Genomic DNA, 72089 nt, shown 5'->3' with positions numbered 1-72089 from the left:
AAGATAATTGTTTGCCTTCTCATTAATCGCAATTGGGAATATATAATCGTTATAAATTCCTAGTCCTCGTATCAAAAGATAACGTAGGATCTTAGGTAATTAACTAAAATAGACTAGATAAATATATGGAAAATATGCTAAATATTCTACCAAATCACACGAAGATGTGATATATCTCAATAGAGTTGAATATAAAATCATGATTAGTCACACACCGTAATGCATGCAATATATATCCATAATCCATATACAATACCGACTAGAAAAATTGAATTAAATGATTGAAATTGATCAAGTCATACACCCTGTGGCAATAATGAACATTCAAGAGATATTTCCACTTTTTGGAGGAAATTAAATCAATTAACCCAACAAACTAATTAAATCCTTTAGATGAAATGAAGAAAGAACAAGAAGAAAAATAAGGACAAAAAACAGGAAAAACTTGATCAATGTTAAGTTACAATGATGTATTTATGTGTGATCGAGTTAATTATTATTTACTTAAGAATTAAGATCTAGATAACTCAGTGAACAAATGGTATCCTGAAATGAGGGAAGCTGATGCAAGAGAGAAGAACGCTAGAAAAGCCATGGCGACCGCTGTCGATTCTTTCTCTACGATTGGATTTACGTATCCCATATTCCTTGCTAAGTTTGTACTCATGGCACCAGTTGATGCTGATGATAGTAGCATGTATGTCATGACCTACATAGAAATATTCCTTAATTATTAGCAAGTTTTTCCTCAATCGATTCATTCTCTTTGTTCGCGACAATGTTTATATTAGAAATTAGAAATATTAAGCATAACTGGTGTTAAATTTTAAATGTTGCTATTAAAATAAAAAATGCATAGAGGATATTCGACATAATTTTACAAATCTAGGCATTTGCACCAAAACTTTGGATTGTACACTTTCTATTATTGATGGGATTTGAAACAAAATACTACCTCCGTTTCTTATTATGTGCAACAAATAAATATTTTATGTCTCACAAATAATACCCCTTTGTTGCACGTAATAAGAAACGGAGGTAGTAAATTAAATAGGAATTTTTAGGCTGACCTGATCTCCAATAAAGTCAATCCAAACCACGACATCTGGTGAAATGATATCCTTTTCGGTGCGAAGTTCATGACCTTTTATACCAACTTGTATGGCCGTGTACACCATTGTAATCAGTGCTATGGAAAACACATAACTGTGCCATAAAACAAAAGATAATGAATTGAAGTTGTAACTAATACACCAAATGAATGTACATCATCAAGGATACGTTATTTTACTTGCAATTATCAGAGAAAATACAAGTTCATGTTCATGATAAACAGAAACACGTTTATCTAGTGGCATTTTTGTAAATTCATCAATAAAATTATCCTTGATTTCACCTTACTTTAACGCATGATTGAACCTGATCAACCTTTATATTAGCCCATGCCTAAAACTTTTTTAAGGCAATGAGAATATGCGCTGCCCTCTATTGGCCAGACGATGATATACCTAACAACTATATATAATACAGCAGTACAATTTTCTCGAGAATATTATTAATCAAAGTTTAACACACAAGGCGTGTTTTTAGAGGGAAATTACCTGTTAGGCTCACTTAATTGGAAATTAGGGATAACAACCATAATGATGAAAGAGAGGAAAGAAAATAGCAAAGCTAATGCCCTTAAAACCAAAACCAACACTCCCTTTTTCATCCAATCCTCCTTCCTCCATTTTTGAACATCGGATAATCCCCGGAAGTGTGACTCCGGCCTCTCCTTAGCTCCGCCGTCCTCCATGTCGCTCCCTGGTGGTAACGGAATCTCGGTCTGTTTCTCGGGTTGCTGTGTTACCTTGCTCATTTAGCTAGCTTAGCTTGTAAAAAATTATATTAAGAAACAAAACAATTAAAAAAAAAAACTATGGTTTAAAGAAAAAATGGCTCTTATTTAATTAGCTAGTTGTATACTAATATGATTATAAATTATGCTGAATTTATTTAGCATGAAATTTGATGTACTGTGATCTTTAATTAGCTAGAGGATCAAAAGCTGTCACAAAGCTGTGTTAAGAGTTGAGGGACCTATGTGCGTGAGTAGTGGTGAAGCACTATTTATATAACAATAATATGTTATTTAGTTGATGAGGTTATGACATAGTTTAAACTTTATTAACACAAATTATCATTATTTTTGTTGATTAAACTACTATATAAAGATGTTTAACCCTAATTCATTTACATTCGGCTGTTTATTTATTAAAAAATTTCATTTGATGGAAATATTCGGCAGATTTTAATATGGCAAAAGCTAATGAGCGCCCCCGGGGCGTTAGATAAGAGAATTAAAGTGTAAATATTAAAGTAAAATTAACATTAATTACACCGAACGACGTGTGATTTTGTCATAAATTCCTAACTTAATACTATTTCAACCAATATAATTTATCATTATTTAACGCCCCAGGGCGCTCGTTAGCAAGATCGTTTTAATATTAGGTACAATAAGTTAAATTAGGGTTGTAAAAGAAAATGATATCCTTAATCAAGAATTACTAAAAGTGTGACATGATGACTTAATTTAGACTAAAGCTTAAGCTTATAATTAATCATGTCTACAACTACATGCTTGAGTGGTCAAGTGTAGTGTTGATACTAACGTAATAATAATACTCATAAAGTCATAGGTTGTAACGTTCACAAAAGTTTTGTGTCAAAAAGAAAAAAAAAAAAAAAAAAAAAAAAAAAAAAAAAAAAACGTTCACAAAAGTTTGTTCTTCTCTTTACATCAAAAATAAATAAATTTGTTCTTCTCTTTATATATTGATTAACACGGTTAGAAAGTCTGAGTGTTACAATAAAAAATCAACTCAAAATTATATTTACATGTTGACTCATTAATGGTATCCTTTGCTATGAAATTTAGAAATTATTTAAAATTTGTCACTTCTAATTTAACCTCTTTGTATAAAACTTCATAAAATATAAAATTAAATTGAACACCGTAAATTATAACCTTTAAAAACAAAATTATTTAACTTTGATACCTTTACCAACTCTTCGATGGTTGATTTAACCCATGGTTGATTCAACCCATTTATAGAGTATGAAAATCAAATTATAACAATTATCAAAAAGTAATAAATACAAATGATTTACAAAGTATTGTATTATATAGTAAGAGTGTAAATTGCAATTTTTGTTTTTTGCTTTTTTTATTTTTGTAAATGGTATAGTTGGTCAAGTTGGAAAAATAACTGAATTGAAGATTTTTTTTTATTTTTTTTTTTTTGAAAGATGAATTGAAGATTGTAATTTGTAATGTATGTGATATATGTGGGTTTTCCTCAAAAATAAAAATAAAAATAAAAATAAATAAAAGGTGATATATATGGGGGAAAAATTTATAAAAAAAAAAAAAAAAAAAAAAAAAAAAAAAAAAAAAAAAAAAAACTTATAAATGTGAATATGTGGGCCGTGAGTTGGGGTGTAGTTGGGCTTCTTGACAAGCCTAAATCAAGTTTATCAAGTCAGGCTTGGGCCAATAAAAGGCACGAATATTCGAGCTTGGGCCGAATCATCAAGTAATCAACAATACTAAAGATCTGGAGTTCAATTTCTTTTATACTATATCCAATTGCACCTACATATCACATTTAAACTTAAAATTGGATTGGGACATCCAATTTTAATCCAGTTAACCGTGTATCCAAAAGAATGAATATTACTATATTCCCTTTGACCAAAAATAAAATAAAATTTACTATGTTAGGTAAAACTGAATCGGATTTTAATCATGGATTTTGTGATTGGAAAAATTGGACAAAAATATACATGTTTTTACTTTCCCCTAGCTCATTGCTCATACCATTATTGTAGTTCATTCATAGGATAGTCTCTTAAATGTATGCATACATCAAATTAATGAAAGCGAATATAAAACATACATACATAAATATATAGATACTCCCTTCATTTTATAAAACTGCATACATGATGTTTAGGTGATACGTGGATGTTTTGTTACTAGTAGTTAAGTATATCATTGTAAAACACGTGTACGTTAGCATATACTTCCTCCGTTCTTTTTTACTTGACCCGCTTTGACTTTTACACTATTTACCACTCCTCCTTTGACCGTATTTTGTGAATAATACGTAAGGAAACACATATTTATGTTGGATCATTTTGAATTCGTCTCAATAAGTACTATCATAATATATAACTTTTATATTTTTTAATTAGGGGGAATTAAAGTTATTAACCGTTAAAGTTTTGCATTGGCAAGCGTGATAAAAGAAACAGGTCAAGTAAAAAAGAACAGAGGAAGAATGAAGTATATGCTAGTCCTTTTCTTAATGTAAGATTGATGGTAGCTCATTAGGTAGCTACCTCGTTTTCCATCACAAAAATCATGGATCAAACCTTATCAAGTAGTAAGAGATCCGTGGATAGGTTTTAGTCATTGTACTAGAATTATTTGAAAGGACACTAAAGCAATTCATCTTAATAATATACTACCTCCGTTTTTTTAGTTGACACGGTTTGACTTTATTACTATTCACACACTCTCCTTTGACCGTATTTTGTGCTTTATACATAATGAAAAATATAGTCACGTGGGATCTTGTTAGATTCGTCATGATATATATTTTCAAAATATCAATTTTTCATAATTTTTACAATATAAATGATTTAAGTTGTGCATTGACAAACGTGACTAAAGAAACATATCAACTAAAAAGAAACGGAACAAGTATAAAATAGCGTGTAACTTAATAACTAAAGCATGACTATTGACTAATACTACCTTCCCAACTAAGTAAATCATAAAGGTGAGTAAAGCAAGAAAATAGCAGATTCAACGTTTTCAAACCCAATCAAGTTTATGGGCCCATCCTACAATAGACATAAAGTCCGAATAATTGAAATAATGGGCCCATGTCAAATTTATGTAGTCAATCAAATTTCTTACTTATGTTTCAAGAAATATTTGGATTATTTGATGCAATATTTAACGATTACTTAGTGGTCTAGTTTTGCTTGTTAATGGGAGCCACATCGACAATATGGATACTTAGTTCTGATCCTCTCATGACATAGGGATGTGATGTTCTCTCCTTTTCACTTTTTACCTTCGTTTTCTCTCTTTGTCCAGGAGAAACCTTTTGTATTGCTTCTAAATGCTTCATACTACTAAAGTTTTACTAATTACTCCGTAATTGATAATACGAAGTTGCTAATAAATATTGAGCATGATGGACTGTCAGCTCAGCCTATTCAGTTGCCAGCTCAGCCTGTTCAGTTATAACAAATTATGTTATAGCTTTATACAATCGGCATAGGAGCATTAATTGGTTATATGGTTGTAACAACCTCTAGTATAAATAGGCCTATTATTAGTTAGCTGGAAATTAATTCATTTTCTGATATTGTAATAACTCGGCATTCATTGAAGCTGAGAATACTCTTTGTTCTTCTCCTCCATTAATGGTGATAGCTTGAGCTTTAAGCTGGATTCTACTACTCTGTTGTTGCATTTTCTCATGGTATCAGAGCAGCAGATCTGGTGATTGTGCTTGTTTTTCGCTCCGCATTTTTGTGGAATCCTTGTGATTATCATTGAGGTACTTGTTCGCTCTTCTTACAGAATTTTCTTGAAGAATTGGTTGTTGATTCTGTAAAATTGATCGATTGCTTCAATTTGTTGTTGATTGCTTGTTTTTTGAATGATTCTGGTGGTTGATTGTTGATATTGATCTTCTTGAATCGATTTATCTGCTTGCTTGTGTTTTTCGAATTGAAATCGATTTGTTCTTGAGTCTTTTAAGTAGAAAATGGCTGCTGGAAGTTTTGTTGATCCTACAACTGTGCTTGGTAGTGTGTTTTACATTCATCCTTCAGACAATTCAAACACAAAATTGGTGAATGATTTGTTTGACGGATCTGGTTATAATAATTGGAAGAGAACGATGATGCTTGGAATTTCATCTAGAAACAAATTAGGTTTCATAGATGGATCTGTACCTCAGCCTCCTAATACAGATCGTACTGCTAATGCGTGGCAAAGGTGTAATGATCTAGTAGTTGGTTGGTTGTTATTCTCCTTAGATAAGAAGATTGCAAAGAGTGTATGGTTTTATAAGACTGCTTATGAGATCTGGAAAGATTTAGAAGAAAGATTTGGGCAAACCTCTGCTACTCAGTTGTATTCTTTGCAACAAGAGCTAATAGATATCAAACAAGGGAGAGATGAACCTGTTACTGAGTTCTTTACAAGAATTAAGACTGTTTGGGATGCAATTGATTGTAAAAATCCTTTACCAGTGTGTTCTTGTGGAAATTGTTCTTGTGGTGTTAGTCAGAAAATCATTAAATCTCAGCAGGATCAGAGGTTGATGATGTTCTTGATAAAATTAGATGATAAGTTTGGAATGGTCAGGACAAATATTCTTATGATGCAACCTTTTCCTACCATAAGTTTGGCACATAGACTATGTATGCAAGAAGAAAGACACAAGGAAGTGAGTCAAGTTGCTGCAAGCATGAATTCATAAGTTATGGCTTTTGGTGCAGATAGGAAGAGGTTCTTTGACAGGCAGGCAGACAAGGGCTACAAACAGTATAGTGGCTCTAATAATGGACAACCTATAAGGAATCAGGTTTATAATGGCAAGGGTCAAACTGGAAAAAGGCTTTCTAATTGGTATTGTGATCACAGCAAAATGGCAGGACATGGCATAGAAAGATGTTTTAAGCTCAATGGTTTTCCTCCAGGGTGGACTGGTAATGCTGCTAAGGCTAGAACAGCAAATCTTGCTAAAACTGATGGTGAGGAGAATGCTGATGTTGGTGCTGAGTTGCAAGTTCAGATGTCTAATGACCAGTATAATCAGTATCTGGCTTTTATAGGCAAGCAGGAAGGTTCTGCCACTGACTTGGATGATAGTCAGACTGCAGGATATGCTCTCTTTGCAGGTAAACTTTGTCTAATGGCTTCTTTTAGTAGCAAATGGGTTATAGACAGTGGTGCAACAGATCATATATGTCATGATTTGAGGTTTTTTAAGTCATATACCTAAATGAATGATCTAGACAAAACTATTACTATACCTGATGGAAAGAGGGTAAAGAATATGCATATAGGAACAGTGAGGATAAATGATGATATTTTGTTACAAGATGTGTTGCATGTGCCAGGGTTTCAGTTCAATTTGATCTCTGTACATAAACTGTGCAAAGACATGAATTGTGGTGTAAATTTCACAGCTAATACTTGTACTATTCAGGGGCCACATCTGACCCAGCCACTTGTTCTTGGTGATTTGAGGGATGGTCTCTACTGCATTCAAGCTCAATAAAGTTGTGATGGTGTTGGGAAACTTGAAGAACTTTTTGACAAACATGCTGCTCATGTTTCTTCTTCTGCTGCATGTTTGAAGAATAAAGACAATGAAGAGTCTAAGCTTTGGCATTTAAGATTTGGACACATGCCTTTTTCTAGGTTGCAATTTGTCAAGGAAAATTTGAAAGACAATTGCTTAGATGATTTTGTTTGTCAAGTTTGTCCTGCTGCCAGGCAAACAAGACTTCCTTTTCCTGATAGTTGTATAAAGACTAACAGACCATTTGAGTTAGTCCATGTAGATGTATGGGGACCATACAAAACCCCTACTTACAATGGTTTCAATATGTTTCTTACAATTGTAGACGATTTTTCAAGAAATACATGGGTTTATTTGATGAAACACAAATCTGATGTTGTTCAACTTTTACAAGATTTTGTTGCTTATGCTGAGACACAATTTCAGACTTTGGTGCTTTTTGTTAGATCTGATAATGCAAGAGAATTAACTGAAGGAGAGCTCTGACAGTTTTACAATAGAAAAGGGATTGTTGTGCAGAAGAGCTGTACTGAAACTCCACAGAAAAATGGAGTAGTGGAAAGGAAACACAGGCATCTCCTGGAGACTGCCAGAGCCTTGTATTTCCAGTCAAAGTTGCTTATACAGTACTGGGGAGAGTGCTTACTTTGTGCAACTCATTTAGTGAACAGAATGCCTCTGCAGGTTTTGAAGAATGTGTCACCCTATGAGAAGCTATTTGGAGTTAGACCTCAAACAGATTACTTGAGAGTATTTGGATGTCTATGTTTTGCTTCAACAATAAAATAACACAGAACAAAGTTTGATCCTCGAGCTCAAACTTATGTTTTTCTTGGTTATGCTCCAAATCAGAAGGCATATAAGATCTTGAATCTTCACACAAAGAAGATATAAATTTCCAGGGATGTTGTGTTTCATGAAAAACACTTTCCCTATCACTTTTCTGATTCTCCTACCACACCCTCTTCTTCCACTTTTAAGATTTATTTGCCTGTAAATACTGTTTTCAATCATTCTTATGATTTTCCTGATATGTTTAATGTTCATACAGATATTCAGGGCATCATACCAAACCAAACACAAACCCAAAAACAAAACCAAACACAAAACCAAACACAAACTCAGCAACAAATTCCTTCTCATAATCAATCTAGTACTTCTGATGGTTCTGATGTACTGGATTTGTCTAATTTCCTACCTCTCAGGGTTTCTGCAAGACCTACCAGAACCCCTTCATATTTGAGTGCTTATGATTGCTCAGCTTCCAGAAAGGGCATAAGGAAGCATTGGTGTAATCTGGTATATTTTACTGATTTACCATCTGCACATAAATGCTTAATTGCTTCTTCTTCTTCCTTGACAGAACCCAGTTCTTATAAACAAGCTGCTGTAGATCCCAACTGGCAGTTAGCAATGCAAAAAGAACTTGAAGCCTTGGAGAAAAATAATACATGGGATGTTGTTGATCTTCCCCAAGGAAAGAAGCCCATAGGCTGTAAATGGGTATACAAAGTCAAGCTTAAGGCTGATGGATCTCTGGAGAGATACAAAGCTAGAATTGTTGCTAAAGGTTACACACAGAAAGAAGGGATAGATTATCAAGAAACTTTTTCTCCTGTCATCAAGATGTCAACTGTGAGGAGTATTTTGGCTCTGGCAGCAAGCAGGAAATGGCCTATTTTTCAGCTTGATGTGAACAATGCATTTCTCCATGGAGAATTGCATGAAGAAGTTTATATGAAACTTCCAGAAGGTGTTCCTAATCCCAGCAATAAAGTCTGCAGACTCAGAAAATCCTTATATGGCCTGAAACAGGCTTCAAGGCAATGGTTAGCCAAGTTGACCAGTGAGTTGGTGGCACAGGGGTTTATCCAGTCCAAGAATGATTACTCTTTATTTCTTAAGAAAGCTGGGACTCATATCACTTTGGTTGTTGTTTATGTAGATGATATGATAGTGACTGGCACAGACACCTCTTCAATTGCAGCCTTGAAGAAGCATCTTGATATTACCTTCAGCATCAAAGATCTTGGCTTACTGAGTTTTTTCCTTGGGATTGAAATAGGTCACACCTCTGATGGCATCACTATGACTCAACAGAAGTTTACAATGGAACTTTTGAGTTGTGTTGATATACAGTTAGACAGGAAGGTGGTGACTCCTTTGCCTCATAAGCTTAAAGTTAGTTCTATTGAAGGGGAGTTGTTTCATGATCCTCTCCTATACATAAGTCTTGTAGGCAACCTTAATTTTCTGACAAATACAAGGCCTGACTTATCTTATACAGTTCAGACTTTAAGTCAGTTTATGCAAGCCCCAATAATTCCTCATTATCAAGCTTTGTTACATACTCTTAAGTATGTAACCTCTACCGAAGGTCAGGGCATTTTGCTTAAAGGTTATGACAAGCTTAAACTACAGTCCTTCTCTGACAGTGATTGGGGAGCTTGTCCTGATTCTAGAAAGTCTATCACAGGGTATATTTTGCTTTTGGGTGATTCTCCTATTAGCTGGAAGAGTAAGAAGCAGCCAACAACCTCTACTTCTTCATCAGAGGCTGAATATAGAGCCATGGCATCAGCTTCTTCTAAAGTTACATGGGCTGTTAGATTGCTGGAAGAGTTGGGAGTGTCTGAACTACAGCCTGTAACTTTTCACTGTGACAACCAGAGTGCCCTGCACATAGCTCGAAACCCTGTGTTTCATGAAAGAACGAAGCATATTGAAATAGATTGTCATTTTACACGTGACAAGGTTCTTGAAGGTCTTATTCAGTTAAGCTATTTGCCTACTACAAGTCAGATTGCTGATGTCTTTACAAAGATCCTTCCTTCAGCTCAGTTTACAGAACTTTTGTCCAAGCTTGGAATGGTTAATACCACCCCAAGCTTGAGGGGGGGTATTGAGCATGATGGACTTTCAGCTCAGCCTATTCAGTTGCCAGCTCAGCCTGTTCAGTTATAACAAATTCTGTTATAGCTTTATACAGTCAGCATAGGAGCATTAATTGGTTATATGGTTGTAACAACCTTTAGTATAAATAGGCCTATTATTAGTTAGCTGGAAATTAATTCATTTTCTGATATTGTAATAACTCGACATTCATTGAAGCTGAGAATACTCTTTGTTCTTCTCCTCCATTAATGGTGATAGCTTGAGCTTTAAGCTGGATTCTACTACTCTGTTGTATTTTCTCAATAAATCCTCCGAAATACTTTTTATACGATTGAGGCCCTGTTTTTTAGAGATGCTCTACTCTGCTCTGCTGAAATCTACTCTGCCCTGTCTTGCTCTGATTTGCTCCGCAGTGTGTGGAAACCTAGCCCTACTCGGCTACTCCGCTCTGCTGAAATCTGCTCTGCTCTATCCTACTCTGTTCTGCTATGCTCTGCTCTGCCCAGAAGCTTAAAAGAACAGGCCTGAGTCACAATAAATTACAAAATAGGGATAGGACATTTGAATTCGTAACCTATTAGGTCGCCAAAACATCCCAGCGGGGTTCCATTTTTTTTATCATTATTATTTACCGTACACAAACCCTTAATCTTTATGTCAAATTCTCATTTGATTAAATTGTACAATTAATAGTAGTTGGGATAATTTATTCTTCCTCAATTGAATATAGTACTTGATATTTTTAGATATTCTTCATTTTATTTTGCTAAGCAAAGAATTAAAAAGTCTTGTACCAACAAAACTCATTTTTTGTTTTTACTTTGACACGGCTATGTACTTGGACTACGTAAATAGTTTTAAAGAGAAAAGGAGAATTTACATTAAAAAGTCACATTCATAATTAAAAAACATTATACGTTTGTGTACATATCGAAATGGGTTAGAAATTACTACAATGATGAATGTACATAAGATTAGGTGATCCATAATCGCGATCCAATTTACTTCTCGGATAAATAGCCAGTCAAAAAAGTGACAACCTCTAGGCTTAAATAGCGAGGAGCTAAGCAACACCTAATATATTAATTGATCAGGAGCCAAATTCATTGATATTGAATCCCAATTCAATTTATTACACCTAAAGTCCTAAGTCCCACATGGTGAGCTAAGTACAAGTACATAAACTTGAAATATTGATGATAGCCCCCACTATTAATACGAATGTCTTGCTTCCTTGAGATGTGGAATAGCTTTGGATAGTCTGCGATCTTCAATTCACGTAATCTTCGAATCATGACAATCTTCAAAATTACTAATAGTAGCATCTCTTTCTTAATTTGTGGGTTAACTTTGGATAGCCTGCTACAGTGTAATATAATTAAGTAGTACCTTAGCTTATTGGCTTCTACTACCCGAAAATTATAAAATTATAGCTATTTTTTTTTTTTTTTTTTTTTTTTTTTTTTTTTTTGACAAAAAAGCTAGTGTTATTCAATAGCAGTAAGAGTTGTCATTTAGCACCGACAATCTTCAGAACTCGTGTTCTTTCAATCTTGACAAAACTAAAGCTTCTTGCAATTGAAAGAGGAATAAAAAGTATTCAAATTGAATGTGGTAATTTCATAGTCTTTTACTTAGTTAAAAGGTTTATAGACGGTCCGTGGCAAATTGATTACATTGAGAAGTTAGGCAAGATGTACATCTTTCGCGAGACAGATCGAGCAGCTAACCACATAGTTAATGTACATCATATAGTTATTAATTAATAGTATGGACATCGTACCTTGTGATAAATGTGTTTATTTCCTATACTTGTATCACCATTCTTTTTTATAATAGTAATGAAAAAAGAAACATTAAAAGATCCTTTTCAAGATGACGGAAAATTCTAATGCACCTATAATGTCATAGTGACATATTCAGATGGGTCACTTTTTATTAATACAACATACGACATAAGTTATGTTTTTTTATAAAATTTGTGACATGATTTACTCTTTCATTTTAATTGTATAATGTACATAGGGGTGCAAATAAATCAAATTTGCTTGTAACAGTTTTTACTCCTTCATTTTAATTGTCAACTCATAATAATTGTACTATTTAGGTTTTATTAAAAATGAAATAACACAAATTATACCAGTAAAGCTTAATAACCAAGGATGGAGCTGAGAGAGTTGGGGCCTAAAGATGTGTTTGGTTCCTATAAAGGCTATAGAAATTTTTTTATTAAGCCTAGAATATTTACTACAAGAAGTTAAAAAATAGAGTACATTAGCCATTAAAACAAAAAAAGAGTATGTTACTAATTTACTGTATTTATCTCACACGTATGGACAATATACATATAATATGTACTGATGTACATGATGATCTGAATTTGTACTTGGGATTAGTTAATTCAATAAATCGAAAGTATGATTGTAGATCAATAACCGTAATTGATGCTTGGCATTTGGCAAGATGTCTTGAAAGGCCAAAACAAATTATGAACATGTTAACTAGGCTAGATAGACAATTAATCATATCCTTAACACTTTATACTTAATTAATAATGCTAGGGCTAGGATACAATGATGTGCACATGCTTATTAAAATAACCACAAGACTACAATAAAGTCATAATTAAAGCTACATAACTTGGATTAATAGCATAAGAAAATAACCAATTGACCGTTGATGTAGTGGTAATTGGGACTACACTTGGTAGGCAGGATTCGTGTTTGATCCCCCGCAACAATAATTGAGAGGGGATCAAAACTTAACCACCCATAATTGATCTCCGAAACCATTAGCCCAAAAAGGTGGAAAAAAAAGCATAAAAAAAATAACCACAGTAAAGAGTAAAATTGTAAAAATTACAAGAAGCCTAAAGTAGTTTCAGAAATTACAACGTCCAACGGTCTTCAAAAATATCACGAGCAGCCTTCCTAAATCAGACGAACTGAAAAAAGGTTAATGAAACTTACAAATAAGGCCCTAGTTTTTTGCACAAAACAATTTTGTCCTTTTTGTTTTTATTTCACGTAGTTTTTTTGGTCAATTATACATTTATACAAGTATAGTTTATAATGAATTATTGATAATATTTCGGCAGGAGATGTTTCGAATTTAAATCCCAACACCATTTCATACAACTTTACTATGAATTGTGTAGTAAACTTAGGTGAACTTGGTAAGGGATTTGGGTGGATTATTTTATACGATTGGATCCTTTGTAAAAATAATTAAAGGTTGAATACACTCTAATTAAGAGGAATATTGTGGTTGATAGTTCTACTCTGTATACAATATACAAGTACTTCGTACAGGTATATATTTTAATTGAAGCTGAAATATGCCATAAGTAATATTATTATGAGTAAGCAATGAAGACAGATGTATCATATATGTGTATAAAAAGAATTTGTGGGGATAAGAACTAAGAAGTATAAAGTATTACAAAGGAAATCCACAATTTTTATTGAAACAAATTAATACTCGCAATATCAATGGCCGAAGTTTGAATAAAGAAGTATAAAATTTTAAAAGATACATAGGATTGAGATCCAATGAAAAGGACCTTAAAGTGAGAAGGATGAGAAGGAACAAATATGCATATATTTTATACTAAACGTGCTTCTTCTTTTTTTATATTAAATGTGCATAATTGTGTTTCAAAATTGATAAATTTTTTTAATTTTCTGGAAAAACGGTCAGTGCGCAGTCTGTAGAACAACTCAATTGGGATGGAATTTGACAAAAAGAGAATTGGACCCACCGTTAACTTTATGCGGTTTGTCCGCCGTGACAGATACAGTTAGTTTTCCGATTTTACCCTCCTCCATGTCACATGAACATTCAAGAAGCCCCACCAATCGCAACGGTCAGAACCCCGCAGTGCCACCTGAGCTCTGGCCACCCAATTATACCAATACTGTACCCTCCTCTTGTGAGTTGTGATTACACAACACTACCCCAGACCAACAACATTGCCTTGATTGCTCCATGCAGCCCATGCTAATACTACACCCCGTGGTTATGAAAATAACACTGTACTGTGCATTTAAAAGTATTTTTTACTTGATGATTAAATGAATATTAATCATTAAAATGAATATTTCGTAAAAAAATGCTCTTAGTGTCTGTTCTCATTGACTGAACTCGAATGAACTGAATTGAACTGAAATGAATATTTTATCAGAGAAGGAAATTAGGAGCTGAACTGAACTAAACTGAAATGAACATTTTACTTCCTCTGTTATTTTATTATTGCACCACTTGCCTTTTTAGGAAGTTTCACAAATATTACACCATTTCCTTTTAAGGAAAAAAATTATTTGTGTTCACACTACAAATACCCAACATATCCTTACTTTTTACACTTACTTTTTAGTTTATCAATATATCACATGGGCAATTTTGTATTTTTACCTCTCTCTCTTACTTTTTTCCACTACCAAAATATTTGCACCCAACCCCTATGATGCAATAATAAAAAAACGGAGGAAGTATAAGAGAAGGAAATTAGGAGCTTAACTGAGTTGAGCTGAACTGAACTGAATTTCAACGTAAGAGAACAAACCCTTAAATACATCGTGCACCTGAATATATATAATTCTCTCTTGATGTTTGGAGGCAGCATTTAAATAAGATGTTCACATCTCTATTTAGGCTAAAGTCGTCACTCAATTAACTCCAACTAATGAATTATATGAAATGTTTAACATTCACGCCTACTTATTCATCATATATACTTCATTTAGGAATATAATATAGAAATTCGTGTTTAAATTAAAGATCTTCGAGAGATAATTTTGAAGATGATTCTTATACTTGCAAATTAGAAAAACAAAGCACCATTTAAGACGGTTTAAGGTTTAACCAGTGGTTATCTCGGACAACAACTTTATGTAATTTTATTTTTAGTAAGAAAGACATGACATGACATGATAAATAATTGCTTGATATTCAAAATTATTAGTGGACTAACTAACTCAACCAAAAACTTAAGTTGATGGTTGAAGCCCGGAATCGGCTTATATACTTTATCACGCCCCCTTACATGAGAATCCATTGGGTTTGAAATGTGGATATAGCATGGGCCCCACCGTAACCAGCGTTTAATATTCCACTTTAAAAGGAGGGGTGGATGAGATTCAAACTCGTGACTTTTGTGTCACTCTGACTCTTGATACCATATTAGGTTTCGAAATAACTCCTCAAATTGGAGTATATACCATTATCCATTGATCAATATATATAAAGTTTACAATACTAGTTCTAATTACGTTAGGAAACCTAGTACGATAAATATACAAAATATACATAAAATCTATCCTAATCTACGACAAATATTATCATATCACACCTTGCGAGAGGAGGTCGTACGCTAAAACTAGATCTAAACTCTAAAAATAAGTCTCGCGGAAGACTTTTCGTGAAAATGTCCGCAAATTGATATCTATAAGGAAATAGAACCCGCACGTGACCCAATGCAACTTTTTCTCTAACAAAGTGAATATCCATTTACACATTTTTGGTGCGTTGGTGTTGTACCGAATTGTTATAGGAAGATAGATAGCGCTGACATTATCACAATAAACAATTGTAGCCTGACGAAGAGGACATTGTAGCTCCAATAAAAGATTACAAAGCCAACAAGACTCAGAGACAACGTTTGCAACGCCTCAATATTCTGATTCTGCACTCGATTTAGATAATGAAATGTAGGTTGACTCTTAGATGACCAAGAAACGAGATTGTCCCTAAGAAAGCAACAATAACTTGATGTGGAATGACGGGTAACGGGACAACTTCCCCAATCAGCGTTAGTGTAGGTTATCAAACAATTAGAAGTAGACGGATGTATATAAATGTAAGCCATGATCAATGATACCTTGAAAATAGCGCATAATGCGCTTCAAAGCATCATAATGAGATTCTCAGGGTTCATGCATAAAAAGACACACCTGTTGCACTGCATAGATAATATCAGGCATAGTGAAAGTAAGGTACTAAGAGCACCTGCTATACCGCAATATGAAGTAGGATCCCAAAAAGATGGTCCTGAATCTGCACTAATAAGTTTAGACTTAGTGTCAACTAGAGTAGATGTTGCCCATGTAGGTTTACAAGAGCCCGTACATGCACTTTCTAAAATCTCATGTGCATACTTTTGCTGAGAAAGTAGCAAATTAAAAGGAGTATGGGTTACCGCAATTCCTAAAAAATAACTCAGAATGCCCAATCTGACACAGGAAACTTAGTTTGCAACTGAGATATGATCTCCTCACGCAACTGAACGGAAAGCTCTAACCGCTAGAATTATCCCTCACTCTCAGAGGAAGGGTGCTAGTAGTTGAAGAGACTTAATGTTTTCCTAATTCTTTTGTAATATTTCTAATGAACCAAAAATAGTTAAATACATACGAAGTATATACTATAAAGCTCAAGTAGATGCAACATGATTCATACTTCGTATTACATTGATATTACATGACGTTCCTACTCTTTAATGTAATGCAAAAAATACATGATGCAACAATACTCTTTTAGCACATGAAAATTGCTTGCAAAATAAAATAACCCACATCCCACATTGCTACATTAATCTGATTGTCGGTCAAAGATGCTGCATGGAGATATTTGATTTGACTTTTGATCACATGCTAATTAAAATACATGAATGCCATCGCCTATCAAGTTTCAAAGAGTTTGATCTCCAAAATTTGAATTCGATCGTCTAATTAATACATAACCACTTTTGGCTAATTATTTGATAAATGGCTGAAGTTTATTCTTTTCTAAAAATTGTAAGATACTATAAGGTCCATTCTCGATGGAAAATCATTTTTAAATATCTTATATCCATTATATATACTCTTAATTCTTTATTGTTCAAAATCTAGTGATTCTGATTGCATGGTTCAAAGAATTAGCTATATAATAAACCACCATGATGTGAGTACAATCTCTCAAGCATTGAATCCAAAGTAGAGAAAACACAAACGAACCTATTATGTGAGTATGTGACTATAAAAGTAATATGTAGTCATTTATTCCCCTACTTGATACTTGTTTTCACCTTTATTTTGATTACTGTTAGAATTATAAATATACACGAACTAGATCACTTAAATGATGGGCAAATGTAATATATATAGTGGCTATTGGCTATGTATTAACTTGTTTTGGCTAAGGTTGATAAGAAATTAAAATCGAGCTTAAGCTCTAGCCAAGCTCACCCAAGCATTCAAATAATTTGTTCAAGCTTTGGCTCGTTTATTAAACTTAGGGCCTGTTCTCATTGACTGAACTGAACTGAAATGAATATTTTATAAGAGAAGGAAATTAGGAGCTGAACTGAGCTGAGTTGAGCTGAGCTGAACTGAAGTGAACTGAACTGAACTGAGCTGAATTGAACTGAATTTCAACATAAGAGAATAGGCCTTTAGACAATTGACATAATGAAACCTAGAAATTAAATTTTGTCCATCGATGCTTATTACTAACTACATACTATAATACTTATGGAAAAGATGATGAAACTTACTACTAGCTCCTACTTACTTTATTAAGTAAAGGTACAATACTTGCAAGTAAAGGATTCCTTCCCAAAAAAAAAAAAAAAAAAAAAAAACCTACATACATCACATTTGTTTCCTAATAATAGTATTTAAATGTAAATTCAATTGTAGATGACATTGATGTTTTTGTTGCTATATTAGTTGCCATTGTTAGTATTTAACTACTTGCTATTTGTTTTGTTTTATGAGTTGGTTATATGTCAATTAAAATTGTTATTTTGAGTTGTACACCTTGTTACACTCACTAAGATTTTGACAAAAATGGGATAGTTCATCACCCTAACCCTTCATTTAAAGAAAGAATGACCAATTACCATATACATTCAATCTTCACCGATAATTTAATCATAAATATGTGACAAAATCATCAACAAGTTCACTCTTCCAATAATTTAATCACATTCTTAAATTATTTGATTTGCTCCAATATTTCATCACTGTAAAACTTCATTTTAAAGAAGTAATCACCAATTTCCTATCATAAAGCAGATTTAATATCAATTTATATACTTTCTATGTTTTTTAATCGCAACATTCAACTTACCAATCCAAAAAATTCATTTTACCGACTCGTTGCAATAAAGCTAGGGTCCTGATCAAGCAACTAATAGTCCTATTTATCCAATGAGTTGGCTAAACTTTTATCCAAATTATGTAGATAGAGAGCCACAACATGAAATCTCCAATGCTTGCAATTAAAAAAGGAGAAATTATATTTCAATATACATATTTAGATAATCATCTTTCACCAATAATAGGTATTAAAATCATAAACAAATATTACACCTTTCTAATAATTTAATCACATTGTTAAATTACTACGTTATTATTGATAGGGCTGTACAGAGTGCGGTTTAGTCCGCACCAAACTGCAAACCAAACCGCAATTTTACGGTTTGAAAATTGCGGTGCTGTTTTTAAAAATTACAAACCGTACTTTTGCGGTTTGGTGCGGTTTATGATCCAAACCGCACCACGAACACCTCTAATTATTGATTTGCTTCCAATAATTTAATCACATTCTTAAAATTAAAAACCCTTAATAATTTAGTCATTTATACGCAGATTTGCTACCCTACACACTAATCCACAAGCACGCTTTCTTGATACCGCGGCTGGTAACCGACTACCGGCTAGCAATGTCAAAACCGTAAATTCACAAAACCTGAATGGGAAATAAATCAAGCTCTCACCTTTCCAACTCATCACGCGTCACCACCGAAACTTCCGGTAATCCTGCCACTTTTTCTCTCTCCTCCCATTTTCCTCCTTTTTATTCCCTTCTTTTTCTTTCTCTCTCCATTTTTCTCTTTCTCACTCAACTCCATACTTCCCGAGTAAACTAACCAACTCCATTATTCTTTTTCTCAAAAAAATAAAAATAAAAAAATAAATAAAAAATTCAAATGTTAATACAGTTTGTTTACGTATGAGAGAGAGAAAAACTCCGGCGTAAAACCACCATGATTTCCCGATTTACCCCTGATTTTCCGGTATATCCTCTCTTTTCTTCGCCGTCTTCCCGTGTTTCTCTCGTCGGTGCTAACCATACCTCCGCCAGATTCTGCTCTCGCTAAACCTCCATTTTTCTCTCTCCTAATTCAATTTTTTTTTTATTTTGTTAATTAAACACAATTCTTTTATATTCAGCAATTGTAAAGCGAGAAATTCATCGATTTTTTTTTTTTTTTGAATTTTATACAAATTTTTTGGATTTTTTTTCTGTGGAAATTTGATATGAAGAAGGTTCCACACAGCGGTGAAGCTGTGTTAATGGAGTTACCGGCGAAGCCGAGCTTTGTACGAAACTTTCTGGTGAAGATTTTGGTATTTTGTGTCTTCATTTTCTGCTTTCGATTTGCTTACGTTGTCACAATCCGAGGTGAATCCTGCGATGTCGGCGATTTCTGCTTCTTTTCCATGCCGGAATCATTCAATTTCGCCGGAACGACGACAATCGCCGCCGTATCATCCGCCGCCGTCGTTTCTACCGAGGCAGTTTCCGACGATCGGAAAAACATCCTCTACACCAGCAAAAACTGGCGGAAATCCGTTCAATACTACTCCTCGGTGTTCCAGGATCTGATTGCCGAAGGTTTTCTCTCTCCTGAATCGAAGTCTTTGTGCGTTGATACGCCGTTAGGGCAGGAGGTCCTCGCATTGAAGGAGCTCGGAATTTCCGACGCCGTCGGAGTGGCGAAGACGGCGGCGAAGCCGCTTGTGGTGGCGATGAAAAACTCCGGCCGCCGTCAGCCGTTTGAGAATAACACCTTCGATTTCGTGTTCTACGGCGGTGGTGGAAGGATTGATAGTCTGAGCAAATTCGAAGAAATCGCGGTCGAAATTGGGCGGACGCTGAAGCCCGAAGGGTATTTGGTAATCCACTCAAGAACTAACGATACATACAGTTTACATTCGTTAATTGCTTTATTCAATTGTTGCACATTTATTAAATCCCGTGAAATTCAAGGTTACATTGGTGATGATAATAATGTTGATGATGGTAGTAGTGTTATGATTCGTGAGGTTGTGATGAAGAAGGAAGAATTTGGTTCAATTGTGTATAGTGGTGGTAGTAAGGAATGCTCGGTTGTGCCGGGGTATAAGCAGGAGATTGTTCGAAAAGCCGAGGTATTGATTCAGGTGGAGCCATTGAAACCTTGGATTACATTGAAAAAGAACATACAGAATGTCAAGTATTTGCCTTCAATGGTGGATATTAGTTTTAAGAGTAGGTATATATATGTAGATGTAGGAGCTAGGAGTTATGGTTCGAGTATTGGGAGCTGGTTTAAGAAGCAATACCCTAAACAGAACAAGACGTTCGAGGTTTATGCCATTGAGGCTGATAAATCATTTCATAAAGAGTATGAGGCTAAGAAGAAATGGGTGAATTTGTTGCCTTATGCTGCTTGGGTTAAGAATGAGTCCTTGTTTTTCGAGGTTAATCATGATCCCGGGGATGATCCTGAGGAGAAAGGGAGTAAAGGGCGCGGTATGGGAAGGATTAAGCCGGTTCAATCGCATGATGGAGTGTCCAGTGGTGTTGATGAGATTGTAGGGTTTGATTTTGCTGAGTGGTTGAAGGCTACTGTGACTGAGAGAGACTTTGTGGTGATGAAGATGGATGTTGAAGGGACCGAATTTGATCTTATCCCAAGGTTGTTTGAGACTGGGGCAATATGTTTGATCGATGAGATCTTCCTCGAGTGCCATTACAACCGGTGGCAGAGGTGTTGCCCGGGTGAACGGAGTGCTAAGTATGAGAAGACGTACGATCAGTGCTTGGACCTGTTTACTTCCCTCAGAGAGCGTGGCGTTCTTGTTCATCAATGGTGGTGATCTTTGGTAACAGACCATACTTGAATGTCTTTATTGCTTTTCTTGTATTTTCTCCAAATAACTCTGTTTACCAGCAATGCTGTTCATGTTCTTATTTTCACAATTAATTCTCAGTCATAGAAGTTGTCTTAGGATCTTTACTTGCAAATGAAAATTACACTTAATTCAGTTATACCATATTCTTTGATTTAATTGTTTCCGTTCAATACTGTTGATATATCCTTATCATGAGGAATCCTGACTATCTTGGCAAATAATACTTTGATTATGTATCTAAGATGAAAACTCTTAATTGGTTTCGATAATGGATCTCTGAACCAAATGTTTGCTGTTAGTTTTTCGTTGCTGAGTGTTGTTTTCGTACCACATCTGGATTGGCATGATAGTGCATTTTCCTATGGTCTCTCCTTTGTTTATATGCTGTTATGGTGCCACATTTTGCTCCCCTGCTGCAATTTGTGGCACGTTTGCTGGACAAAAGTTCTTCTAATCCAATATTATAAGCTGCATTGTCTTCCAGATTGAATTTTTTTTATGCTTATACTAGTGTTATTTAGCAATGAATGGTTCATGTTGAACTGCTTATGTTGACCCCCCGCCCATATTCCCTCCTTCAGTCGTTCTCCTCCCACAATAAAAGAAGATAAAGTGAAGGCAATAAGTAAAGTGAAGATAAGAGGGAGAGGGAACAAATATGCATGGAACTTTGTTGAAATTGATTGCCAATGCTTTATTCTGTTGGAGGGAGAATCCTTTTCACTGTTTGTTTCATTTGCATCAAAACTAACCACATTAAGTTGGTTTTAAGAATGGTCTAATTGCACTACAATTGTGACATTTTGGTGCATTGATAGGCCATAACTGATTTGGCATGTTCTTTATAATGAGCAGTATGGCTGTGATTGACAGTGAAATAGATTGATAGAACCGCATATGAAATCTCCATGTGCTGACTGTAGCCCGCCAATTATTTCGCAATTTTTCCCATACTACCCCTTGATACATCATTATTTCCCCCTACGTAGATGGATCGAAAACGACTGCCATGGAATTAGGAACCCTTGATGATTGGTAATGTACTAATGAGACCGTGATTTGATGAATTTTAAGGGGTTAATCAAGAAATAGTTAGTTTGTCGGGCCTAGGAACATTTCCATGTACTTATGCTGAGAATTTATTTTATGCTTCTCTAGCCTTCCCTACATAGAGAATTTTTTTGCCTTCATTCTTTTCCTTTTCTGTAGTTGATATTGATTACCGATATATCGGTAACTATCACATTAAAGACCTAGATGGTCTCTTGAGGACATTGAATAGCTGGAAATGAAAGTAAAAGTTCGGTTGGGGTAGGGGTGGCCGGTGGGGGGTTGGAATTGGTTGTTTATCAAACTTTCCATTTTGTGTCTTTATAAAAACATACCCTTTTTTATGAATAGGATTCGTTTATATTTATTGAGTGGTCCTTCTCTGTAATTTTCACCATGTTTTGTTTTAGGTGAAGTTGGGTTTTGTCAACCTGGCTGATTATGTTTCCATGTGAGGTTGTGACAGTTTTAATTTATCATGTGATTAGTCAAATATATTAACGTTTCATAAGTTTGTCTCTAGTGAGATGAATTTGGTCATACTATGGGACATCTGAGGGCTTAAACTAGCTAGTTTCGCAAATGAGAATTTGATCCCGCAACCTTGTACTCCTTGCATTCGAGTCATTCAGGGTAAGGGAGGGGGATTAGGTTTGTTATTTTTCGTCGTGAAATATTATGTTACAGAAGTCGCGATCATATTGCTAATATTAGTATAAATGTGCTTACTGATGTGTGAAAGCGATTCCGTCTGAAAATGTGCTAGACTGTGATCTTAAGCAATTTCCCAGAAATTATTAGTTGCATTCATTAACACAACGATAACTAGTTAAAACAAACTGTATTAAGAAAGCAATGATTGAGTGGTGGCAAAGCTGTAGATCTGTAACAATCATTGCTTAATAATTATAATTTCAGTTTCAGTGTGCTGTGATGCTTCTAGTTTAAGAGCATTTTTTTCCACGTATTTTGCCAATGTTAATAAATTAATATTAATACAAGTATATTTTATATTTTGACTGACAATAATGCCTGAGATTTTAATATGCTGTATGCTTTAAGTAGTACATTCATCTCCTTTATTTGATTGGATTTCATGTGAGTTCATCATATTTGGCATCTGCATTGTCTCTTCACATTGATTGCATTCTATTTCTTACCAAATAATGGCATTAAAAAGCTGGTTTTATGATTGTATATTATGTGGAATGAATTGTTTCAGGACAGATGATTTGTACATCATGAAATGTGGGTATCATTTGTAGATTCTTGATTTACTTGATCTATTGTCATGTTACGGTATACGGAGTATGATACACTAAGACAAATTTGAATTAGCTCATATGTTTTTGGGGCTAGGCTTTTATGATTGGCAAACCTAGACCTATCAAAATTCATTAGTTTTAAATTAAGATCGATCTAGACATGAATCGTACAAATCGGATGATATGATTATTAGCGGGATTTAGGATTGAACCGATTATAGCTAAAGTTGGTTCAATCCATAGCCACCTCTTGGTGAGGTGGTCACTTGACCCTCTGAACTACATAGTACTTAGACATGTCCAAAGTTGACCTGATTTGATTGACATGACAAAATTAAAAGTCAACCAAAAATAATTAATGTATTCAATTCATATGAACATAGTGAAGTAGTCTAGAGGTGATCAAAGGGTGGGTCGGGTCTAGGCGAGAAAAATCAGCCTACTTGCTCAGGTCGGGCCAAAAAAAAAAAAAAAAAAAAAAAAAACTAAAACTACAAAAATGCATACTCAAGCCCACTCATGAAATTTAATAGTTTGGATCTCATAAGGCCCCATCAGATGTGGGCTGAAAAATCTATCCAAAACCCGCCTAAAATTAAGCTAAGTCGAACTGGGCCAGCAGGCCTAGCTGAGTTTGATCAGCTCTATAGTGAACCTATATAAACAATTATTTAACAAACTGGTTAAAAACCGAACATAGACCCAATTTGACAACTTTACTGAATTTTAATTATAAATGTGAGTTGTTCATAGTAAAAAGTTAAAATAATAGTTATGCTAAAGTCAAATTTTGTACCACTTTTAAGCATACAACCCTAAACTATTTGGTATCAGCACATTTTATTTGACATATATATTATATATATGCTTAAAACTTAAAAGTGGTACAAAATTTGAGTCTGAAAGATCAGAAATCAATTTACTCTATTAAATGTGTTCCATAGACAATGGATACAGTTAGTTAATGTTCTTCTGCTTGTAAAGGTTGAATCAGTTAATTTTCTTACATTGATAGGTATGCAGTATGCACGAACACATTTTATATTCATACTGTATTACAAGAATATTATTATAAGTAAATGTTAAACTATACTTCCTATTTTACCAAAGTACCAAACGTTGAGGTTCTCAAAAAAAAAAAAAAAAAAAAGTACCAAACGTTGAGAAATTAACCTTGGAACGAGTGAGCATTGGCAGCAATCTTAAGATGCTGCATACATTGCGTAGGATGTGGTACACTGGTGCAGTAATTTATATGAATGGGATGTCTTGTGTTTATATTATATTGGAATCTACAAGGTTGGGGGATCCAAAAATGATTTTATGGTTTACAAAATAATAGAAATATTAAACTGATTTGGGGCTCTATATTATATTGTTCACATCATTTTCACTTACTTTACGGAAAAAAAAATGATATTTTTAGATAAAATAAAATAATAGAAAAGTTGTGAGGGAGTCAAAAGGGTATCCAATTTCAATTTACACCATAATAAATTTTCATAATTATTTATTTATTTATTTATTTTTTATCTAAACTTATTATACCCTATTATTGGGTTATATTAGAAATTTAGAACTTAAGGTTTCTTTAATTTTTATTTATTAATTTTATTATTTATTTATTTATTTATTTATTTTGAGGAGCTCTATTTAAATGCAAATATATTCTAAAAACAATGATAAAACATAAATGATCAAAGTGAGTACTTTTTAACTTAACACTTTGACCGTATTTTGTAATTATTATACTCTCTTCTTCCTTTATACCTTCCTACTTTTCGTTTTGACATGTTATTTTATAATTATTAATACCTATGTTTCTAAACCATTTTTTCTCTACTACTAAAAAGTAAAAATAGGATCTAATTTCACTTATGACTACTTCATTTTATATGAGCAGTAAGACCTTGTTCACTTCAGCTTAAAAAAAACAATATTCAGTAAAAATAATTTTATTTCAACAAAAATAAGTTCAGTTCAGTAAAAATCAGTAACTTTAAAGAGGAAATATAGCATAAAATCAGTAAAAATAATTTCACTTCAATAAAATTAATTTCATTTCAGTAAAAATAATTTAAATTCTAGTTCAGTAAAAATAATTTCAGTTCATCAAAAACAAGGTGAAGTAAACGGGGCCTAAACGATAAGATTAAAAAAAAAAAAAGAACGGAGGAAGTATAAGGAAAAAAAATTGTCATGTGGGATATTGTTAATATGTTGCAATTTATATTTTCATAATATCAAATTTTCATAAATACTAGAGATATTAATAATACCTGTTCACTTCACCTTAAAAAAATATTAAAAAATATTTTCACAATATCAAATTTTCATAAATACTAGCTCTTTTTCCTTTGTGGAGAGGTCTGGCAACCGGGTTGCCCATGAGCTAGCTAAATTAAGCTTTTCTTTTGATGATCTTAGAGTTTGGATGGAAGAGGTCCCTATTGGTATCTCTGATTTTGTAATTGATGACTTGAACCATTTGGTTGATTAATAAAATTACTAGCTCGTGTTCCGTCAATAAAAAAAAAATACCTGTTCACTTCACCTTAAAAAAAATATTAAGCAAAAATAAGTTCAGTTCAGTAAAAATAATTTTAGTTCAGTAAAAATAATTTCAGTTCAGTAAAAATAAGTTTAGTTCAGTAAAATTCAGCTTTCTTAAAAAAGAATTATAATATAAAATCAGTAAAGATAATTTCAGTTCAGCAAAAATAATTTCAATTTAGTAAAATTAATTTAAGTTCAACAAATATAATTTTGTTTCATTAAAAATAATTTCAGTTCAGCAAAAATAAGGTGAAGTGAATGACCCTTACTCCCTTAGACTTGTATGTTGTAGACCAAATGCACAAAAAAAAAAAAAAAAAGGAGGGGGGGGGGGAATTATTACCCCAAGTGTAAAATAAGAAATGATCAACAAATTTAGGAAATAAATCATATAATTATTTTTAGCAACCAATAACCACAATGTATCATTTTGGATATCAAAAAAATCAGAAAATTTAGGAAACAAATCATTTGATTATAGGCAACAATATCAAGTGAGATCCTAAGAAATCCCCCATATATAGTAATTAATCCCCAAAAATGATGGATGCAAAAATAGATGATGCACCTATCATTGAAACATTGTAATTTAAATACATTTGCACAATTAGTTGTCTAATCTTCTTGATCCCCCACAAAATTTTAGGACAGCCAAATTTTTAATAAGAATTCATCAAATTTCAACCTCAAAGTTCTCCTCCATATTCTAATTCAAATTCTTGTTAACTGTTCTAATTAAAAGGAATATGTTCCATGATTTTTTATTTTGTTCAAGATTAATTTGTATGAGAGTTTTTGAGAATATTTTTATTCCATTATTTGTATTTTCGAATTCTCAAAAACATATCCACAACCCTTCACATGTATTTTTGCCTACATTCTAGCTACCAAAGATTTTTTTGCTTGAATTTCTAAGAAAATTCTAGTAATTAAATTGAAAAATTGGCTAGGTAGGAACATTAAGTTTATAAAAAATATATTAAAAATAAAATAAAAATGGGAGCATGTTGTAGCAAAGAAGGGGATTATGGAGATCATCGACATATTGATACTTATGAACATGAATATGAACATGAAAATCATGTAATTGAAGGAGAATATGGAGCTTCAATTAGACTACATGGATCTTCTTCTTTTATTTCAATGGCAACTACACAAGGGAAGAAAGGAATCAATCAAGATGCCATGACAGTTTGGGAGGTAAACTTCTAAACTTTTATTGAATTGTTTTGCTTATATGCTCTATCCGTCTATTAAACGTCATTTTTGTACCAATGAAATAAATACTTTCTACTCCGTACGATTTTTTAGTCTCATTTAATTTGTCTTGATCTATATTTTCAAATTATGTAATTTTAATTTTTTTACAATTATGCTATTAAAAAGTTAATAGTCAAAGTTGAGCGTTGGAAAACGTACTAGTCAAAGTGGAATAACTAAAAGAACCCGTAGTTTTTTTATTTATTAGTCACTTTAAGAGTAAGGGATAGCTTAAGTGATAAGAGTTTTTTTCCAGATTTCAAGAGATTGATTCTCACCACCCGTCCTTGTGGTTCTCCGGATACGAAAAAAAATAGCCACTTTGACTTTAAAAGGCCAAAGGGTCACCAATAGCAAAGTACAATTTACTTTTAAGTCGAATACTTTATTTTTAGTTAATAAAAAACACATTTGAGTAAATCTAACAAATCAACGTGATGATGAATGTATTATAAAGTCAATTGCTTGAAAGTGAGGGATAACTTAGGTGGTTAAAGCTCCCCTCCCGATTATATTACTCACACACTTTTGAAGTTGTGGCTCTCTATACAACAAAAAAACAAAATCAATTTTTTTTTATACATATAGTAATGTAAATGAGTCTTCATTTAAGATAATAGGCTGAACAGAACAACTAATTTATGTTTAAACAAACTCAATTTGTCAAATATATCAAAAGATTCAAAACTAGCATAAAATTTGAAACATAGGATGTTTCAATGAATGTTACACAAATATATAACGGTTGAAGCCAATTTGCCAATTAATGTGCTAAATTTTAATATGGTGGCCTGGTTTCAGGACTTTGCTGGTGAAAAAGATGTGTTCTTTTGTGGGGTGTTCGACGGGCATGGACCGAGTGGTCACAAGGTAGCTCGCATTGTCCGCGATCAGCTACCAATAAAGCTCTCCACTGCTCATAAGCTTCTCCATATGAAAGGGCATAGCACGAGTGATATCGATGCATTTTATGAGGACGAAGATGGTGCATTGCTACAGGCATATCCTAGCAACGGCAAGACTATTGATAGCCACCACGACGGAGATAGTTCTGATGCTGTACAGTTGTGGAAGGCTGGCCTTTTAAGGTCATTTAGAGAAGTGGATAAAGAGCTCAGCCGCGACCCTACAATTGAGAGCTATTGTAGTGGTACAACGGCTGTAACGGTTGTCAAACAGGTTGATTTTCTTGGTTATTCTTTATCATTGATCTATATTGTTTAGTTAAAAAAAATGATCATACATTAATTAGTTTAATTTTGTCTAGCATACTTTAGTTTTGCACTTTCATACTAGTTTGATTTTGTCAAACAGGTTGATTTTCTTGGTTATACTATATCATTAATCGATATTGTTTAGTTTCTAAACAAAAAACTTGGCTAGAGCATGATCATACATTAGTTAGTTTGATTTTGTCTAGCATAGTTTGATTTTGCACTTTTATATGACTTTTACATCCGTTTAATAAACAAAAGCAATGCAAAATTAATATGATCATGGAAACAAGTTTATATACTATAACATGTTTATGTAGTAAAACTATGCAAGTTTTCCCCTTGGTGTAGGGAGATCATCTAATAATCGGAAACTTGGGGGATTCGCGTGCAGTTATGTGCACACGAGGGGACAAAGGACAAGTTATACCACTCCAATTAACGGTAGACTTGAAGCCAAGCCTTCCAAGGGAAGCCGAAAGAGTGAGGAGTTGTAGTGGTCGAGTTTTTTCTCTTGAAGAGGAGTCTCATGTTCTTAGACTATGGCTGCCTGATGAAGATAGCCCCGGACTTGCCATGACAAGAGCATTTGGTGATTTCTGTCTTAAAGACTATGGTCTTAGTTCTACCCCTCAAGTCTTCTACCACCAATTGACTGATCAGGATGAATTCATTGTCCTTGCAACTGATGGGGTAAGAAACCTTACATGTTCTTATTGTGTTGCTCCTTAATATTTTGTTACATCTAGCCTAATAAACTTCACTTATACCTAAAAAAATAAAATTTGTGATGCTTACAAAGACATTTCATCCATTGTAAATTAACAATCATAGTTTTATAAACTAGATTTTGAATTTTGACCATCAGAATCAGATGTGACTTATTATTTCAGGTCAAATATAGTGACTTGTAATTTTGACCATCAGATCAGATGTGACTTATAATTTATGAATCACGTGGAACATGAAGTATGCTTGTTACATATGTGGTATGTTACTAAGGTTATACAATATTTTTCAGGTGTGGGATGTGCTAACAAATTTTGAGGTAGTAAAAATAGTCTCAGCAGCAAGGAAGCGATCCCATGCAGCAAAGTTCCTAGCAACACACGCAGTTCGTGCCTGGAAGAGCAGGTTCCCATCCTCGCGAACTGATGACATTGCGGTGGTTTGCTTATTCTTCAAGCCTCCACCCCCAGGAAAATCCATGTCAGAAGTCAGCCACATTACTCCTGACAGCTTGAGCCACCTTAATTCTTCAGTATCTCAACATACATACAGAAGCATTAGCAGTGATGCTGAGGAGGGGTTCGATTTTAGGGACAACAACAAAGGTAAGTTTCAGGACATTCCAGAGGATTGGGGTGAAGGAGAAAGTTTAGTGGACACATCATTGAATTTTCCGCGGTATACAAACTCTAGACACAAAGGCAGACCAACATCGAAAAGTGCTGATAGCGATTTTTGATACAAATTTTTTAGCTTAGGGGAATGAATGAATTAGGGCAGTGAATGATTTTGTGTACATATATATGGTTTTGAAAATGGCTAAAAACCTGCCTAAAGTGAGAAAAGTGTGAGGAACTCTGAAAATTTTTTGTTTTCCTTAATAGTTCAAACTTAAAAGGAAGATACATATAGTTGAATCACATACTAGTTCCTCTTAGATGAACCAAAAGCTGAAACAAAGAAGTTGAACTTCATATTTCTTCTATCATAAGATGTTGCCCAGAAAAGGAGGAGAAAATAGGAAAAGATGTGAAAACTAAACAGAGTTTCATCGGTTGTAATTTTGTGAATACAAGCCTTGTCCCGCTAACATATAGTTGATCATTTTTTTTTTTTTTTATTATCTCGTCTTTATAACCAGTGACGAATCCAAAATCACCAATAAATACCATCAATGCACTAGTATATACTCCGTAAACAATAGAAATATTATCACAAATCACATGAATGACCAATAAATCTTCAAACAAAGTTACAATTATAATCAGCAATTATATAAATGATTCTCGATCTTAACCTTATTTTGGACTGAAAATTATTTTAATGAACGGGATCTTTTTTTTTTTTCCAAACTCAAATTATTTTTACTGATGAAACTTAATTTTCATTGATGCTCTACTACTATATATGTATAGAGTTACTGAATTTTATTAAATACCAGTAATAAACTAATTTATGCTTTTGAATGATCAAGCAAGTTGTATTCAGATCACCACGCCCAGATCAATTTTTCAAAATAATCAAACCAATATTGGCATATGATAATGTTCTGGAAAATTGATTACATTGCTTTGAAAGGCAATTGCGTTAACTGATTTACATGGAATTTCTTTCAAATTATCAGCTAACATAAGTATATACACCATATTTCTGACAAAACAGAACTTTGCAAGACCCAGCCTCACGTGTCTCGTCTATCATGAATCATCACAACGGTATCTATGTACTCTTAAGTCTTAACAGCGGAAGCCCTCGAGACCTGTACGATACCTGTCAGTCTGAAGCTCTCGAGGCCTGAACAGAGGCCACCTGAGAATTATAGAAAGCTTCATTTAGAAAAGTCGAAAGCTAGAGAAGAACACACACAACATTGTGGAGACGCCACTTGATACCAAAATTAAATAGGCTCTACTCTAGCGATATTATGAAACCCTAACAACTTACATCAAGGATAAGGACTATATATGCAATATACCTATAGGGTAGGGTGTATAATAAAGTTAGATTTTGAACCTGCAGAAACTGTCCATTCGATGATGAAGTTCCACAAGTTCATACGATAATAAAATACTCCGTATTTTAAACCTTTAATCATGTTCAGATGAGAAAATTTTAAGAAGTATTAGTTGCTTCAGTGGATCGGTGAGACAATGTTATGATAAATCATAGCATGGAATCTAATTATATCCTAAATCAAGGAATCATCTCTTCGAATAGAAAAGTTACTCCAGTCCCCCAGAAATTATAACAATTCCTCTCGTCCCATACAAAATTCCACCTTCAAAAAATTGGAAGAAATTGGAATATTGATGGATCCATATATGGATATGAATCAGAGCAAGAGTGATGGAGGAAAGCAAATTTCTTCCCTTAGAATACACAGAAATGGAGATAAGATCAGAGAATGCAGACCCATTTCTCCTTTACACTACCCTACACATGCACTTCCCTCTCATTCTCTTCTAGTCTTCCCTACCCCTCTCTCCTCCATTGCTTTCCAAAAAAAAACATAATAGTGTTCCAGTTTGGTGTAAGAGAAGCAGGATAAACATACCGATTGATTTCAGGTAGGGTAAGCCTGTCAATAACGATACTTTTGACCAGATCGGAAACACAGCCTTCCCTTCTTATAACCACCTGAAATTCCAATATTTCCCCCAAAAAAATATTATAAAAAATATAAAAACATAAGATTAATATCTAATAGATATACAAAAATATATAATAAGTATGAAATCCTCAGAAACCAGAATTAATATTGACCTCAACAGCAATTGCCTGTCTCTTATTTGCATTATCATCACTTGCCCTATCACACCTAAGCTCCATAGAGTTCTCAGCTTTATCAAACAGTACTTCAGCAAACTGAAACCAAAGAAACAAATTATGCAATAAATAACTAAATACGGCGCATCAAGATGGAGACAGATTATTCATGAAGTAATCCATCAAGCAATGTTTTCAAGAACAATACAAATTTTTAAACAATGACCACAAGGTATTCACAGAGATGATTCGGCCAAAAATATAATTTTTGACAAGAATAATACCAACTTCAATTATCCTTATTTAGATAGTCTCACTGTTTGATTAAGTGGGAATAATACCAAGTCTATTAGATGTCTACCACTCTTCCCAAAGCATAATTAGCTATTTAAGCAAGTACACACGTCACATACTATTTGCCTCAAAATTGTGTACTTTCTTCCTTATATTTTATTTTCAAGAAAAAAGCCTAATAACAATATACTCCAACTCCCCATGCCCCTTTTCTTTTTACCCACCTCCATTGTTGACCCCCTTGGCCTCCTATAGCAACAACCAGCAGCAGCACCAAACAGAAGTTACACTGATTGGTACCTGCTCCTTATTCAACTGCTAAAGTAGTCATCCAGCGGTTAAGAGACCCCCTTAATGGTAAGCAAAAACCTCATAAAAATCCAAATGGTAACAGTGCACAGGTGGCAGAAAGCGACTAGTGTTGGTGTGCAGTAAAGGAGCAGAGACATGTAAGGAAAGACGATGTTGAGACTTAGTCTCGGCTTATCTTCTTGACTAAGTTGTTGATAGCCTGTATCTAGAGGATTATTGTTGTCAGGCTATGCCAATGAATGTCAATACTCAGCTCTCAAAACCATGTATAAAAAGGCTCAAGGGCACCAAGGCATTTCAGAGTTCCCTGCGCCTAAGGTGTGCCTCTGTGCGCCTCAAAGAAGAAAGGTGCATATAATAAACAGTAAAAAAAAAATTCTGTAAAAATCTTTTTGCGCCTCCGGTGCACCTTATCAAAATCGCTTTGCCTAGACAACAAAAGGGGCATGACCCCTAACGCCTTCCGTCTCAGCGCCTAGGCACGCCTTTTCAAACACTGCTCAAAACATTTTGTGAAATCAACATACAACCCTTCTGACTACCAAGCTGAAGTAGGAAGTAGGAAGTAGGAAGTAGGAAGCCTACATACTTACTAATTGTCCAGATGTTGCATTGGTGGTGAATTGATTATCTCAATTAATGCATAAACTACATATCCCTCATTGGACAGCCTTGAAGCATTTACTGCACTACTTAGCTGATTGATTGGACAAAGAAATCACAATTTTTCATGACTCCGAACTCACTCAAAACTTTTACGGATGCAAAGAGGGCTGCCAAAAGGATGATCACGAATAAACGATGATCACAGATAAACAATGGGATAATTTATGTTTCTCAGTCAACCATTGATAACATGGAACTTACAGAAGCAAATTTTCCTACCTCAATCCTCTACTGAATAAAAAGCTGAAATATGTATTTCTCCACAGCGGTCAACTAGCAGCTGCACTCAATAAATTCTATGCTAGCAAATTATTGTAGCTCTACTCCTTAAAGTACGCCTATACCCTAAGGCCCTAATACCAATTTACAGCATTAATACCATTAGCAATAAAGTAACATAGCATAAACATTGTATATAGTAGAAAATAGGAAGAAAATGATGAATTCTGATTAATAAACTGAATTACAGTACTTTTGTATAATAATTCCACTTTTGAGAGGTGGACTCTATCCCAATTTAGCTTTCCAAAGATAACCCAAAACATTCAGCAATATTCAACATGATTATCTCTCTCTAATTAGCTCAATTTTAGAGCTTTTCCCTAATCCCAAAAATACCCATCTTCCATGATATTACCTCCATTTCAATTTATTTGCAACACTTTGGAACTAAGGCTCCATGGATTGCACCAAGGGTCTGTATTAAACCCTTTTCTTTTAGCAACGGTTCTAGATGAAGTAACTAGACCAATTCAAGATGAGGTTCCATGGTGTATGTTGTTCGCGGATAATATCATTTTGGTGGATGAAACTAAAGATGGGGTTAATGCCAAGTTGGAGCAATGGAGGCAAAGATTGGAATCTAGAGGGTTTAAGCTAAGTCGGAGTAAGACTGAATATTTAATATGTCGCTTTGGTACTCAGAGGGGGACAAATAATGAAGTGGTGAGTTTGAATGGAAAGGATTTGACCATGAGTGAATGTTTTAAGTAACTTGGGTCTGTCATCCAGAAGAATGGTGACATTGATCACAACGTGATCCGCATGATTAAGTCGGGGTGGCTTAAATGGAGAGCGGTCACGGGAGTGTTATGTGACTGGAGCATTCCCTTACAGTTGTAGGGAAAATATTACCGGACTGCCATAAACCAGTCTTGTTCCATGGTACAAAATATTGGGCTTCTAAGAAGGAGCACATTAAAAAGATGAGGTTACGGAAATGCACATGTTAAGGTGGATGTATGTGAACACTCTAAGAGATAGAACATAAATGAAGTTATTCGCAAGAAAGTAGGTGTGACAGGCATTGCAAATAAACTAAGGGAAAATTGCCTGCTTTAGTTTGGGCATGTACGCTGGAGACCCGAGGGTTCACCGGTTCGAAGAGTGGGACCATGGAGGGGTTAATCAAAGGAGATGGAAGCCAAAGATTACTTGATTGGAAGGAGTTAGGAAGGATATAAAGTATATGGATTTGCATGAGGATGAAACATTGAATCGTAAGAGATGGAGGAAGAAGATTTATATCGATGACTACATGGAATAATCAAATTTGGTTCATGTAGCCGAAACCACTTATAAGATTAAGGCCTTGATTGATTGATTGATTTTAGAACTAAGGCTTTGTTGTTGTTGTATTTACCATAAGTGGATACTACAAATTATTTGCAACAAAAGGTTTTCTTTCCTTTTTACTAGTCTTTATTTCTATGTCTCTCCTCATCACCACAACTTTACTTCTCACCCCATTAACACCCACAAACAAATTTTATCTAGATGTTAGTAAATGTCACATCCCTACAAGGTAGTATATTATTTTTTGAGGGGACCCTCTTGCCTCTTCTCTATATCAATTCATAGCATATTGGTGATTAATCACCATGGTTAACATTAATATAGTCATATCTTATATTTTCTTAATCTCTCTTCTTCATCCCTTAATCTCTCTTCAATCCTTATTCTTCATTTTGGTCTCCATGTGAGCTAATTTGTAGCATGTTGGGACTGTGTTCTAGCTTAAACATATCAGGTTGTTGATTACTCTTTCCACTTAGCACATAGGTGCGCCTTTTCATACACTGATTAATCTGCTACTAAATCTCCCTGAATTAGCCTAACCGGCATACTTATACAAGTATACTGTACTCCCTTATGAATAAAATTCAAGTCCTCTCATACTATATAAAACAATGGAGAGAGAGAGAGAAAAGTTAATAAAAATAAATAAATAAATAAGTAAATAAAAATTTAGAAGGTTCACCAGGTTACAAATTGCTTAAAGCCATTTTTGGAATGACACCCATGAACTTGAGATTAGTTCATCAATATGTGGGAGTGTTTAGAGAAAAGGAAAACTTGGGATTAATATGTGGGAGTTTTTAGAGAAAAGGGAAACTTGGGATTATTCCTACTATATTTTCTAAAAAAAATAAGAGTAAATCCAAGTTGATATCTGATATCAACGAGTTTTGTTAATATCAGGGTACCACTGTCATTTCACAATGTTTAGTAAGGGGCAAAATCGTAAAGAAAGATACTGATGCTGTTTTGTAAATGTTTCCCATTTTTTATCCCCGTTTTGAAATGGAAGCGACGTTAACATCTGCTTACCTCGTTTTGTCACTTTGATGTCTACCTTCTCCTTCTTCTGAAACCCAAATGTCGAGAACGAATTCAGGGTTAAATCGAATCCGATGAGTGTAGCTGAAAGTTTGATAACCCCATTACACTGTTGGCTGGACAACCCGATCCTTGATTGTCGGTAGCCCAGTTGGTGGGATCGGAGTTGCTATCGGAGTTGCTATCGGAGTTGTTGAATTGCCCGTGTAATCGGCTAATCGCAAAGTTGAAGACCGTGCAATCGTAGAAGGGTATTTGTTGGGAGTTCATCCCTATAATAAGGTAATTGGAATGCTAAATTGTTGTTTTAAATGTCGATTGATATAAAGGTTATTTTGTTGAATTGCGAATCGATTTTTGTTTGATATAATTCTAGCTTGACGATTGATTGTGCAAAAAAAAAGGATTAATGGTTTCTTCTAATTAGTTACTCCGTATTCAGAAGGCAATTGTAATGTAATACTTGAAAGAAGATTTTAATTTGGACAACAGGATTATAATTTCTTATTCAGAAGGTAATTGTAATGGTGAAATGTTCTTCAATATAAGTGCTTTAATTTTTACTTGATATTAGTGTTTGATTTTTATAATTGAAGGATTAGTTGTCTAGATCAGGAGTATAATATTTTGTTGTGTACAGGCATTAGAGGCTAGAAGATATGACTTGATTGTTTGTGAGATGGTGGAAGCGGATTACCCACCGTCCACCATCTTCGTTACCTCTGCTCAAGATCTTTGTTTCTCTCTCCTCCTACCCACATTTACCCAGATTTTATTAAAGGAAGGAGACGTTGTCAAATTTTCCGTCTATTTAAGATCCGTTACACTTTTGAAGTAAAATAGTGCAGCAACGGAGTCCTAGTCAGCATTCCACTAACTTACCAACTCTTTTCAAAAAAAGTTCGAAATATTTACAATAATGCCATGATATCAACATGGCTTGTTGATATCTGATATTAATGGGGACTAGCTCAAAAAATAATGTACTAGTAAAAAACAGATTATGATATGTGTATAAAGACTAAAGAGACTTGCTTCAAAAACATAATGGTAATAAATGGTATTTACCTCAAGGGGAGAGCACACAGGAATTTCATCGCAATGAGTCACAATATCACCTGGACGAACTCCTGCAGATTCAGCTGGGGATCCCTCTGTTACCTGGAAGGTGTTTACTTTATAAGATTCCACATTGAGGACAGTTATTATAAGCGTGAAATAAGTCCGAGTTTAAATGTTAAATGAAGGCCTCAAATTGTATTGAAAGAAACCCTGAACACAACAATTGAGCTATTCTCCAGAGTTGTAAAATACGGCATTCTCCATTGCAGTTTCAAGAAAGCGTGCAACGAGGTAAGGACTGAAAAAAGACATCCTTCAATTGTAAACATCACAAGCATATACAACAATGCAAACATATGATTATCCAAACGTAAGATTGGATTCAACAACATATGATATATAAAAAGCAAAGACCACTATGGATTCCACAACTAGATGGCGTAGCCTGTAGGTGATAGGTCAAGGTGTACATCCAATTCGTATCAATCAATTAAAAAAAGTTACCTTCTCTACAAATACCCCATTAATATCAGGAAATTTCTGGTATATTGTTTCAAGCCGGGCCATTTTCAAAGAATCAAGGATTCGAGTTCTCATTCCCAGCCAAGGTCGAACAATTCTCCTGCAAAATCCGGTACATATCACTACAGATGTTTTCTAAAGCATACATATAATGGTAGAGGCTTATACTGATGTTGACATGAAATTCAAAGCTCATTGTTTAAATAGAAGGAAATGGAAGAAAAAGAAGAGAAGAGAAAGTGGAGAGAACAATTTCTCTTGTTTGGGTAAAGGATTGGGGGAAGGAGAGGGAGGGATCCATATTCCCTTTCTATCTCATAAGCACAATCCCTCTAAAACTGGCGAGTTGGATGGAAAATAGAGCTCACCTTTCCTCTCCCTTTCTCTTCCCTCCGTTCTCCTCTTTCCATCCCCTTCCTTTCCTTCCTGCTATCCAAACAAAGCGTACAAAGTCAACACTACAATGTGGATTCTAAATTTCTGGTATAAAAATACATTGTTTAGAAAAAATCACTACCTCCAAAATAAAATGTGAGTGGAAAACAAAAAGTATTAAGATAATCTGAAACATAAAGGATAATTTTAAGCATGCATGGCCCAAGAATTGTAATATTAACCACTGTTTCATATGAGATTCTCAACAAAAGCATGACAGTCAATTAATTTCATGACAGAAGTATTAGTTATTTTGGAGATAATGTTGGACCATTTATAATTTTATAGTTACACCCTAGGTTGCACAAGAACGGGTACTGACACAAATTCGAGTAACGGATACGGGAAAACGTCTATCTCATAATAAGGGACGCGGGTACGGGATGTTAAAATTCATATAATATATGTAAAAAAAAATTCACCATATATTTGTCATTCCGTCCTCTAATAGGTTTGGATAAGGAAAATGTGTCACTTTTTTTTTTTTTTTTTAAAAAGGTATAAGGAAAGTGTGTCACTCATCAGGGGAAAAAACTACTGTATATAAAATACATTAAAGACGGATTTTATTTAAAAACATAAAATATGTCAAACTTACATCATATTTCAACAAATTAAATGTGAAGATGCAAGAGAATAATGTTTATTACGTAATTAATTCAATCACTTAAAAATTAACCACTTGAATAAGAGATCACTGTCAGCCATTAACTAGTTAATTTTTCAATGATTGACTAAAATAATATCAAACAAAATAAAGCAAGTACAAAGTATGGAAGGAAAACAAAATCATGTAGAAAGGAAAAACCAACAATGACATACCCATAACTTTTGAAGTGCTTCAAGCATCTCAGCAAAATGGTATTGGGAAGAAAAACAAAACAGCTTGCATCAGTGAAATTCATTCCAATAACTGATCCCGAAGCGATGTCAACAAGAGGTCCGCCAACGCCATACTAGGACATAAAAAAAGAAGGTAAGCAAAATGTCCTGAAAATACCATTGCACTTCATCAAAAAAACACACAAAACAAATGTAAATACTTTGTAAATATTATAATAAATCATTATTACAGCTTGGAATCTATAGACTGAAATTATATTTAACAACATAATACAAATTGAAAAGTTATAATTGTACTATCCTATTTTCATTAAAAATCAGACCATAAAGCAACATAGAATAACATTTCCACAGGATTATTAAGTGAATACAACTTTCCCTTGGTTATATAACTTAGTCCCCTAATAAGTCATCCAAAAAAAGATAGTCTCCTATTAAAAAAGATAGTCCCCTATTAAGAAAGACAATCCCCTATAAAAAAAATATATAGTCCCCAAAAGGTATATTGCTGTCTGATTTGTAATTAGGGTGGTCTTTCTCTTTGTTCAACAACATTTCACTACAAACAATGGACTCCAGGAATTTTATTTTTATATCTGGGGAAGAAGAAATTACTGGAAGAATTTTCATTTTGCTCGTTTCTCTCTCATTTTACCCAGTAATTTTCATCGTCCAGTAAGTATTATCCCGCATTTAATTAAATTACTGCAATTAGGAGTATATTTTTTTCAGTCCATTTCTTTACTTTGTTCTTGTGAAGTAAACTAAAATTAAATTGTCATTGTATTTTATTGCTAATTTTCTTCAATTTTGATTTTACCATGGATTTGTTAGTTTTATTGATTATTGTTGTGTTATTCCTCTTATTTTTTTACTCCACGGCCTTTTTTATTAGGAAAATTTGATTTAAATAATCCAACCTTTGGCCGGTATATTTTAATAAAAACATTTTAATTATTCTACAATAATCCCAGTTTTACCCCCATTCTTTTTTATTAGGCCAAACCAGTCATCAATTTACAACAACAGGTTACCTTGCACGTGCCACATTTTGATTAATCTAATTTTTTTAAAAACTTTTTTTTCAAAAAAAAAAAAAACATTTATATTTTCATTTCCCCTTTCCTCCATAACTTCCTGCCAACACCAGAGCAACCAACCCCCCACACACACCACCAACACAACCCACTACCAATTCATAAACCACAATCAGCCACCCCTCCACTGCCCTTGCCCCTTGCCCTTACCCCGCACCCCCCCCTCCTTCCTCGCCCTTTCTCCCCCACTCCCTCATCGTCAATCTCCACCTGACCCAGCCACCCTCCTTTATCAAAACTTGAAATTAATGGTCAGTAATTTCGATATCCAATGAATACCCGTCGAATCCACCTACCTCAGTCGAAAAACCCTCACCCACCTCCAAGAGAACCCCCACCCATCCTCCCTCAAAACAAAACCCAGAAGTATTCAAGGTGGGTTTTAGGAATTCGCAGTGTATAACGTGGTGGGTGAGGTGATAAGTGTTTTGAGGTTGGTTACAAGGTGGCTGAATGGATGAGGGTGTCGGTTTATTTTGGAATTGACAAAATTTTTATGAAGAGACTTTTTTTTGGCAAATAATAAATGAAGAGACTTGAGAATTTTTTCACGTGAGTTAAAGATGTGTTAACTAGCCAGATAGTTAACTAGAGGTCCCAAAAGGTGAAAAAACTAAAAAGATAAACCATTGTTAAAACTAACTTTACAGCCTTCATTTACCCCACAAATCCTCTATAAGCAAAGGCTTTCAAAGATCATTATAACCAAATATTTACAGAATTTGTTGTATACACCCGGGTGTACTGTACACCCAACTAACCCAAGGTTAGTTTTTGCTCTAGATTTGATGATTAAATAATAAACAATCATCAAAATGAGAACAAAACACTTATGGGTGTACAGTCAACTGGGTGTATATAACAAGCTCTCAAATATATATAACCTCATCTTACTTATATTTCCCACGTCAAATGTGAACAGGCACCTGTAAATTACATCATTACAATGAAGACAAATATTAGCCATGCTATAAAGTATGAACCCATACAATAAGCAGTTAAGCACCGCACATGATCATATAAATTAGATTATACACCGAGATGCATGATTCTCATTGTGCACACAGCTTTTGCTGGCAACTATTGAAAAGTGCAAAATTAAGGTTATTAATTTCCAATTTTAACTTGTAAAGTATATTTTTGCAAATTTTAGGAAGAGAATGCAATACTAGGGATTGAACATATCATTGTAGAGAGATTTATTTTAGAAATTATGAATTTCAAAGCAATTTAGGAGTTGATTATAGTCAATAAATTTAATATTAGGAAGATGAAATTGAAGAACTCATTATTGAAAGAATTTATTTCAGGTTTATATACTTAAGAGTACTTTTATTCCGGTTTGTATTGTATAAGGTTGAATATAATGTTCATTTCATTATAAAGGATGTTCTTTTAAGTTTTAACACATGTGCTTTCTCATTATGATCCTTCTTTAATTGTTTAACAAGAATTGAACCTTTTTTTTTTTTTTTAAATGAGTTGTACGTTCTTTGGGTCTAAGTAAAATGTATTCTTTGTAATTTACTTTATGAAATATGCTCTTCAATGAATGGAGATTAAATATGCTAATTGGATATGAACAATATGTTTTTTTGTACTTGGATAGTATGTTCTTTAAATCTTTCGAGTTCATGTTCACTTGCTTTAACCCATATTTGTTTTTGAGTTCATGCTTTTACCCCTTATGTTCTTTTGAGTTCATGTTTATTGTTAGAATATATGATAATTATATTCTGATTTTATTGTATATCCTATATTTGTTATGTATTTATCTTGTGCATAATTATAGGTAGATAGCTATAGATTAGCTCCTTAATCTAAGGCTTAATACTAGGCTAAACTCTCTCTTGTACGATGTATATATTCTAGCTAATGCTAATGAAATGGCAAGCCAGAATATATCAATGGCACCTTTAAAGAGTTTTTTTATCACCATGGAATGCTATTCCGCCTCTCTTGTCCTCATACCTCACCTCAAAATGGAAAAACCGAACGACACATAAAATCAATAAACAATATCATAAGGACCTTACTTGCTCATGCCTCTTTACCTCTCTCATTTTGGCATCATGCTCTAAAACTGGCCACGTATCTTCTAAACATTCTTCCAACCAAAATTTTAGGATTTAAGTCTCCAACTCAAATTCTATATCAATGTGATCCCATATACTCGGAGTTATGTGTTTTTTGTTGTTTATGTTTTCCTCTATTCCCGTCTATTTCTATTCACAAATTAAAACAAAGGTCCACTCCTTGTGTCTATCTTGGTCCCGCTCCAAATCATAGAGGGTCAAAAAGTTATGATATGTCAAATGGCAAGTTTATCGTTTGTCGTCATGTGGAATTTGTTGAACATGAATTCCCATTTTCTAAACTTCACACTCCTCATACTAATGATTACAATATTCTTGATGTCAATCCTCTTGTTCATTACATGCATCACAACCTTAGCCCAATCCTCTTGCCCATTTCATTAGCATTAGCCAGAATATATACATCGTACAAGAGAGTTAAGCCTAGTTTAAAGCCTTAGATTAAGGAGCTAATTACCTATAATTATGCACAAGATAAATACATAACAAATGTAGGATATACAATAAAATCAGAATATAATTATCAATTTTATCATATATTCTAACATTTATATTTTTTAGCTTTTTATGCTCTTTAGGGTTCATGTTCTATGAATTGAACCGATATGTCCTTTGGGATACTCGCTTTCTATGTTTTGAGGGGTGCCATTCTAAAATGAGTGCACGATCCATGCTAAAGCTAAGAATAAGAATGAATTTGCACTCATGCCTAAAATTTTTGGTTCAGAATCTCTGACCTTAACCAAAGGAAGCCCCAGTCTGATGGTTTAGTGTTCATAAGAATCTGTAAACCTATGCCAGTTGATTATATGCAGCTACAAGCGAAGTGAACCAATAAGTCACAATCTAGGGTTTATTGTCGGAGACATTTGATGCTATGTGCAACTAATGGACACATGAAACAAGAAATCTGTTTTAGTCAAACACTATAAAATTCTTCAGTTAACATCAATTTGAAACAGTTACCAAAAAAAAGAAAAAAAAAATGTTAATTATCTTATATAACCTTTGTTCTATAAGTCATCACCAATATGGTTTCAAATTAAGGAGCATTAATTTAAAAAAAAAAAAGGAAATAAAATTAAATGGAAGAAGCAATTCTCCAGGTTTATTAAGGAATCAAGTGGTATAAACAGCCACTTACACGTGATATTACGCAGCCTGTAGGCAAAACATCATCAGAATCCAAATTGTGGTCTTTGAGCAAAACTTCTCCCTGAGCAGCCAGCAAATTGTACGAGCTAGCATGTCGACCAAGGGCTACCACACTCTTCCCAGGAGAAAACAGCTCAAAATCAGGCAGAAGAGTGCAACATGAAGTTTAGGAACAGATGGCACCGTAAGAATGGCAATATTGTGATGAAGATCAACATGTGAAATGGAACCAGGCACTGTTTCGCGATTGGGCAAATGTACTTCAACCTGAAACAATAAACACCATCGGCTTAAAGTTATCTCTCTATGCTTAACCATGGCTGTACATTTTATTTTAGTTTAATTCAATGACACACAATTAACTTAAATAAATGATCCTAACCTTTATTAGTATTTGAACCGCGTATGACCATGCAACATATCCTTCAAATAATAAATATCTTTTTATATATAATTTTACATGTGCACACTAACAAAACTTAGTTATCTGTTAATACGGACCAAGACATTAGACTGAGCTGGTAAATATTCCCATTACACACCACTCAATAACTCCAAAAACTTCCTTGATTTCTTAGTATTTGATTGCAACATTCACAAGCATCAATGTGCAGCAAGTTTTATACAATCCTCAAGAAAACTACATATTACAAGTATCACATGTAACAAAAAGATCAACCAAAATAATATTGTTAAAATGATTCAGCCAGCTCATAAGAGCATTTTTTACATTGTCATAGGCCATGTTCAGCGATGGCATTTGAGGCTATAAAATTATGCAATGTAAAAGGTTATAAAATTTATCTCAATCTATATCATGATATCATCAAAATGTCAACTTTTAACAATTCTTACCTAAAGATAATTTAAGATACTAATGGTCAACGTTGTTCGTTGGAAAAAGTGCCAAATTAAATGGGGACAATAAAAGCACCTAAAGATAACATTTCAACTACTATCTTTGTTCGAATTTACTTGTATTAGATTTTATACAAGTGGAAAAGCAGAGTAATAAATGGGAAGGTGAGTGAAGGAGTGGGACCCAAATCAAGAGAAAAGGATAAAAATTTCTTATACAAGAAATGCGGCAAGTAAATTAGGACATCCCAAATAAGAATATGGGGCAAGTATAGAAGGAGTGATTTTCAATACAATAGTGTTGCTATGCCAATTAGACCTAGAACAGGAGAAGGGTGCTCCATCAAAAGAAGGATAAGAAATTATGAGCAATTTTTAGGAAACTAATAGACAAAGACCTTTGGGTAAAATCTTAAGGGTACATGGAGAGGTATAGAAGCAATGAAGAGGATGCCACCAAGCAACACCACCTTCATCAGAAGTTATTTGTTAAAAAATGTCAGCATAGTATGACAAGCCACCTCTGCTGCTATTAATGGGCTATGTAAATCGTGGGAGGTGCTCCCAAGAGAGCAAAAAAAAAAAAAAAAAAAAAAAAAAAAACAATTTAGTATCTTCATGAGTTCAAAGGCTTTAAATCCTTTTCATCTACTTTTATAAACGCTGCTATAAAGCTTAGCAAAGAAACATCACCCAAAGGGGTGGCATTTTAGTTAAGTAATTGACTGTGTATCACTCAAGAGGAAGAAACGGAATAGAGGTTGGGTGAAGCCACAAGGATGCTTCGAGGAAAGCACTGGGGTTAGACTGGGGGTTGCTAGCATGCTGGTCACAAAGAAGGACAGGAACTGAGTGGGTTATGCACTCAGCAACAATATAACATTAGCTATTTAAGACAAAGTGTACGTTTCTAATTTGTAGTCACATATCACACTGTGATCATGGAGATGCACAATATAACACCCACCATACACCAATTTAGCATGTTGTTACTGAAATTGAAAACACTACTAAATTTAATACTATCAAGTATCAACCATAATGTTTCATTACTAATCTCCAAGCAAAGGAAAAACATTCAGGAGTATACATCTTGTAGGAGTGGTAAAGTGCTACATATACCACAAGCATAAAAAACAAGGCATGAACACTATAAGTAATAAGACTAACCGTAACATTGGTAATGGTAGGCATGGTATCCTTATATCCTATGAAGAGACTAGCAGAGGTTAAGATCGTTCCATACATATCATTCCACTCGATGAAAAATCCTGAGCAACTAAAACGGAATTTTTCTCCTGTAATAAAATAACAAATTTGTCAAAATTCATTTACAAATCTGCTTAACAGATTCTTAGAATTAATCAATAGGAAAATGCCCAAGCATACCTACGAAAGACGTCAGTGCAACAACAGATGGCGCAACTCTAAAAGCAACAGATCGTGCAATTCGACTATTATAGTCACCTTCATCCAAGGTACAAAACTCTCCATTATTTCGCAATCCTGTTGAAAGTGAACTGAATTCAATATTAGCCCCAAACAAACGGTAAAAATTGACAACAACGTAAGAATGCTCAATTGAAAAAGTCAAGTTCTACAAGAATAAGCATATTTAATATAGCGACACTCATAAATAGGTCAGTAGAATCTCTATTAACCCAACCATACAATTAGAGATGTGTAGCATTTTATTTCTTCAAATTAACCCATATTTGCAATGGCGAGTGTACAATGACTACTTATAGCCTCCATTGTACTCAGAAATGTGTAAAAAAGAGAATAAATAAGACCATATATTGCCAGTTTTCTACTATTCCTCAAAACTTGTGTATAGCTACAGCCCCTAGATTTTAGAGTTCCTGGATCAAGACATTCCTTCTTTAGTCCTTCACTAATTATTGAAACACAATTATACAGGACTACAAGAGTATGCCCCAACAAACAAATCCAAAATACTTGTCTGCGTCCAAATTTAAAATTCAGAAATAAGATTGCATATTTGCAGTCACGAAATTCCTTTGAAAGAATCAAACTAACAATAAGACCATCTATACATTCTTAAAGCATTCATTTGATATCATGTACAATATAAGGATAGACATGAACAGATTATATAGTAAAGAACATAAAACATACCGCCTACATATTTTGGCTTTTTATTAAACTTCAAAGGACTAACTTTTGTTTTTATCGTCGCTGCCAATGAAATAAAACTGTGTTAACAAAGAAAATTTGTTATGATCAATAGATTAAGTATAACTTTTATATCATAAATATATATACAGGTAACAGGCTCATTGTTCAATTACTAAATAGCGAATATACAATTCACATAATACACACACTTTAACCAGTTAATTTGGCAGCATGATTCCAGCTTACGTGGCTCACTCGAGACTTTGAGTCAAGTACATATCTATACAAAAACATACTTTCAGATAAACTATACTCTCAGTCAGGATACAACACAATTTATCCCCCGTCTCAACCCCGTGCTTAACATTCACCAAGAATTCACTAAAACACCGTCTGTCAACTGTCATTACCTTATTTTAATCGCTCAACAATATGAGTATTCTACCTTATTTTCTTATTTTAATCGCTCAACAATATGAGTCATGTACCAATGTGCATGAAATTAAGAATAAGGTGCATATATAAAATAATCGCTCAACAATATGAGTATTCTACCTTATTTTCTTATTTTACAAAGTAATTAATGTCCTAGTGTTCATTTATCAAAATATTCTTCAAAATAAAATCAAACTAACACTAAATTGCAACATTGTTTTGCTAATAGTGATATCAAATTGTTAACAATAATCCAGAAAAAAAACAAACGTCGAATTTTTTATTCAGATATATAATTGAGTTTATAACTATATAAGCAAAAACAAGAAATTGATCAAAATTGAAATTACGGGGAAAAAAACCTTCGCCTCGTCGAATTTTGTCGAGTCTTTCGTAGACAGTAAGAGGACGCGATGACTGAGGTTCCTCCGGCTGATCAATGTCAGACATTGCTGCCAGTAACGAGCACCAATTACCGGAAATTCCTTCCAAAACCCAAAATTCTGAGACAATGGGCTCTTCTTCCTTATTATATGCAAATTCGAGGTTTTATTTACTGTTTGCTAGTTGCTACGAATTACTCCGTATTTGTAAATTTATTACTCCGTATATCTATTTATTTTTGGCACGAATTACCTTAGGTCGTAAAGATATAATATAATAATCTCACACAAATTCTTATAGGGCTGTTTATTAGTCCAAGACCAGACCGATCCGGATTAGACTGAAGATTGAAAATTACTCCGTAGAATTTTAAGAATTAGAGATCAGACCGATTAAGCTAGGACTAAACCCAGTTCGGACCGAGAGAATCGGTCCAAAACCCGGACCAGAATGCTTTGGACCGATTACAGAATTTTTAAAAAGAATACTAAATTTTTAATAAAGTTATGAAAAACACGAAAAAAAGCAAAGGAAAAACTATATTTTAACATCCTTTTTACGTCTTTTTTGTATGTTTAGTACAAAAAAAACTTATAAAGTTAAAGTTTTCTAAGCTTATAATTTTAATCATTACTTAAAGTTTCACGCATATTTTTTCCAAGACCGATTTTTATAAGGTTTTGGACCGAACCGTACCGAAGACCGGAAAAAAGAATTTCAAGACCCGAAGACCGAACCGATTAATCCGGTCCGATCCGGGGTGGTTCGGTCCATTTTTCGGTCCGGACCGATTTATGAACACCCCTACTATTTATAATAGAAGTTACTTTAATAGTATTATAGAGGTTTTCCTATACCAATTGGTTGTTGGTGTAGTGGTGATTGAGACTACACTTGGTAGGGAGGACCCGTGTTCGATCCCCCGCAACGACAATCGGGAGGGGACTGGAACCTAACCACCCAGAATTGATCCCCGAATCCGGATTAGCCCAAATGATGAACCGAGGAACACCAAAAAAAAATGAGGTTTTCCTATTAGTGATCAGGGGTTACTTTATTAGTATTATATGATCTGTCATCATTGTATTACACTTCCCTATCATCTTCTTCAACTCAATGTGCCACATGTCATTTTATATTTTTTATTTTTAATTATACAATTCTTCTTAACTATTTCATTAAACATTTTATCTTCATCTCCCCTCTTTAATTCAACCTTTTTATTTTCTTTCTTTGATTTTAGTCCCTCCATCTTCTTTCTATTAAGTCTTATTTTAAATTAAAGTCCCAAAATTTTAGGTTTCGTTTGGCATCACTGTGGTTTTCTTTTTTTTTGGTTTTTTGTATTTTAAAAGTATATTATATATGTCACATAATGAATCAAAAATTAAATCATAATAATTTTGAAAACTGATAACAGAAAAGTGGAATCACCTTTTCCTTGTTTCCTGTTTTTGATTTTTAGTTTTCAAAAATACAGGAAACTGAAAACCAAAAATGATGTCAAACAAGCCTTTATTTCTTTAATTATATTTTCAGTTACATATTACACTCATAATTATTTATTGGTATTTCTTCACTCATCTCTCAATGCAATTTTCTATGAACAAGCCGTGCATTGCACGGGTCGGAAGACTAGTTTTAAATTAAATGAAGGTATAATGATCATTTCACCTTAATATGCTTACAAAAACTCCTATCAACTCACCACAAAACTCTCCACTCAGCTTATTATAGTAGTCAACTAACTAAGGAATATTTGTCAATTCTTACGGCATATTAATTTCATTTTGAAAATTACTGCCCTTATTGAAAAACTTGTGACTTACTATCCTTAAACGTTTTTTAAAAAACTTTATTTTTTTTACCAATCCCCATTTTCAACAACATATGTCACATTTTATTGCAATGCATATAAAGCAGTGGAAATTGAATGTCGGTTATAACTAGCTACATGGTTCTCTTCTAGATGAACTCATATGAACAACTAACTTTAAGGCTTGAGCGGTTTTGAAGAAACAAAAAAGTCGATAGACGCTCTAATCTTCATGGTCCCATAAATCAGCAACACTCTTAAATGGTCCATCACGCTTGTTAACAAACAGAGCTTCCCCATCCAACTCACGCTTCTGTACAATTCACAAATATATGATCATTATTAGATCAAGTATCCTAGAGATATATCGAAAATTTTCTTTAAAATTAATGTCAAATTTATGAAGTAATTAAAGTGTATATTGTACCTGGTTTTTAATCGTGCATAGAGCTTCAAAATCTTGCTCGGGTATTTCCCAATCGAAGACGTGAACATTCTCTTTGAGATGATCAGGGTTGGTAGATTTTGGTATAACACTGGTTCCTCGTTGTAAGGCCCATTTGACCAAAATCTGTCCAGGGCTCTTGTTCAACTTCATTGCCACCTTATCTACCACTGGATCATGCACCAGATCTCGTCCTCCGTCTTGTGACCCCAACGGTGAATAGGCCTACCAACAAAAGACAATGTAAATTTGCACTGGCTCGATCGCTCCATTTCGAAATAGAACATGTACGCACGATTGCACGAAAACAAATTTTGAGATTTTCAAGTTGGCATGACACTCTACGTAGTAATGGATAATGAATATGATTCAATAAGATCGAAGTTACACATCTATATATTAAATTAGCATATATACATGATACATCCCAAACATTAGGCCATTAGGGTGAGACATGTTTTGCACAAGATCATATTAGTGAAAATTTAATATAGAACAATCCTGGCCTTACCGTGACGTGTATGCTGTTTTTCTTGCAAGTCTCGAGCATTTTGTCGTTCCTCCATCCCGGGTGCATTTCCATCTACAAAATTAATCTCATTTCATCAATTCCCTCAGAATTATCAACAAATATCTCTAACTAATTATGTTGAATTGTTGAATATTTATTTCAACCATACTACTACTTGTATAAGCAAAGGTACTAATTACCTGGCAAACTGACGGCTTTATTCGAGCAATGTCCAGCAGCTTATTAAGCTTCTTGATTGTAAAATTACAAACCCCAATGTCCCTAACAAGATTTTCCTCCACAAGCTTTTCCATTTCCCTCCATACACCTTTCATGTCGAAATCCGTTACCTCCCCTGCCTTAGGTGGCCTACTAGCTCCTTCTTTTAAGTGAAATGGCCAATGAATCTGCAAATTAATTACTCTAGTTGTGTCACATTTCATGATTTACAAATCCGTGTAACAAATTATTATTAAATGGGGCTGGTTAGTTACAAGGTAGAGGTCGAGGTAGTCGAGCTGAAGTTCTCGAAGAGTATTGTTTATAGCAGGACGAACTCTTTCTGGAGATAAATCCGTACACCTGCATAATGTATCATGATACAATTAGCATTCCCTTAGAAGTTAGAAAACTACATGTGACTTATGTTCCATACTATGAAACTATATAGATTTATACGTATGGAAAACCAATGTAACAGTGTACTGTGATCTTGTGGATACCGTCTAAACAAATACAAAGTACTATTATAGACCATTAGACCTACATTAACTTTTTATCATTTTTACTTGTTAAAAATAAAGAAAATGATTGTTTAAAGTTATGCATTTACAAGTGTGATATATAAACCTGATAAAAGTTATACATTTGCAAGTGTGATATATAAAACTGATAAAAGTTATACATTTACAAGCGTGATAGATAAAACTGATAAAAGTTATACATTTACAAGCGTGATAGATAAAACTGATAAAAGTTATACATTTACAAGCGTGATAGATAAAACTGATCGATGAAGTAATATAGTAATAAAGATGATGGAGCTAAGGACTGGAAATTAGACCATATTGAATCGGGAATTAAGTTTTGGGCGTAGAAATTTGAAGATACCATAGCTTCGAAGTGACAAAGATATGCTTCCTCTCTATGCCTGCATGCATGGCTGCTTTAAGTGCACGACCGACCTGGGGAAATTATAGATTAATAAAAGAATTTAAGTTGACATACTAGATTCACCTAATAACCTGCCACATGAACCTGTGCATAAATAGCTAGCAAAGGTGTGGAAGAACAGCTCCCCTCATAAGGAAAACGCACAGCAGTATTGGTAGCTTTAATATGCACTTCGTATATAATAGATAAGACAAAGTATAATAATTGTATTCCAAATACTAAAAATAGCTAAAGAATCTTCATTGTCTAAGCAAGCTTAGTAGATATGGTAGTCGTGTAAAGCTCAACTTGTGACGTAAAATCTAACAGTCACAATTCAAGTTTTGAGTCCGTCATCTACATACTTGTGCTAAGAAGTGGAGAATCCCTCTCAGAAATCGTTTGGTTAGATCTTTTGAATGGATTGGAATGGAGTTAGATATTATTCCAATTTTTTTTATTTTTTTTTTTGTTTGGTTGAGGTTATTTTATAATAATGGAATCTTATCATACACAAGAGTTCTAACTCTACCTTATACTTGTAGAATCTCATACCCACCTCTCCCCCTAATTAAGATTCACAATTCATTCTAACAATAAATCAAAACAACTTTACACTAGTATGGATTCTAGTATGGATTTTAGAGATTCCATAGTAATCCATTCATTACAATGAACCAAACACCCTCTTATAGGGATTCTCAAGACTAGGGGTGCTAATTGAGCAGAGCAAAAGAAATACAATATTTTTCTATTTTTTATCTTTAAAAACAAAAATTTATCTTAACACTTAATAAAGTTAAAATAATAAACTTAAAATAATAAACTTAGGTAGGAAATATTTATATAAAGATAATAAAATATAATTAACTAATATTTGAAATTCAAGACCTAAATCTTTCAACGAGCAACTCGTTATCGATTCGACTCGAAAATTAACAAACACGAGTCGAGCAACACTCTCGACTCGCTCGATTAGCACCCCTACTCGAGACAGGTTGGGAGCCGACTCAAATTATATCACTAAGTTAGCCTAGTAGGTCTTCTTTATCCATTATTATATTGTCTTGTTTAGTTTGCCTAATCATCGAAACAAATAAATCTAAATATCTTGCCCCTAACCGGCATACATACCCTTTTTAAAAGAGAAAGAGATAAAAACAAAGAAAAAATATAAAAAATCACATCGATCCTCACAAATTTCCTTTTTGAAAAACTTTGTGGGAGGAAGGAATATGTAATACGGAGTATGTTACTACTTCCTTCGTTCCATAATATAGTTCCTGTTTTTCAAAAATATTGTTACTGTTTTTGTTGTTGAATAGTATGTAAAGACTATTATACCCTCACTTTTTTTTAAAGTTTATTCATTATACTTTTTACTTTACTCTAGAATTTTGCACATGTCAGGTACTTTTTTCAACTTTCTCTCTAACTTTTATCTATAAATATACTTTTCACATTTATTAATTAATGTAATTTATCCACTTTCTTCTCCTATTTCTTAAATACCATGAAAAACACAAATAAGAATATATTATGGGACGGAGGGAGAATTTCATATTGATTGTAACATTGATAATAGAACATGAATTTATAAACTTTACCTCTTCTTGTACACCATATTGTGCTGCTGTATCCACATGCATATAACCAGCCTACAATAATAAGATTTACAAAACTCATAAGAGGTTTATAAGGAGTACAACACACATAGTATTCAAGCACATACTAACACAACTTTAGCTAGCTTCCTAAACATATACTCAAGTGTTGCAAGTATTCAGAAACGCGATGCCATATTATCTTTATCATAACATTAAGACGATACCTCGGCGACGGCAGTGAAGACAGAGCTTCTAGCTTGAGAAGCAGATTTCCAAGTACCCAATCCCACCGCCGGTATTTTATGGCCGCTCACAAGCGGGAAGTACTCCATTTCTTGGTCATGAGCCGTAAATGTTGCCTGAGCCATAACTAATTGCAATATTTGCTCGATCAAGTTGGATTAAATGGTTTTTCTTGACACTCTAATTTCTACCTATTAATCACTTTCAAGTTTCAATGTATAATTGGCTGACTTCACTTAGCTAAGTCATAGATTCATATAAATCCTACTCCGTACTACGTTTGACGGTTGTGTACATGTGGGAGTGTTGCATGCATCATGTTGGACACGTCATTTTTTGAGGGTTCGTGTCATTTGCCTAAGCACCATATATAGACCCAATTTAATCGATATGATCAAAATTAGTGTATGGACGGAACAATGCTCAGGGTCATTATTATAATTTTGATATTGAGATAATAAATATTAATAAAAAAAAAATTGAAGAAGTAAGGGTATGTTTAGATTTACAGAACTGAGCTGAATTAAACTAAATTGAACTGAACTGAATATTTTATGAGAGAAGGAAATTAGAAATTGAACTGAACTAAACTGATTGGAGCTGAATTGAAGTGAACTGAAAATAAGTTGAAGAAAACAGGCCTAATATAAAAATTTATATAAAATAAACACCCTAATAAAATTAGATATATAATTTAAAACGTTACATATAAAAGTATAGCTAAATGTTGGCCAAGATATTAGTTTGTTTGTAGATGATGTGACACATTTCTAGGGTTTAAGAAAGATACAGTGTCACGTGTCACGTAACATTGTTGATGATGAATGATATGGCACGTACGTTTTCATTGTTTGAGAAATTAAATGTGTTACATGACACATATATTATAAATGAACACTTTTTAATAGATTAGTATTGATAAATAAAAGTAAAACTATTTTGTATGACATAACTTATTGTGTTTTAATGAAGTATATATATTATTATAACGTGCTTTTTCTTTGTAATAATTTGTCTATAATTGTTATGTGTTTTTATAATTATGTTGTTTATGCTCTTGTACTATTATTCATTTTTTTTTATTGTTGTTTATGTGCTTTTTATTTTATTATGGATTTTTGTTTTTTGAAAAACTACCTTTTTTTTTGGTTAGAAGGAACAACTAGATTACCAAATTAACAGGAGTTTAGTACAGTGCGGATGAGAGTTATAATACATGCCAACAGTAGTTTCTAGTTTTGCCACGCAGGGCCAAAATGCACATTAGTACCCTCAGACCCACCATTACACAAAAAGGTAGGTAAGAAATTTAGCTTAACACCAGACTCCAGCCAGAGCACATTTGGGTGAATGATGTTGGTCGATCTAGGCAACACCCTTGTTGCTGCCTTGGCTTGAACGTCCACTAGTTTCAGCTTCTCCCTTGGCACTTTCATCAATTTGCATCCCGGAATCTCTTGCATCAGCTCCCTGCAAGTAACATATAGTTGATTTGCTTCATCAGAGGGGTAAACATGATTATTAATCCCTGTTACAGCTCTTTGGCAGTCAGACCATATAGCAACATTAGTCCACTGTCTGACTTTAATGAGGTAAATGCCAGCTAGGATGGCTAAAGATTCAGCAATAAGGGGGCTAGTTGCCTGAGAGTGTATAGCAAAGCCATCCACCCAGGAGCTATCTGGGGCTGTACAGATACAGGCAATTCCTGCAGACAAGGAGTTGATCTTGAAGGAGGCATCAACACATACAACATTATCTGAGGCCTGACTGAGGGAAACAGGGATATTAATGATCTGATTTTTGGCAGAGGAGGGAGAGAGGTAGGCAGTTTCATAGGCAAGCCATATGCAGTGTTTTACCCAGGATTCTGCTGGGATCGATTTTTTTTCAAAAATCCATTTGTTTCTTCTATACCAAATTTTCCAGCAAATTATGGAGAAAGCATTGTTCCAGTTGCAGGGAAAAGGTTGAACAACATCAGAGATGGAAAAACTACCTTAAAAACTACCCTAAAAACAAAATGTTGTAATTAACTACCTTATAAAGTACAAAATGTTGTAATTGACTACCTTCTAATGGAATAACACATTTGACTTTTATTTCCCGATGTTGATCATGTCACGTGAGAGTCACAAGACCCTTTAATGACTTAAACCCTCCCATCTTTTCCCAAATTTTTCCGTTTAACACCAATCCAGGTCATATAATTATCTAAGGGTTTGCAAATAAACAATAAAAAATATGATTAATCGTATTGTTAAAAAAAAAGAGTTGGTATAAAGCAGGAAAATTTGGGAGAAAGGGGGAATTAAGTCATTAAACTATTAAAGGGTCATGTGACCCTCACGGGACATGGTCAACACCGGAAAATAAAAATCAAATGTGTTATTTCGAGTGGGAGGTAGTCAATTACAACATTTTATACTTTATAAGATATTTAATTACAACATTTGTTTTTATGTAATTTTTCGCAAAATTCGAAGTTTAAAAGGTAGTTTTTCAAAAAAAGAATTCCATTTTATTATTAATTTGCTTTTAAAACTATGTTTGTGCTTTTAATATAACATTAGTGTTTTTGTTTGGCACACATGTACATTTATCACAAAAAAATATCAATATTGTTGTACCTTGGTTCCATTTCCATGCATGTAGAACTATATCACTATATGTAACTGAGTGTAAGTTACTAAGTTCTAATAAGCGCAATTTGATGGCTCTACCTTATTCACGAAGGGTAACACTTAAAATTTTGAAATATTTATATAATTTATTTGCTCCTAACTTCCTAAGTGATTTTATGCGACATTCGTCGTTTATTCATTCCTTAACGTTCTTACAAATCTACTATGTTTCATTTTTAACAAAAGTTTTTTTAATATTTTACACTCATTTAGCTCACCAGACCTAATTATTGTATTGTTGGGCAATTCATAACCACTCCTTTGAGTATGTTTGGTCCCTTGTTTATTGGCCCATCTTTATACTCTCCCTTAATGTCTTTATTGGCATCAAATGAAAGAAATACTATTCCTAAAAAGAGTGTTTATTTGCTGATTAGTTAATTCCATATGACAAAAATTATGTTTGGTGACATAAATTAATAGTTACAACCCTTTCAAAAAAAAAAAAAAAAAAATTAATAGTTACATCCGATAACGTGACATGAAAATGTTCTTACTCAAAAGTGCTTTCGGGTGAAGTTTTGGACGGAGTCATTGCAATGCATATAAAGTTATGTGCAAGTATTAGGGTAAGTGAGAAGAAATAAAGAATTAATTGTGTATGAATTTAGGTATCTCATTATCAACAAGTAAACATATACACAGTTACAAAAAGTGAACATCACTACAAATGGAAGCTATATTATGCTCGTATATGGATCGAAGTACATTAAACATAAGTATTTGTTATATGGATTCACTATTATTCCGTATATATTCCCAAATCTGTAGAATTTTTAGTTAATTTGGTAGCGAAGCTACAATCGAAAAATATACGTAGTATATATTTTTTGTTACTTAATTAATTGTTTATGAGCACATGTTAGACAAATAAATAGAAAGTTACCTTGCATATATAGAACCTAAAGCAATATAATTTAATTTGGCATGCACAAGGGCATTAGTCGTGCATATTGCATCAATCATATTCATATGATACACAGATACAGTACAAATAGTGTTGGCATGGTCATGTCACTAATGCATGCTTCAACCCTGTTGTGGGTTTAAGATGAACATTTTTATGAATATGTTGCTGGTGGAAATAAAGACATGTTTTACTAACCATAATTTTATTTATTTCATTTTTATTTTGTTTCAAAAAAAAAAATTCATTTATTTCAGAAAAAATAAGGGATGATAAAGATAATATAAGTTTACAAAAAATAATTATTTATGATGATTTAAGAGATAATAAGAACAACCTAAGTTCAATTTATATACGAAGTATAAAATAAATTCTAATAAGTCATAAATTTTGATAAGTTTATAGAAAAGCTAAGGTAAATTTAGATAAAATAAATTTCGATAACTAAAACAGTTGAATAGTACGGCTCCCTTTCCTGAATGGTTAAAAAGCTCAACACAAGTATGGTTTGGAATAAATACAATGTGCTATCACATTTTTTTTAATTTAATTTGTTGATTGACTAACTACTCTTTATATACATAAAACTAAACAATATTAAGCATGTTCGATAAATGACTTTTAGCTAGCTTTTTTTATTATTTTTTGGCTTTTTAGATTAGTCGTCAAACAACCAAGAACGTGTTTGATAAATGGATTTTCAACTATCTCATGAAAAGTCAGCTTTTCTACCAAAACTAAAGGCTAGTAAGAGGTATTGCCTTTTTGCTTTTTGTGTGTAAAATTACTTTTTAATCCTTTCTTTTTACTATTTTTTTTTTTAAAAAAACAACCGGTAATCAGCAACCACATTTATCAAACATAATTACCAAACATACTTTTTTAAAAAAAATAAATTACCAAACATACTTAGAGTTTGTTCTCTTCCGTTGAAATTCAATTCAGTTCAGTTCAGTTCAGTTCAGCTCAATTCAGTTCAGTTCAGTTCAGATCTTAATTTGTGTCTAATGATATTGCTAATGATATAAAGCCAAATTTCATTCTTTTAAGCTCTTATTACAACGACGACGACAACAACAACAACAATAATAGTAATAATATTAATAATAACAATAATAATAATAATAACAATAATAATAATAACAATAATAATAATAATAACAATAATAATAATAATAATAATAATAATCAATAAGTAATAAATAATAATAATAATAATAATCATCAATAAATAATAATAACAATAACAACAACAACAACAACAACAATAATAATAATAATTTGGGGTTAGATACTAGTTAGATACATGTATTAATTAAAACACTAAAGAGAGTGGGTTAGGGTGTTGGAATGTTGGGTCGTTGCCTCTGTTAGCTTTTTTTTTTTTTTTTTTTTTTTTTTTTTTTTTTTTTTTTTTAAAAATTAAAATTTGTTTATATGGGTTAGATACATGTAAGTGTTTTGTGCTTTTGTCATAATACTATTTTATTTTTAAATTAAATAGTATATGTGTTTAAAATGTTTAGAGGTTTCAAGTTTTTAATATATTTTCCATAAATTTTATAATTATATAATATATTTTTCGTAAATATTTTAATATGTACATTTGTATATACACATATGTATAGTAATAAATAATCAATAAATAATCAAAGATCACTAATCCGTAGTTAAAAATCACTCATTAATAAGTTCAGCTCAGCTCAGTTCAGTTCAGTTTAGTTTAGTTTAGTTCAGTTCAGTTCAGTCAATCAGAACAAGCCCTTATTAATGGTCATTAGTCAATAGTTAAACAAGCAACTCAAAAAGCTAATACAAACAGCTGGTTGGACCAACCAAGAGAAACAACTACCAACTAATTGCTAAACAAGGCCATTGAAACAAATGAGTTTAAGTGGAATTGAAGTGGAAGACGAGTAGTTCAACTTGGGTGCATGTTGAGTCTGATTTAAATGAAAAGACACTTAGAACGGGTATATATTGAGTTGGGTTAGACTAATTTCGAGTCTATATACAGAAAATTATCCCTTGTGCGAACTTAATTCATTTTAACTGCTTTTGATTTTGGTCGTGTCAGTTCAAGTTGGGTTTGTTTTGGACTTTTGGTCATCCAATTTTGAGTCAAGGTAGGTTAAAGTGTAGTCAATTGATCATGTAGTTTCGGGTAGTATGAGGGTTTTGTTCGAGGCATTCAAGTCGGGTTAGTTTTATAACAAGACCCATATAGATAATAAAAACCCACACAATTTCATTAATTTTGTATCAGTTGATAATAAAAAACCTAATCGATCAACTATATCGCGACTACTTAAAATTTACACTTCGAGTTGCCTTCTAAACGTGAAAAACTCGTCGTTGTCCATCTAGGGTTCGAACTCGAGACTTTCAATCAAAACTTCCAAACCACAAGTTGTATAACCATGTGTTGGTTATAGTCCATTAACCCATGACAAATTACACGAACACCCTTCAACTAATTTTCTTACTTGTAGTTAAACTTTCGTATCAAATTATAGACACATATATAAAAGGAAATTAAATGACTAAATTGACTTTCCTTTTTACAATTCTCCCCCTCTTTCTTCACCTCTCCTCCTCCTTCGTCTCTCCTCCACCATCATCACATCATTCATTCATCCTCTGTGACCCTCTTCACCTCCATTTCTTCCGGGGGTCCCAAAAAAACAAAAAAAAAAAATAAATAAAAAAACCCAAAAATCAATCAATAATCCCAAAAAAAACCCAGAAAAAAAAAATCCCCAAAAAAATCCCAGAAAAATTCAACCTCAATTCCCAATTTCAATCATCATCAATGGCGTCACCCGACATGATGGCACCACCGGCGGCCGCAGATCCGGAAGGAATCGACGGCGTAAGAATGTCATGGAACGCTTGGCCTCGCACAAAAGTCGAAGCATCCAAGTGTGTGATCCCAATCGCCGCATCAATCGCTCCGATCCGCGCACACCCAGAAATCCCCACTCTACCTTACGCACCTCTCCGTTGTAAGACCTGCGTTGCTGCGCTCAACCCCTTTTGCCGCGTCGATTTCGCCGCAAAGATCTGGATCTGCCCCTTTTGTTTCCAGCGCAACCACTTTCCGCCGCACTATTCCGGCGTCTCCGAGCACAATGTTCCTGCTGAGCTTTACCCTCAGTACACCACAATTGCTTATTCTCTCTCCTCAAATCCGGGGGACCCACATGCGCCTCAATCGAATGTTGCGGCTGTTCCTCCTGTTTATCTCTTTGTTCTTGATACTTGTATGATTGAAGAGGAGATGGGGTTTGTGAAATCGGCGTTGAGAAGGGCGATTGTGTCGTTGCCTGATAATGCTCTTGTTGGGTTTATTTCGTATGGTACTCAGGTGCATGTTCATGAATTGGGGTTCTCTGATATGAATAAAGTTTACATCTTTAGGGGTTCCAAGGAGATTGCTAAGGATCAGGTGTTGGATCAGCTTGGATTGGGTCCGTCTTCGCGGCGAGGTGGTGGACCTGGACCTGCTGGTGCTGCTGGTCCTGGTGGGTACCCCAGAGGACAGCCGGTTGTGCAGAATGGATTGCCTGGTCCTGGTGTTAATCGGTTCTTGTTGCCGGCTTCCGATTGCGAGTATACTCTTAATGCGGTGAGTTTTATCATCTGGGATTAATGATGATAGTGAATTGTTGTTGATTTATGCAATGTAGGTGTTGTAAGATCTTATAATTGAGTAATGACCTGTTTTGCTTGAAATTGATGATGATGATGTTTGTTTTATAGTGATCTTATTTAGTTCAATTTCTCCAATGTAGCATGATGAGTGGTTTTGGCTTGTTGATATATGTTTTTGTTATATAGTTACCTTTTTTTTTTTACCAAGTGATTTTTGATTAGTTCGCATGTATAATTTGCAAGTTTGTTTTTTGATTTGTGCCTTTTACTTTATTGGGAGTGTTTTACTCTTCTTTTGGTTATAGTTGATTCGAAGTGATATCTAGGAAGTGACCTAATTCTAAGCACATGTATTGGAAGTGATGATGAATCTTTGGTTGATTACATCCTTAGTACCCAGGGAGCGTGGGCAAGGTTATCAACTTCTCCCTTTTGATGGGAGAAGTTGTAATCTTTTTATGTTTATTTGTTTAAACATAGTCTTTTGGACTTGAATTAGACATGGGTGTAACAAATTCCTAGCCTTGGTCGTTTTGTAAATCGTTTGTGCACGCTCTTGGTTCTAAATTGACCGTCTTACATAGTAGGAGAGTTGAGTATTTGACATTAGTAATTGAGATGAATGAAGAGTCCAAGCTAATTAAGTTCGTGTCAAGTTAACAATTTTCAAGTTTTCATTTTTCCTTTATAATTATGTACAGGTTCTTTATCCTCCTAATTAAGTGAACACAACTAATTATTGACTTTTTGTGGATCGTCTGGGGTGGGGTTTGAAATGTGCTAATTTTTTTTTGTTTGTGAATTTTAGTTACTGGATGAGCTACAAACAGACCAGTGGCCTGTACCACCTGGTAGTAGATCATTGCGGTGCACCGGTGTGGCATTGAATGTGGCTGCAGGGTTGCTTGGAGCCTGTTCACCAGGAACTGGTGCTCGGATTATTGCTTTGGTGGGTGGTCCTTGCACAGAAGGGCCAGGAACGGTATGTTTGCTTTGCAAGTTGTTAGGCTCATGCTTTTTCTTTAATTCAATGCTACCCTTCTGTCGCAATTAGTGATATTTACAGGTTTGCTTCTGTGGCTTCTATCATGATTTACTTGGCTACTTGCCTGTTCGCTGTATTGTCCGGTTCATACGCAAAAGTTGAAGATATTCTGAATATAATTTATAATTCTCTCTATGCCACATACTAATTCCAAGAGTGAGAAAGATAATTAAAAAAAAAAAAGTTAAGGGGGGTTCATTTTCATTTTTAAAATTTTCAAAGATTATTGTCTCAGCAGGCTTCATGTTGGAATTGGAAACCAGTCATGCTTTCTATACTTAAGTGTGTTTCTCATTGAAAATGAAGTTCAATATGCTTTTATTTTTTCAAAAGTTAATGGACCAGCCCATGTGTTGGATAGTAAAAGTACAAAGTATACCATTGATATAGGGGGAGTTCCAGGCTGTTGCTACCCACTCTTCCCAAACTCCACCTCTGGTTTTAATTCAGTCCACAGCTAATGATTCTCAAGAAACTCTTTCTATGGTTACGTCGAAGTAAAATTTGGGTCATTTAGTGGGGGAGGCAAAGCAACTTGTACTTGAGAAGTTATATAGGGTCTTGTCTAAGCATGTTTTATATTTATCCTTTTATTTACCGATGCATTATGCATAATGGGATTTACTGTGATCTGTGTGATTCAAATCATGACTGTTTCTTTATTTTTCTCTTCGTGTTTCTTTTCAGATTGTATCCAAAGATTTGTCAGAGCCTGTTCGTTCCCACAAGGATCTTGATAAAGACGCCGCACCCTTTTTCCAAAAAGCAGTTAAATTTTATGATAGTTTAGGAAAACAGCTTGTAAGCCAGGGTCATGTGTTGGACCTCTTTGCCTCTGCGCTTGATCAGGTCTGTCATTTTCGTTGTCATACTTGTATATGTACTATGTTTTTTCTTCAATTGTATAGTGTGTTCCTCTTTGATTGATTTACTGGCATTATAAGACCTGCATATGTCAAAAAATTTGTATTTATTTATTTATTTTTGTTGAATTGAACATGTTGTGTATATCGATTTGCTATCTCTATACAATATGCTATCTTGGCTTCTGCCTGGATGGTCTGCTTGATAGCAATGTGACCGAGTTTGTGTTTTGTCCTTTTCATGGTAGTTCCAGTACTAGCTCTGTCCAAAGGACATATATTTACATCTTATTATAATTGTAGTAGCTATAACTTTTAATTTGCATATTAAGGCTAGACATGGGCATTTCAATTGCTATTTTGTTTTCTAATACGGCTGTGCGGAATATTTTTGTTGGGTTATAAGTATTGGAAATCTTACTTAAAAAGTCAATCTTTTTGCTCACAAGTAGGATGTAAGTGACTAAGAACCTTGTAAAATTGGGTGAATGATATATCAGCATATGCAATTTTCTATTCTAATAATGAAGATTTGCAATTTGTTCATTAACGGAATCACAATACTTTGAAGGTTGGAGTGGCTGAGATGAAGGTTGCTGTTGAAAATACTGGTGGTCTTGTTGTGCTATCAGAGAGTTTTGGTCACTCAGTGTTCAAAGACTCCTTCAAGCGCCTATTTGAGGAAGGAGAACATTCTCTTGGTTTATGCTTTAAGTATGTATATTTTATTTGTCAAGCAAACAATTATGTGTTGCTATATCCGGTGTTTTCCCTGTTATCTTTTTGTTATGCTACTCTCTGTTTTAAATTCTTGCACCAAAGTTTCTGTTTAGTGATTAATTCTGTCTTATCTGCAACAGAAGTTGTTTTAGATAGTCTTGTGGCTTTTAGGGAGGTAAACAAACTTCCCTGATTACTTGTATTGGGATGCCAGCATTCCAGATGGTGTTTCTTTCTGCTTTAACGATATAATCATGCCAGCATGGCTTGTTTTAAGCTTTTATATCCCTTAGCAGTGCATTGTTTGACTGTCTAGTGAGAATTTTAATATTGATTAAATGGTGTATCTGGAAAGATGGTCAATTAAGAAATGTAGCAAATATAATGATCATCAAAGTCAAGATTTGAACCTCTGTTTATTCCTTGATGATTCTGTCATTTACTTGTTTCTGAGAGGTGAGGGAAGGAAAAATATTGAACTCATAAAGCTGGTTCATTGTCATCCAAGAAGCTAGAAGCATTGTCATTGATTTTGGTTAAGAACAATATTTTTGTACTTATAACAAGTTCCTTTGTGCTGAATTGTAGTTTATACTTATGAATTTAAGAATACTAGTAGTAAAGAACAATTATGTTCCTTTTATGCTAAGATTTGTGTTGTTTTGGGGCACTAATGATATCAGTGAATCAGTGCTGAATTCTATTTGAAACAGTGATTACTTGCCCTACCCTGTTATTGATATTTGAGAAGCTTTAATAGAAGAGTTAATTCTAAGTACTTCTTTGTACCTCTTGTAGAAAGGCTGAAAGGGGGCGTCCTTGATGTTTATAGTGGCATTATTGTTATATAATTTTTATATGGTTTTGTTTATTTATTTATATTTTTATATATACATGATCAATTTATGGTTTACAGTGCCCTTTTCCTATCTGTGATGTGTTTGCTACTTACATAGGCCACAAGGTTTTTCTTTCCTTTTTTTTCCCCTCTTTTTAAATTAACTAGGGTATCGCGCGTGCGCGATGCGCGCAAAAGAGTTAGCTCTTGCATAAAAGTTGTATTAGCGCGTAGTTACACCTTTTGTCTGGGTGGTAGATCTGGTAGTTTTAATACGTACTATTTGGTTTATGTGCATATATAGTGGTTGTGTAAAAATATAAAAAATCACCAAAATCTTAAATGATAATTATTTTTTAAAACCCTCAAAAGTTTAACAGTCTTATTTCAAAATTATTATTAAGTAATATTTAATTGATTTGCATCCCTTCATATCTTAAGCTAGTTTAGAACTCTTAATTGATTTGCATGATTCAATAATACTTAACGTATTTTTCTTTAAATAAATTTTTTGTGAGCTTGGTCATACGGAGTAATAATATATGAAATGTTCGTTGTAGCTAAAAACTTAAGAATGTAAGTTCAATGTTCTACAACCATCTAATATTTATATCTATATCTATATCTATATCTATATCTAATACTAAAGCAATAACCACTTAGTTATATTTTTCCTCTTAAATTCTCTCCATATTTAATACATTTTTTTTTCTATCATTGATTTCCTTCGATTTTTGGATTTTAAAGTTATTTATACCTCTTGATAACATCTGCTCAAATATCATTATTTAATATGAATGTTATTTAAATTCCACGTTGTTTATGTGCATGCCATCAAATAATGTACAATTAAAAAGCTAATAAACCTTAACAATATTTGTAATAATTAAATGACAACAAAATTGTAAATAAGAAGTGCAACCACAAAGGAGTAAAAACAAATCATCTCGTGGTAATAAACAAAGTCGTCTTACATACAATTTTTTTTTTCCTTTTTAAATAACAATAATAACATATGAAGTACAAAACATTATAATTTTTTTATTTTAAAAAAAGGCATTACAAGTTTTTATTAAAAAAACTTTGTATTAATTGATGGTATGTTTAATGAAAAATAAACCAATTAAATATATTAATGAGAGTAAACATACTAATTAGGGTAAAAAAGTAAATATACATTTTTGTACATATTTTTGAGGGTATAGTTGGTAGAACACTATTCCTAAGAGTTATTTTCTACTTTTTAATAAGGTAGGGATGCGCCTATGCATTCGTTATTAAAATCCAATTTTTTTTTTTTTTTTTTTTTTTTTTTTTTTTTTTTTTTTTTTTTTTTTTAAATTTTTGCTGATACTTGGTCATTCTTTATTATGCTAGTGGCGCGCTTGAGATATATTGTTCCAAGGATATCAAAATTCAAGGTGCTATTGGACCTTGCACATCACTAGAAAAGGTTTGGCCTGAATACTTCAAAGCTTCCTTTAAAGTTTCTGTTGTATTATTGTGTATTACTTATTCTTTCAATTTTTTTTATTTTTTGATGCAACTTATTCTTTCAATTTCAACCTTGATAATTTCTGGAAGATTCGTCAAGGTTTGTGGAATCAGCAAATGTTGTAAACTAGGTTCAGCTATGCAACCTAACACTGTCACTATTTGTCCTTGCAGAAAGGAGTTGCCGTAGCGGATACAGTAATTGGACAAGGAAATACAACAGCTTGGAAGTTATGTAGTCTCGACAAAAATACTAATTTGACTATTTTCTTTGATATCTCGTCTAGTGAAAAAGCAAATCCTTTTGGAACTACAAATCCACAATTGTACTTGCAGTTTCTGACCAGGTCAGTTGCTTCGGTGATTAAAAATTCATACTTATGTATTATTTTTGTTGAACATCCTGAATAATTTATCATTTCATGAGCTTATCTGACTGTTAATTGTTTTGTTTGTTGGCAGTTATCAGACTCCGGATTGTCAAACAATGCTTCGCGTCACTACAGTCAGTAGAAGATGGGTAGAAAGTGTTGTTGGCTCAGAGGTGTGTTACTTGAGAATTTTAATCATAGTTCTCGATTTCTTGCTTCATAAATGATCATATCTGCATGTTTTACTTCTCCCAACTTGTGTATCTAATACATTTCTTTTGAATTCCTATACAAACATATGGCTCTCTATATTAAAGGAGCTGGTAATTTGCATGTTTGGTCCAATATCTCTAGGTTAGCTTCATAAAATGTTAAATGTGAGAGTGAGACTTGCTGCAGATTTACTGGTTCATGCTGGTAGGATGGAGATAGTGAGTATTGAGCCAACTATGTTTGTGGAATGGTTGAGCTTTTTCTCATGTGTATATGTACTTTAGTAGCATATTCTGTTGAATTTCTAATTATGGAAGTTGTGTAGACAAATTTTGGACGATGACCTTACTCTACTTTTTTTCAACACTTTCCTTTATTGGAAATTGTCATATTACTTGCGAGTTGCGACATTACTTAATTAGGTAATTGCTAAGCGCGGAAATATCATGTTTGTCCTTATGTAATTACTTTATCCCACATTATAAAAATAATTGATTTTATATAAACTGCCATCTTCATCACCACCCAATTCACTGTCACATATTAAACTCACAACCACTGTCACATATTAAACTCACAACCACCATCACCACCACCGTCCTACATTACTTTACTGCTAATTATTTCCTCAAATCAAAGCCTCACCTCCACTTTCACAATTCCTTTTATTGTGAGGAGAAAGAGAAAGAGAAACTGATGAATTTTTTAGGATACTGATTTTTTTTCCCCTTCTGAATATGAACAACTGAGTACCAATTTGAAGGAACTGTTGAGTCTTGATTAAATGTATGAAATCCCTCAATTTGGATTGGAGATAAAAGAATGAGGAACACTGCTTCAGTGGTTGGTGACACAAAAAATTCCGGCAAAAGTCGGACCTGAGTGGAAAAAAAAAAAAAAAACCTCAGGCAAGAAGATTGGTTGGTGATGATGGTGGTGGATGATATGTTGTAACACTGGTAAGGGAAGAGGGGTAGTAAGGGAGGGAAGGTGGTGGTTGAATTAGGGGTTGGTTTGGTTAAGTAAGATACTTAGTGTAATGGACTTTTTCCAAAGCAAAAGATAGTCAAAATCTGAGAGCCTGACTTGTAGCTTTTGCTCTAACAGTAGTCTATAATCTTGCTACTCAGTACTCATAGTCACCTCTTGAGTAAAATGAATAAATGCATCCCGCTGGCCCTCCCATTTTAGCTTAATGTTTAGAGAAACATTAAATCTACAATGGATACGGGTTGTTTAATAGTCAATTATGTATCCTTTCCTTTCGTGTGTTGACCAGTTATACTGTTATAGCTGATGCTGCTTGTTCTGCGTAGTTTTTGACTTGTGATGCGTTACTTGTTCATTATTTTGACAGTTACTATTTGTAATGATGATAGGCTATACCTGTGAGTTATCAGTTTCCATAAGCATTTTAGTCACTAGAAGTTTAAAGCATTATTTTTAATTTTTTTTGATTTTTAAAAAAATGAATTTATATTGTTTTGGATGTCCTGATATTCATAACTTCAATAACCTTGTTCAATAAAGAAAATATTAAAATTGAGTGGGCCACGTTTAATATTTTATTTTGTTACAGCGTTTTCTGGAGCTGTGTATTTTGGAAATGTAGGTGCAAATATTGAGATAGGGCATTCTTTTTGCAGGAACTTGTACAAGGATTTGATCAAGAAACTGCTGCTGTAGTAATGGCTAGATTATGTTCACATAAGATGGAGATGGAGGTACTCTTTTCGCTGTCTTTGTGTCCTTTTATTGCTTGTTTATTCCCAATATGAAGGCTTGTATCTGGTAGTACATATCTTGCCATCCTGCTTATATTTGAAAGGGACTTAATTTATTTTATGTGGGCTTCTCATTTTTCCTTCCAGTAATTATTGTTTCCTGATAAGCTTATAAGTTGCGCAAATAACCATTATACATTTATAAAGCTAGTTCATTTTGGATCAATTATTGATCCATTAGTGCTCAGTTTTTCCCTCAGCCTTCTATTTGCTGTGTTGTACTTTCTGTGATTGTTTCCTATGCTAACCTCCTTATGTCAGCTTCCTCTTCTAGTTTTAGCTCTTTGGTTTGACGTAAGTTGTCTTGTTGCAGGAAGGATTTGATGCTACACGGTGGTTGGATCGGAATCTAATACGCCTTTGCTCCAAATTTGGTGACTACCGGAAAGATGATCCATCATCATTTACATTAAACCCTTGTTTTTCCTTGTTCCCTCAGTTTTTGTTCAATTTAAGACGGTCACAGTTTGTGCAGGTACTTTTTTGTGGGTTGTGTCTTTTATATTATTTTTTGTACAGATCTCAATTATATTTTGTTTTCTTGCGACAGGTGTTTAACAATAGTCCTGATGAAACTGCCTATTTCCGCATGCTGTTGAACCGTGAGAACATTACTAATGCAGCTGTGATGATTCAGCCATCACTTATATCATATTCCATGCTTTCACCTCCGTCTCCAGCATTGTTAGATGTGGCATCTATTGCATCTGATCGCATACTTTTGCTGGATTCCTATTTCAGTGTAGTTATATTCCACGGCATGACGGTTGCTCAGTGGCGTAATCAGGGATACCAGGATCAACCTGAATACAAGGTGTGTCCATTTTTTGGATGGATTTTAGTGTGGTCTCAAAGTTCTCTCTTTGCATTATAAAACTTGATATCGTTGCCTCATTGGGTGGAGATAGTACTGTCCAAGTAACAGCTTACCTTAAAAGTAAATTTGTCCAGCACCCTGGTCCAGAAATTAGAACATATTTTCTGGTGCTTTCTTTTTATCTTGTGCCAGTGATATCTCATTCTGCAGACCGTTGTTTATCATCTTTTATCTTTTACTTTTCAGGACTTCAAAGAATTATTAGAAGCTCCAATTCAAGATTCTCAAATGATCATCCATGATCGTTTCCCTGTTCCCAGATTGGTTGTTTGCGATCAGCATGGTTCTCAGGTCAGTACATTTCTCTGATCTTCTATCTTTTGTACCAGTGTTTGGTAATTTCTGGATTTGATGCAAACTGTGGTATGTATATACTGGAAGGCAAGGTTGATCATTCTGTAAAGTAATAAATAATCAGTAGATGTGGAAAGCTATCCTGCAATCCACGGCGAAAAGGCTATCCTATTCTTAGTGTTCCATTTGTTGCCTTTTTATGTCATTACCTTAATTTAGATGACTGGCAGATTGACAAGGTTCTGTCTTTAGCCATAGTTTTCTTTGATGTTTGGGAGCTCTAGAAGCTTTGTACTATGTCTTCCCTTTCGCTGTAGCTGCCATTTCTTCCAAATAGAGTTTGTAAATTGGAATAAATGAGATAGACAATTCTTATAGCGACACATCGTATTAAGAAATGTTGATCTAGGTGAAAGATGTTACCACTATTCTTTCTAAGTTTTATTGTTCCTTTCTAAGGCTAAATAATTATACAGTTGACCTTGACCCCCAATGTCCCATGATCACCATACTTGTATTAACCAATAAACAATAGTAAGATCATCTATATATAATACAGTAAATGTGATGCAATTATTTAACTGGTACTACTGCTGTCTACAATGATCAACAGGCTAGATTTCTTTTGGCAAAGCTGAACCCATCAGCGACGTACAACAATGTCAACGAGATGGGCACTGTGTCAGATGTAATTTTCACAGACGATGTTAGTCTTCAAGTGTTCTTTGAGCATCTTCAGAGATTGGCCGTGCAATCTTGATGGACATTTTAAGATTTGTCCTAATTGTACAAGTTCAGCAGGTGTGGAGTAGTGAATATCTTGGGTTTTTAAGTTGTTAACCTTGATATCCCTTGAGAGCGCCCTCGGGTCTAAGTTAACCTGAAGATAAATGTGGACATATATAATTTTTTTGGGGGTGTTTTGAGGCATTTCGAGGTTTGAGACAATAAAAAGAGCAAGAAGCCCAATTGACTCTTTAAGTTATACACAAGGCACAATCGATATAAATTGTGAGAATATATCAGTTGTTTCAGGCGGCAGGTTTTAGTCAGGATATCTTTCATTCCTATTGTAATCATCACAGGTTAAAAGTATGTGCTTTTATTTTTTATTTTTTGGTTTGAATTTTTGTATTTCGAATTCTCCAGGTTTTCTGTAGTGCATTTGTTCCTAGAATTAGGAACCTACTCATGTGTCGCCTCATTTTCGTTTATTTCAGCTCCAACTGTAGAATACCGTCTTTGTTTTTCATGTTTGGACATATTTCCAGAATTTTGGTACAGTGAGAAGGTTTTCTTTTTCCAACCACATTGAGGGTTGGAGACTAAAGATTTCTTGTGGCTTAGTCATTCTTGTGTTAATAGGGCAAATCAGGTTCTCAACTTGGAGTGTATTTTACGAACAGCAGAAAGATCCTTGGTCTATATAGTTATTCTTTTCCAGATAAATGCATTTTTAACCGCAAATTAAGGGATTATAATCATGTTTAATGAGAATTGTATCAATTATAATTAGATTCACGTAGACATGTTGTGACGAAGAGGTAATTGCACTTACGGGTTATTGAATACATATAGCTAATCTTAAATAATACAGCATGTGCACGGATCTAACTACTCCAAACACTGATTAAAACTACCAAAGTTTCTGTCTCAATAACGGCGATTAATCTAGCAAAACTATAGCAATGGCATACAACTTTGGACCATACGAGCTAACAACCAGCCTAGTTAACTAACAGAAGGGGGATCCTGTTGGCAACAACCATGGCAGTAGTTGCGCAACCTAACGGCCAGCCTACCAAGAGATACTCACAAGTCACAACAAAGTAGACATTTGCATCGAAGAAAAAAAAACAACAAAGTAGACATTGGCACATCGCCCTTCACATGGAAAAATTGCAAAATATAGTACGAACAGCAGAAAGATCCTTGGTCTATATAGTTATTCTTTTCCAGATAAATGCATTTTTAACCGCAAATTAAGGGATTATAATCATGTTTAATGAGAATTGTATCAATTATAATTAGATTCACGTAGACATGTTGTGACGAAGAGGTAATTGCACTTACGGGTTATTGAATACATATAGCTAATCTTAAATAATACAGCATGTGCACGGATCTAACTACTCCAAACACTGATTAAAACTACCAAAGTTTCTGTCTCAATAACGGCGATTAATCTAGCAAAACTATAGCAATGGCATACAACTTTGGACCATACGAGCTAACAACCAGCCTAGTTAACTAACAGAAGGGGGATCCTGTTGGCAACAACCATGGCAGTAGTTGCGCAACCTAACGGCCAGCCTACCAAGAGATACTCACAAGTCACAACAAAGTAGACATTTGCATCGAAGAAAAAAAAACAACAAAGTAGACATTGGCACATCGCCCTTCACATGGAAAAATTGCAAAATATAGTGTTCCGTTGCCGGGACTTGAACCCGGGTCTCTCGGGTGAGAGCCGAGTATCCTGACCAACTAGACTACAACGGATATGTTGTTACTGATAGTAAACCAAACTATTAATACTATAGCATATTTTAAAATTATTTTTTTTTGATTGTCCGTGAAATGAACGCAAGGAAATATGCTTCATTTGTAGCTCTTTTATCTTTTCTAATTTAAATTGGCTCACTTTCATTCATTTTTTTGGACAAGAAGAATAGGGATTCATTAATGAAATATCGCCAAATGACACTTACATATAATTCTTAAGAAATCAAGAATTCCAACACAAGTACACACCTTAAAACTAAATACATCGTAGAATTGATTAACAATTGCCTTTATAAAAAACTGTAAAGCTGTGAAATTTAGCTTGGTTTTATTAATATCATTAGCAGCCTATATATAATACAATGCAGAAGATTCCTAAGCCTAAAACATGTCCTGCTAGCTTAGGGAAATCGACATAAACAAGGAAACAAGAAACAATTATTATCCTAGTAAATCTAAATATATTCACAAAATCTTAGGATATTTCCTAAATATATCTTAATACCCCCCCTCAAGTTGGAGCAATAGGGTCGTAAATGCCCAACTTGGAAAGAAGATGATCAAACTGAGCCTTGCCGAGAGCTTTAGTGAATATATCCGCCATTTGATCTTTAGTAGACACATGTGACGGGGAAATCAAACCCTCATTGATCGCATAGCGAACAAAATGACAATCCACCTCTACGTGTTTCGTACGCTCATGAAACACAGGGTTCCGTGCAATATGTAATGCTAACTCACTATCACAGAACAATTTAATAGCTTTAGGATGTTGCGCACCCAAGCTCAACAATAAACCCTTGAGCCACTTTAATCACAAGTGGCTCCAGTCATGCACCTGTATTCCGCCTCTGCAGAAGATGTAGATACCGTAGGTTGCTTTTTAGTTTTCCAAGAAATCGGTGATTTTCCAAGAAACACTAGCCATCCTGTCAACGAGCGTCGTGTTAGAGGACACGCCGCCCAATCTGAGTCACACCACCCCTCTAAAGTGAGTTCACTATCTGAGCGCAATAATATGCCTTGGCCGGGAGATCCTTTGAGATAACGAACAACCCTCAAGGCCGCCTCCCAATGCTCTATGTG

General features: G+C 33.9%; 7 protein-coding genes and 1 non-coding gene across 8 annotated transcripts; 3 read left to right on the top strand and 5 right to left on the bottom strand.

Moving 5' to 3' along the window:
• Positions 1–197: 197 nt before the first annotated feature.
• On the bottom strand, positions 198–1224 carry LOC110698204 (CASP-like protein 4B1). Its single transcript, XM_021875603.1, has 2 exons — positions 1071–1224; positions 198–709 (listed from the first exon to the last, which is right to left on the bottom strand). The coding sequence occupies exons 1-2, from the start codon at positions 1176–1178 to the stop codon at positions 512–514; spliced, it is 306 nt and encodes a 101-aa protein (XP_021731295.1). The 5' UTR covers positions 1179–1224; the 3' UTR covers positions 198–511.
• Positions 1225–18959: 17735 nt separating this feature from the next.
• Positions 18960–21379, top strand: LOC110698103. Its single transcript, XM_021875505.1, has one exon. It carries the CDS (start codon positions 19583–19585, stop codon positions 21185–21187), a length of 1605 nt encoding a protein of 534 aa, XP_021731197.1. The 5' UTR covers positions 18960–19582; the 3' UTR covers positions 21188–21379.
• A 5586-nt stretch (positions 21380–26965) lies between these two features.
• LOC110698099 (probable protein phosphatase 2C 65) lies at positions 26966–30741 on the top strand. The gene is made up of 4 exons (XM_021875502.1): positions 26966–27294; positions 28156–28533; positions 28920–29261; positions 29590–30741. The coding sequence occupies exons 1-4, from the start codon at positions 27091–27093 to the stop codon at positions 30034–30036; spliced, it is 1371 nt and encodes a 456-aa protein (XP_021731194.1). The 5' UTR covers positions 26966–27090; the 3' UTR covers positions 30037–30741.
• A 63-nt stretch (positions 30742–30804) lies between these two features.
• On the bottom strand, positions 30805–43280 carry LOC110698102 (putative protease Do-like 14). The gene is made up of 7 exons (XM_021875504.1): positions 43154–43280; positions 38796–38929; positions 37521–37638; positions 37023–37115; positions 32061–32162; positions 31852–31934; positions 30805–31106 (listed from the first exon to the last, which is right to left on the bottom strand). The coding sequence occupies exons 2-7, from the start codon at positions 38876–38878 to the stop codon at positions 31034–31036; spliced, it is 552 nt and encodes a 183-aa protein (XP_021731196.1). The 5' UTR covers positions 38879–38929; positions 43154–43280; the 3' UTR covers positions 30805–31033.
• Positions 43237–47153, bottom strand: LOC110698100. Its single transcript, XM_021875503.1, has 5 exons — positions 46959–47153; positions 46162–46221; positions 45412–45528; positions 45193–45320; positions 43237–43431 (listed from the first exon to the last, which is right to left on the bottom strand). The coding sequence occupies exons 1-5, from the start codon at positions 47044–47046 to the stop codon at positions 43270–43272; spliced, it is 555 nt and encodes a 184-aa protein (XP_021731195.1). The 5' UTR covers positions 47047–47153; the 3' UTR covers positions 43237–43269.
• Positions 47154–48818: 1665 nt separating this feature from the next.
• LOC110698203 (aldose reductase-like) lies at positions 48819–52982 on the bottom strand. Its single transcript, XM_021875602.1, has 8 exons — positions 52736–52982; positions 52512–52562; positions 50863–50936; positions 50247–50334; positions 49953–50159; positions 49753–49824; positions 49224–49466; positions 48819–49109 (listed from the first exon to the last, which is right to left on the bottom strand). Exons 1-8 carry the CDS (start codon positions 52877–52879, stop codon positions 49020–49022), a joined length of 969 nt encoding a protein of 322 aa, XP_021731294.1. The 5' UTR covers positions 52880–52982; the 3' UTR covers positions 48819–49019.
• Positions 52983–58791: 5809 nt separating this feature from the next.
• On the top strand, positions 58792–69828 carry LOC110698098 (protein transport protein SEC23-like). The gene is made up of 12 exons (XM_021875501.1): positions 58792–59973; positions 60808–60981; positions 61732–61893; positions 62479–62621; positions 64843–64918; positions 65134–65306; positions 65422–65503; positions 67190–67267; positions 67641–67802; positions 67878–68141; positions 68391–68495; positions 69112–69828. Exons 1-12 carry the CDS (start codon positions 59158–59160, stop codon positions 69256–69258), a joined length of 2382 nt encoding a protein of 793 aa, XP_021731193.1. The 5' UTR covers positions 58792–59157; the 3' UTR covers positions 69259–69828.
• A 1099-nt stretch (positions 69829–70927) lies between these two features.
• Positions 70928–71000, bottom strand: TRNAE-CUC. The gene has a single exon. It is a non-coding gene; the product is annotated as a tRNA-Glu (tRNA).
• Between the last annotated feature and the right edge of the window lie 1089 nt (positions 71001–72089).

This window comes from Chenopodium quinoa, unplaced genomic scaffold, assembly GCF_001683475.1.
Source record: "Chenopodium quinoa cultivar QQ74 unplaced genomic scaffold, ASM168347v1, whole genome shotgun sequence".
Taxonomy (NCBI): Eukaryota; Viridiplantae; Streptophyta; class Magnoliopsida; order Caryophyllales; family Amaranthaceae; genus Chenopodium; species Chenopodium quinoa.
Note: the sequence above shows the minus strand (reverse complement) of the source record. Positions and strands in the feature narration are given on the sequence as shown.

Coding starts and splice junctions, on each gene's coding strand:
- LOC110698098 (XM_021875501.1), top strand. CDS start 59,158: ATGGCGTCACCCGACATGATGGCACCACCGGCGGCCGCAGATCCGGAA. Junction 60,982..61,731: donor GCACAGAAGGGCCAGGAACG/GTATGTTTGCTT, acceptor GTTTCTTTTCAG/ATTGTATCCAAAGATTTGTC. Junction 68,142..68,390: donor AGGATCAACCTGAATACAAG/GTGTGTCCATTT, acceptor TTTACTTTTCAG/GACTTCAAAGAATTATTAGA.
- LOC110698102 (XM_021875504.1), bottom strand. CDS start 38,878: ATGAATTTCACTGATGCAAGCTGTTTTGTTTTTCTTCCCAATACCATT. Junction 37,639..38,795: donor AAGCACTTCAAAAGTTATGG/GTATGTCATTGT, acceptor CGGATTTTGCAG/GAGAATTGTTCGACCTTGGC. Junction 37,116..37,520: donor ATGGGGTATTTGTAGAGAAG/GTAACTTTTTTT, acceptor AACACCTTCCAG/GTAACAGAGGGATCCCCAGC.
- LOC110698204 (XM_021875603.1), bottom strand. CDS start 1,178: ATGGTGTACACGGCCATACAAGTTGGTATAAAAGGTCATGAACTTCGC. Junction 710..1,070: donor TTGACTTTATTGGAGATCAG/GTCAGCCTAAAA, acceptor ATTTCTATGTAG/GTCATGACATACATGCTACT.
- LOC110698099 (XM_021875502.1), top strand. CDS start 27,091: ATGGGAGCATGTTGTAGCAAAGAAGGGGATTATGGAGATCATCGACAT. Junction 27,295..28,155: donor ATGCCATGACAGTTTGGGAG/GTAAACTTCTAA, acceptor GCCTGGTTTCAG/GACTTTGCTGGTGAAAAAGA. Junction 29,262..29,589: donor TTGTCCTTGCAACTGATGGG/GTAAGAAACCTT, acceptor AATATTTTTCAG/GTGTGGGATGTGCTAACAAA.
- LOC110698203 (XM_021875602.1), bottom strand. CDS start 52,879: ATGGCTCAGGCAACATTTACGGCTCATGACCAAGAAATGGAGTACTTC. Junction 50,937..52,511: donor AATATGGTGTACAAGAAGAG/GTAAAGTTTATA, acceptor TAATTTCCCCAG/GTCGGTCGTGCACTTAAAGC. Junction 49,825..49,952: donor TAAAGCCGTCAGTTTGCCAG/GTAATTAGTACC, acceptor TTAATTTTGTAG/ATGGAAATGCACCCGGGATG.
- LOC110698103 (XM_021875505.1), top strand. CDS start 19,583: ATGAAGAAGGTTCCACACAGCGGTGAAGCTGTGTTAATGGAGTTACCG.
- LOC110698100 (XM_021875503.1), bottom strand. CDS start 47,046: ATGTCTGACATTGATCAGCCGGAGGAACCTCAGTCATCGCGTCCTCTT. Junction 45,529..46,161: donor AAAGCCAAAATATGTAGGCG/GTATGTTTTATG, acceptor CACTTTCAACAG/GATTGCGAAATAATGGAGAG. Junction 43,432..45,192: donor CTACCATTACCAATGTTACG/GTTAGTCTTATT, acceptor TTATTGTTTCAG/GTTGAAGTACATTTGCCCAA.